This window comes from Salvia miltiorrhiza, chromosome 5 (assembly GCF_028751815.1).
Source record: "Salvia miltiorrhiza cultivar Shanhuang (shh) chromosome 5, IMPLAD_Smil_shh, whole genome shotgun sequence".
Taxonomy (NCBI): domain Eukaryota; kingdom Viridiplantae; phylum Streptophyta; class Magnoliopsida; order Lamiales; family Lamiaceae; genus Salvia; species Salvia miltiorrhiza.
The window spans coordinates 43,837,254-43,909,342 of NC_080391.1; the positions used below are offsets into that span (position 1 = coordinate 43,837,254).

The window sequence follows — 72,089 nt, forward strand, 5'->3', positions numbered from 1 at the left end:
AGTCCAAATGTCTAATACAAGTTCCGAAGCACATAACAATCGAGATTAGACAATTAGCGCGCACGAGATGAAACTAATACTCAGCAGTCACTTTCTTTTCTTTTTATTTTGTTGGCCAAGTGATAGAATAGTTAATATTTAATGTCAAAGGTCTTGATTCAAATTTCATCGTAGCGTAATTTTTAAATTTTAATTTTAATTTACAAAAAATCAACAGTTAGTTTCAAATACCTCTTAGATAGAGAATACATCCATTTAATCTAGAGCGTTAGCTTTTTTTTTTTTTTTTTTTTGAGATAGAACATTAGGGTTACAACGAATGGAATAATAGAAAATATAATGCAAAACATATACTTGAATTTATTATTTTACATAAATAGTCAAAACACTATATATCACACTACTTACAAATAAAATTTGCATTACTTGTGTGTGTATTGGCCCAATGATAGGAGGTTAATGTCCAAGACCTAAGGTCCTAAGTTTGAGTCCTCCGACGCGCCAATCTTTAAATTTTTTTATTTATTTACGTAATTTATCAAAAATGAAAATAAAAATTGCACCACTTAAATGTGTATTGAAAACTTGAACGGTCAAATATTTATGAGCGGTAGTGTGTACCATTATTATATCATGGTTTTGAGCATGGGAAAGCCCTGGAAATCATTAATGCACTCAGATTTCGGTAACACACTCTATTATTTTCTTATCTGCACTTTTTCATAAGTTTTTCAGCATTATTCCTTATAATTTTGAGAATTACAATACTAGTTTACTTATACGTGCTTATAGCTTATAAATACATTACATAATTACATTTCAAATTTATTTAACAAAGTCACGACTTTAAAGAGATTATGACCTAGCTAATTGCTGGAACTGGTTATTACAAATTCCAACTTAAATACAGTGTATATCTTTTAGATTGAAATAGCACTATTATACTACCAAATTTACTCAAACACAAAAAAGTCATATTCTTTTTTTCTTTATAAGTCAAAAGCATATAGTATGATATATATGACTGAGTAACTAAGAGGACTTTGAGATGATATGTGTTTATATCTCTCAACAATTTAGGAAAAGTAATTAAAAGGATTCAAATACACTAACCTGAATTATCTTAACCGATCAAACTTTCTTATACACTTATCTTATATACTCCATTTTTCAACGTTACTTATTTTTTAGGAATTATCTACATTATATATATGCAGCAAATTAGCTCTATCTAATTTAGTAGACCCATTATGCTTTTGCTCATCCACTATAATGTTTTATAATGTTTTAGTTGCAATGATTAGTGTCAATTGACTTTATACTTGTCATTATGACAGTTAGACACTCTTAATATTTGTCAATGTTCAACTCCACTTTCACTATTTATGCAAACAATCAAATAGTTGTAATCATAAGTTTCAACAAGCACAACTATCACACCTTCACATCCTATTTATCTTCTCATTGGATTCTCTACTGTTTTCTTTATTTAAGTGCATTAATTTGAGCCAGCTAACTATAAAACCACATGTAAACCTTTTTAAATAGGTTTGTCAAATAAAATTTACATATTTGATATTTTTATCAGGTACAACAGCAACTCCAATACGAGCAAGCTAACAATTTGAACAATAAAATGTATATATGAAAGTATCACATTCTTTAACGGCTACCAAGTACTATAGTTTCCATTAAGAATTTAATCGACGAATCTTTAATCGAATTGACATAGAATCAAGAGCCCTTTAAATTAAATTCATCAAGGTAAAAAAGATGTCAATGTGTTTTTTCCTGCACATTGACGACAGACATGTGAGCAGACATTGATCTATTTTCCAATTTCAAGTTTCAAAAATGGAATAAAGCGATCCAACAAAAAGAGTAGAAAGTTTAGAAAATGAAGAAAACTCTTTCCCAAAAAGCATCAAGTTTAAGAACTAGTAGAATTTTGAATCCTCAACAAAATCTTTCTTAATCCACTTTACTTTTTCCAGAATTTGCTCATTTCTTATAAAATTTGTATTCTAGCATAGTACTACTCTACTTGCAGTCGTCTCTTTCTCTCTCTTCATCTCTGTTTCTGTGAGAGAGAATTGTTACTTCTGTAGTTGTTGCAATTGGCACTCGACTCCAAAAACTCAACACAGATAAACAATTCGTTTTTCTAAGCCCCTTTTTCTCACTCTACTTTTCCCAGACACCATTCTTGAAATCTTCCTCCTTTTCCCAGTCACGCTCGCTGCAATTTTCTGTCTCACTCCTTTTGTTTCAGCTCCATCTGTCCATTCAAACTCAAAAGTTGAGTTCTTTACTTCAAATTCTTGAACCCCAGAAAAAAAAAAATCCAATCTTTGAGATGGAGAAGCTGGGCGTTCTTGTTTTCATGGCGGGGGTAATTTTGGTGCTGAAATGCAATGCTGCTGAAACTCTACTTGAAAGCGACAAGCAAGCATTGCTAGATTTCGCAAACAATCTCCCACACTCTCGCTCTTTAAACTGGGATGCGAATTTCCCAGTTTGCAAGAACTGGACTGGAATTTCCTGCGACGCCGAGGGCAGAAGAGTAATTTCAGTGAGGCTGCCGGGAATCGGGCTCCACGGCCCGATTCCGACGAACACCCTGAGCCGCTTATCAGCTCTGCAGATCTTGAGCCTCAGATCCAACGGCATCAATGGCACCTTCCCGCTTGATTTTGGTGACTTGAAAAATCTAACCTATCTTTATCTTCACTACAACAGTTTATCTGGTCCACTGCCTTTGGATTTCTCTGTTTGGAAGAATCTAACTGTGCTTAACTTGTCTCACAACGCCTTCAACGGAAGCGTTCCCCCTTCGTTTTCGAGCTTGAGGCAGCTCAGTGTATTGAATCTTGCTAAGAATTCGTTTACCGGTGAGATTCCTGATCTGAACTTGCCAAATTTGCAGCAGCTTAATTTCTCAGACAATGATCTTGTTGGTAGTGTGCCTAGTTCATTGCAGAGGTTTCCCAAAACTGTATTCGTAGGAAATGCTGAATCTTTGTTGGATTACACTGTAACTAGCTCACCCTTAGTTTTAGCACCTCGTGATCAAGGTTCAAGAATCAAGAATGTAGGAAAACTTAGTCAAAATGCAATGCTTGCAGTTGTCGTAAGCGGTTCTGTTGTAGGGCTTGTTGGTTTTGGTTTCCTGTTGTTTGTGTGCTTGCTTAGGAGGAAGGCGGACGAGGACGATGATGCCTTTACCGGGAAGCTCGAGAAGGGGGAGAGAACCATCTCCGGGGGCGAAGATGGGAGCAACAAGTTGGCCTTCTTTGAGGGGTGCAACTATGCCTTTGATTTGGAGGATTTGTTGAGGGCTTCTGCTGAGGTGTTGGGTAAAGGCACGTTTGGGACGGCCTATAGGGCGATTTTGGAGGATGCCACGACAGTTGTAGTGAAGAGGCTCAAGGATGTCAACGTCGGGAAGAAGGATTTTGAGCAGCAGATGGAATTGATTGGAAGCATCAAGCATGCGAATGTGGCTGAGCTTAGGGCTTACTATTACTCAAAGGATGAGAAGCTCATGGTTTATGATTATTACAGCCAAGGCAGTTTGGCTTTGATGCTTCATGGTACTTTTTTTCACTTTCACATTAGTCCATTTTTGTTTCTCAAATTTCTGCATCACTACAACACACACTTGCGTCTGTGATTATTGATGTGTGAAAAGATGAAGAAAGGCTTAGTGATTTGTTTATGAAACGGTGTCTGTGGGAACCCACTTAAGCTTTAGAGCTTTTAGATCATATTTACAGCTTGGGCAGTTGTATCAACCAAACCAAAAGCATATACTAATATATAAAAACAACAAATAATCCAAATACTCGAGCATCTTAGTGGGGCAGAGGAATAATCTCTAAGCTTTTTATTTACTAACTACCATTTGTTTTATTAATTGCTTTATGGGCTGTTTTATGATTCTGTATTGATTAATCTTCTTGGATTCTTGTTTTATTATCATAATTATTAGTCTTGCTTTCTTGCCATTTACTGTTGAGCATTATGGATATAGCTGTTGCTAATGGTTGGCATCTTAACTGTTGCTTAATAACTAATATTGCATGTCTGTTCAAGCTCATAATTTTTGTTGTTATGCATGGTGTGCCCTTTTGCCAACAACACACGTACACGCAGCGTAGAGAGAGAGAGATAGAGAGCAAACATCCACCTGTATAATTTTGTTCATCATCTTACCTTTTAAAAAACTAATAGACTTAAGCCTGCATTATCTCATTCATTTAGTGTAGTAATATGCCATGATTTATTTGTCAAATCATTTATGCAGCAGAGATACAGAAACTTGGTATTCAATCTTCTGTTTCACAACAGAGAGAATGATCAAAATGGTTGTCGAAACTTGCAGGAAAACGAGGAGAAAGCAAGACTCCGCTGGACTGGGACAGCAGAGTAAAGATTGCCCTCGGAGCTGCAAGGGGTATTGCCCGAGTCCATGAAGAAAACAACGGGAAGCTGGTTCATGGCAACGTCAAATCTTCCAACATATTTCTGAACCCTCAACACTATGGTTGTGTATCCGATCCTGGTCTGGCTGCAGTAATGAGCTCGGTGCCTCCACCAATAGCTCGTGCTGCAGGGTACCGTGCCCCAGAGGTGACAGACACGCGCAAAGCAACACAGCCGTCTGATGTTTACAGCTTCGGGGTGATCCTACTCGAGCTTCTCACTGCCAAGTCCCCCATACACACGACCAATGGGGACGAGATCCTTCATTTGGTGCGGTGGGTCCACTCAGTCGTCCGAGAGGAGTGGACAGCTGAGGTATTCGATCTTGAATTGCTCAGGTTCCCGAATATAGAGGAGGAGTTGGTGGAGATGCTGCAGATAGCTATAGCTTGTGTGGTTAGAATTGCAGAGCAGAGGCCTAAAATGTCACAAGTTGTGAAGATGATCGAAAATGTGAGACCTAGTGAAGCTAAGACTGAGGACTCCACTCCAATGCCTTCATCACCGGGTTCCTGAGCCTCGTCTCGGTAGCTAGCTAACCTTCTTGTTCGTGCCGTGCTGTCTTGTCTTAGGAGTCGGGTTCACCGCCTTGGTGGATGCAGACTTCGAACGTGGCCCCGGTTGAAAGGAAGTTTTCGACTGGGGTTGTACACTTTGGTAGTCGATTATGTGCATCTAGCAATCTAAGTGTCTAAGTTTATTTTTCTTGATCTGTATGCATCTGGATCAAACAGATTGATTTTACTATGATATTCTTGATTTTTTTTTCTATTTCATCGCCCACTTCATTACTTGAATGGTCTTTCAACTGCAGTTATCTTTCATAGTTTATATTGATTTCATGTTACGGTAAAAGTCCATCGCGTCTCATTTTATTTTAAGATATAAAATAATTGATTCACGGAATTAGAAAAATACAACATATAACTTGGGTTGTAAACAAATCAAGCTGCTCGCAAATTATTCAGAGATCGGCTCGAAAAAAGCTCGTTCAAATTCGTTTAGAGAAATTCGATAAATAAACAAATCAAACTTGAGTTTGGTAGTATTTGGCTCGTTAGCTCGTGAACACGTTCGTTAAGTGATTTTAGTTTGAAAAATATAAATTATTAGTAAGTACAACTTATATTTATCTACGAAAATCAATAACAATTGTATTAAATCTCTAATTAATTCTGTCTGTAATAAAAAATTATTAATATATTTATTATTCTGGATTAAATAATTTATTTTTAAAAGAAAATAATCAATATTTTGAATATAAATATAAATCTAAAAAGTTCGTATAGGCTCGATTGAACTTGTGAGCCTCAAAGTATTCGATAAACAAATTTTTAAATTCAACTCGATACTATACAATCAAACTTGAACACACCATTATTTGATACTGCTCGGTACATATAACTAAAGGTTTTTGATGGGCTTTTAAGATACACTTGCTCTTTGTCCAAATCTTTGGGTTTGGATTCCTCTCCCAACATTTATGTGTCTAACCAATGTTTCTACTATTAATTTTATTATAGTAAAAATATGTGTTAATATATATTAGTAGCCTAAAATATAAAAATAATTTTCAAAAAAGCCACAACTATAAAACTATAGTAAAAGTAGTCATTTTGTAGTGAAAAGACAAATATATCCTTAGTGGGGCCCACAAAATCCCTCCCTCTCTCTCCTCACCTCTCTCTCTCTCGATTTTTTAGTATCTCTAAATTCAACAAAAATCACTCTCTCTCTCTTCTCTCCTCTCTCTCTCGAATTTTTTGTTTTAGGGGGAGCCGAGTTTTTAAGGGGAGCCGGTTTTTTATGAATATAGTATTTTACATAATTATCCTCCATTAATTAATCAATTAGATTAGGCTTATAATTTTAGGGGGAGCCGGTTGCTTTAGTTTTCTATTTTTTGTTTTCGAAAATTATACTTATAAATCTTATAATAATTCGAATTTTATATTATTTTTTATTGCTGATTTTTTTATTTATTTGTTTCAAAATATTATCATTTATTTTTTGGAATTAAATTATTTTTTCGAAATTAATATTTTTTTTGAAGATTATTTTTTTTTTCAAAAATTATGTTTTAATATTTAAGTTTTATCTGTTTCCTTATTTATCGTTTTTTCGTTGCCTTATTTTTCGGTTTTTTATTTCCTATAATTATATAAATCATATATTTCGAAGTCTGTATGATTTTTTATTCCTGATTTTTTTTATTTATTTGTTTCAAAATATTATTATTGATTTGTTACCAATAATTTTGTGTTTCTTGTTAAAATAATTCTAGATTTATTTCCTGCTATTATTTTTTTAGAAATTAATATTTTTTTTTGAAGATTAAATTATGTATTTTTTTTTCAAAATTTATGTTTTATTTATTTGTTTCCACATATTTAGGGATTCTTCTAAAAATAATTCATGGCTGGAAATTGAGTTATGTGTTGGGCGCGTGTTTTTTTTTTTTTTTTTTTAAATCACTCATGTTAAGGGCATGTAGGATTCGAACCCATGACCTCCCATGACCTCCCAAATGTTTTTTCGATTCATAAATTAGAGGAAAAAAAATAATTATCGAAAAACAAAATATATTTTTCCTAATTTCGATTCTTTAAAAAAAAACCATTATCAAAATGTTTTTTATAATAAAATCCGAAACAAATTTAGGATTATTTTTAGGAGAATTAGAATCTCTAATTAGTGGAAACAAATCAAGAATTATTTTTAGGAGAATTAAAATCTCTAAATTAGTGGAAACAAATCTAGGATTATTTTAGGAGAATCTCTAAATTAGTGGAGACAAATCTAGGATTATTTTAAGAGAATCTCTAAATTAGTGGAAACAACATAATTTTCGAACAAAAAATAAAAAAAAAATTTATTCAAAAAAAAAAAAACATAATTTTCGAATATAAATAAACAAAATTTCAGAAAAAAAATATTATTTTGGAAACAATAAAAAAATAATATCTTAAAGCAAAGCTATGATTATTTTTAGAAGAATCCCTAAATATGTGGAAACAAATAAATAAAACATAAATTTTGAAAAAAAAATACATAATTTAATCTTCAAAAAAAATATTAATTTCTAAAAAAATAATAGCAGGAAATAAATCTAGAATTATTTTAACAAGAAACACAAAATTATTGGTAACAAATCAATAATAATATTTTGAAACAAATAAATAAAAAAAATCAGGAATAAAAAATAATATAAAATTCGAATTATTATAAGATTTATAAGTATAATTTTCGAAAACAAAAAATAGAAAACTAAAGCAACCGGCTCCCCCTAAAATTATAAGCCTAATCTAATTGATTAATTAATGGAGGATAATTATGTAAAACACTATATTCATAAAAAATCGGCTCCCCCTAAAACAAAAAATTCGAGAGAGAGAGAGGAGAGAAGAGAGAGAGAGTGATTTTTGTTGAATTTAGAGATATTAAAAATCGAGAGAGACAGGAGAGTGAGAAGAGAGAGAGGGATTTTTGTTGATTTTTTTTAATATATTATAGTTATATTATTTGTGGTCCCCATTGAGGATATGCTTGTCTTTTTACTACAAAATGGCTACTTTTACTATAGTTTTATACTTGTGGCTCTATTGAATATATTATTTATTTTATAGGCTAAATATAAATTTCCCCCTAAAAATATTTACTAATAATAGACATAGTTAGCTAAGCTCACATAATGCATGACTTATATAGCCACTAATATAGAAAGATGATTTTGGGATGCAAAATGCTATAAAAAAATTAAAAAAACACTTACTACTAATTAGTGAATAGAAAAAAGAAAATGAAATTCTTTCTTTTACCACATGCCAACCGATTCTCTCTTTTTATTTACGAAAAGTCAACTTTTTCTTTAATTCTCCCTTTCATCTTCATTTATCACAATTCTCACTCCTCCTTTTCTCTCAAGCAAGCTGGGAAATTTTTCATCGTTTCATTTCATTACTTCGTAGGTGAATCTTCACCGTACAATTAAATTAATGAACACTTGAATATTAATGTAAGATAAGTTGGTGAAGGAAAATACATGAAAAGTATTGAAATCATTCTTTCTCTTCATTCTCTTCTTTTTGGGTTTTTCTCAAAACCCACGAAAACTACAAAAAACAAAAAGTGACGATTTTTTATATGAAAAAGCTTGGGTCGTGAGAAATTCATTGGGTATTCTGATTGTGTTTAGGTATGTATGTTAAATTCATAGCAAATGTATCAATTGTATAAATTATTTTCTGATTTTTTGGTGAACTGTGCACAATAATGTTGCATTAAACAACTGTGTTTGTAAATGGCGCAGTTAAGAATATATTGAGATTAAAATTATAATTTATTGTTTTCTAATGATAAAATTTAGTTTTTTCACGTCTAAGACCACATTAAGTATGAAAAATATAAATTAAATGCTTAATTGAGATGACACAGTTGAGAGCTATGAATGTGTTCTTAACTATACAGTTGTGTTCCACAATGACACAATGAACATAAACAATCGTGCACAATTGAGCTCAACTATGTACTTAGAAACACAGTTGTAAAACATCAACTGTGTACATATTGTGCACAATTGATCTTGGCAGTGCACAATTGAATTCTCTATATACACAGTTGATTAGGTTTGTCCACGGTAAAAAAAAGTCAATCGTGTAAATGTTGTATATTGTTGAATTATATATACACGGTTGACATATTATTTATTAATTAGCTTACTTATCATTTATATACTAAATAATTAATTAATTGATTAATTATTATTGAATGTATTAATATATTTACTAACTCAAGCTCATAAAAATTATTATTAAAAATTAATAAATATTTAACTTTTGTAAATTAGCCAGTTAATTAAATTACTAATTAAGTATATTAGTTATTTTTTAATTAATAAACTTACATATTTATTTATTTATTATTTTTGAAATATATATTATGTGCACAGTCGATTTGCGATCAATTTTTCATCCTGCAAAATCTGAGTCTGAATATCCGGTGAGTAAACTAATCAGTTAGAGAAACTTTTGAATTCAAACAGAAGACTCATAACTGAAATAACTGATTTTTAAATAGGAAGTTTGAAAATACTTACTGATCGACTGATCATTGTAGTCAGTCGATACCACTGATCCTGGTTGACTTATTAGGAGAGTATTCTTCAGATGAGGATTTGTCTTTATTGCTTTCCACGTCAGTGGTCGTAGATCAGCAATTGGTTGACCACCAGTCAGCATGACTGTTTGAGGAGATCTTCAAACACAGCATCACTCTTCGGGGTTGATGAGGCCGATCATTCCACACAGATCGTTGAACCTTTCTTCTGGAAGAGCTTTGGTCAGCAAGTCTGCTCTCTGAACTGCGGTCGGAATCCATTCAACAGAGATATCCTTCTTTTCGACGTGATCACGAATAAAGTGATGTCGAATGGCAATATGCTTGACTCTGGTGTGATGAACTGAATTCTGGGAGATTGCAATAGCACTGGAGCTGCCGCAATAGATTGGGACTTTCATTTCTTCGATCCCATAGTCCTTCAACTGTTGGACTAACCATAGGAGTTGTGAACAACAGCTTCCCGCAGCAACATATTCAGCTTCAGTTGTGGAGGTGGTGACTGAAGTCTGCTTCTTTGAAAACCATGAGATAAGCTTGTTGCCTAGGAATTGACAAGTTTCCAAAGTCGATTTGCGATCAATTTTTCATCCTGCAAAATCTGAGTCTGAATATCCGGTGAGCTTGAAGTCATCGTCAGCTGAGTACCACAATCCTAAGTTGGGTGTGCCTTTGAGATATCGCAAAATTCATTTTGCAGCATCCATATGAGCTTCCTTTGGATCTGACTAATATCTCGCACAAACTCCGACTGCATATGCGATATCTGGTCTGCTCGCAGTCAAATACAACAATGATCCAATGATTTCTCTGTATTTGGTTGAAGATACAAATTTTCTTTCTGATCCTGGATCAACTTTCCAGTTTGTATTCATTGGGATCTTGACTGATTTCATGTGCTGAATACCGAACTTGTCGATCAGTTCTTTGGCGTACTTTAACTGATTGATCAGTATTCCTTCGCTGGTCTACTGGACTTGTAATCCAAGAAAGAAATTCATTTCTCCCATCATGGACATCTGAAACTTGTTGGTCATGATATCAGCGAACTTCTTGCACATGCGTTCGGATTTGGATCCGAAAATTATGTCATCGACATAAATCTGAACAAGTAGGAGATCTTCTCCTTCTTTGAGAGTGAACAACGTTCTGTCCACTGATCCTTTCTTGAAACCTTGTTCAACAAGATACTCAGAGAGAGTATCATACCATGCTCTTGGAGCTTGTTTCAAACCATAGAGCGCTTTCTTCAGCTTGTACACCTTTTCTGGTCTTGCAACCTCAAAACCTGGAGGTTGTTCCACGTAAACTTCATCAGTGAGCACTCTGTTGAGAAATGCATACTTCACATCATTTGGTGTACCTTGAATCCTTTGTGAGCTGCGAAGGCTAAGAAGAGTCTGACTACTTCCAATCTGGTAATTGGGGCAAACGTCTCATCGTAGTTGATTCCTTCTTCTTGACTGAAACCTTTTGCTACAAGCCTTGATTTGTTTCTCTCGCAACATTTCATTCTTCGTCTTTCTTATTTTTGAAAATTCATTTCAAACCAATCACCTTTGCATCGTCTGGTCGATCCACAAGCTCCCAAACTGAATTCCGATTGAATTCATTGAGTTCTTCTTGCATTGCAATGACCCATTGAGTGGACTTCAGAGCTTCTTCGACATCCTTGGGCTCTGTAGATGATAAGAAACAGTTGAAATTCTTATCTTCGTTGATGCAATTCTGGTTGATATCAAAGACGAGGTTGCACATTGATCTTCGAGTCTTGACATCGTCTGATGGTTCTCCAATGATGTTCTCCTTTGAATGGAGTTCAAACCATCTTCGATACTTCTTGATCTCTTCTGGTGATGGTGGAGGTTCTTCAGTCAGAATGGTTCTGAGTTGTTGAGCATTGTCTTGAACAGGGGAGAGTTGAACTGGAGCTGCTTCGGCATGTTCAACTCTTTCTTCGGCAACTGGAGTTCTCCCTTGACAGATGCCATCTGCTGTGGCTCCAGTCATTTGACTCTTTCTTCAGACATTTGACTGATCTTCTGATACTGAAGCTTTTCAGTATCTTCATCTTTTCCTGGTCCCACACCAAGACTGTAGAAGGTTCGGTGTTAAATATTTCAGTCCTGGAAACTTCAGTGTTCTCAACACTTCTTTCAGTTTCCTGTTTCCTGAAATCATCAGTAGACTCATCAAAAACAACATGTGGTGTTTCTTCAACACAGAGAGTTTGAGAATTAAACACTCGATAGGCTTTGCTGGATCGTTCAGTTCCAGAGTATCCAAGAAAGATTCCTAGATCAGCCTTGCTATCAAATGTGTATAATCTTCTCTTATCATTGTTGTGGATGAAACACCTAGAACCGAAAGCATGAAAGTATGAGATTGAAGGTTTCCTATTCTTCCATAGCTCGTATGGAGTTTTCCCATGTCTTTGAGCGAGAAAGGAGCTATTTTGCGTGTAGCATGCGTTGTTGACTACTTCGGCCCAAAACTTCAAGGGGAGTTTTGATTCGTCTAGCATCGTCCTTGCTGCTTTCTTCAAAGACCTGTTTCTTCTTTTAGCTACTCCGTTTCGCTGAGGAGTCCTTGCTGCAGAAGTTTGATGACTGATTCCTTGTTCCTCATAATAGTCACGAATGACAGTATTGAGGAATTCAGTCCCACGATCTGATCTGATGCTGATGATGTTGACTTCCTTTTCAATGCTTAGTCTTCTCAGCAGCTTTGGCAATTCCAGCAGTGTATCTCTCTTGGTGTAGAGAAATATAACCCAAGTATATCGTGAATAATCATCCACGACAACTAAGGTATACTTCCTACCATTGTAACTTCTGGGAGAGATTGGGCCAAACAGATCCATGTGAAGTAGTTGAAGAATCCTTTCAGAGGAGTGTCCTGACTTTGACTTGAATGACGTCTTTGTCTGCTTTCCTCTTTGACATGCTTCACATTCTTGCTTCTTCTGGAACACAATAGAAGGTAAACCTTTTACCAGTTGATTTTTAGCAAGCTTGTTGATCGTTTTGAAGTTGAGGTGGTTGAGTCTCTTGTGCCACAACCAGTTGAGCTCCGAGCTGCTTTTGCTGATGAGACATGTTTCTGGAGGGCTGTCTTCCTATGAGACGACGTAGAGACTTCCTTGTCTGATTCCTCTCAGAACCACGTTTCTTTGACTGTTTCTAACAGTGAATTCATCCTTTTTGATCTTCACTGCGAAACCGCTGTCACAAAATTGACTCACAGACAATAGATTATGTTTAAGACCAGAAACAAAGATAACATTACTGATACTGGCGTTACCCATGTCGAGCACACCATTGCCTTTTGTTTCTCCGATTGAGTTGTCTCCGAATGCAACTTTTGATCCAGCTTTCTCAACATATTGAGTTAGATATTCTTTGTAGCCTGTCATGTGCTTCGAACAACCGCTATCCAGATACCATATTCTGATTGAAGCTTTAACTTCTTTCTTCTTTTTATATTTCCTATTTTTGACCTGCAAGGAAGAGTTAATTTTAGGCACTCAATCAATGTTTGGGTCCTTCAATGTTAGCTCGTGTTCCCTTTGGAACCCATATCTACTTCAGAACTGATCTTGGTGATGGTCTCTTGCGCTTTGCTGGTTGTCTGGTTGGCGCTGCAGTTGGCACATGAGCAATCTTCTGTTGAGCTTTCCTTTTAAGAACCTCACTCTTGTAGAAGCTTTGTCTGATGAGTTGTTGAGGTCTTCTTTGCTCTACATAGTATCTTCCTTGAGATACTTGAGTCATTTTAGACTGATGGAGACTTGACTAATGTTGTGGAACATGAGTCATGTGATGTCCAGTGGCTTGTCGTCGTGATTGGCGTTTGGCTCGTCTGGACCTATCATTGCTTTGTCTCCATGGATGTTGTTCTTTCTAGAACTGAATTGATTTCAGTTTCTTACTGATGTTGTTGTTCTTCGCTCTGGACTGGTGAGGAAGATTCTTCTTGAGTGCTGATGTTCCTTGCCCAATCTTTGACTCAAATCTACTTTCCAGTCTTCTCAGTAGGATGATCTGGTTGGGGGCCTCCTTTGCTCGTCTATAGCTTCGTGGAGGAGGAACATTCGTTCTTGCCATTAATTTGCGTTTCCGAACTTCATCCATATCATGATCTCTTGATTCCTCTAAAGTGTTGTTTTCAGAAGCATCGTCCACTGCGTTGATCATGATATCCTTTCCTTTGTCAGTTACAACAACCTTTCCTCCAATGCTTTCAACGAGGCCTTTTGATGGAAAGTTGCTCATCATGTGTCGCAGCCCGACATCTAGCCAGTGATAGCGTAGATCGAGTATCGATACGACTAATAAAATGATAGGGGAAAACAAGCGAACTAGAAGACTCGTCAAGCGGAAGTTACTAATAATTCAAGTTAAAGCAATAAAATATCATCAAACTTAATAGAAACATTGTCAGCTTCATACATTCAAATGTATCAAGGTTCTAGTCACCAAAAACAAAAGGGAGTATAGCTAAATATTTACAAAGATTCATATTGTCCAGGGTAGGACAACAAACGCGATCAAACTATATGTATGAAGACATATAGCTGGGAGTAACAATCGTAATTAAGTTCATAGTCTTCAACTATTCACACTACCGTATAGGAGTAAAATACGGTACTCAAAAGTCGTCTAGGAACAACAGCCCTCCAGCGGTCCCCCAATCTCTCTCCTTTCTCATCCTGCACATTTAGAAATACATGCAGGGCTGAGTATATAATACTCAGTGGACATAAGCCGAAAATAAACAATCTCGCTCTTAGAGCTATAAATTTAACTTGCCATTTATACATCACACAGGGGTTTTTCTTTAAAAGAACCTGTGTAAGCAATTGATAAATTATAAGCATCATAAAGTAATGAAAGATAGACTGCAGTCACAAATACTTAGCATGTAGTACCGCTTCTACAACTCAACATCATCATGGTACTGAGAAGTAGGCCTCCTTCTCAAGCACCGTAACCGGCCGACCTGACAGTCGGCTCACAGTCATTTCTGACCGGTCAACCCGGTATACAGCTCACGGTTACCTCCGTGTACACAATCCCGCCTTGGGCAGGTACCCGAAATTGTTTTATCTCATCAGTAGAGGGTAACGTACAGGCTCGTCGTCATCAAAACTCGGCAAGTTAATTAGTTCAAACATCAATTTATCTCAAATCATCTTAAAAACTTATAGACATCATCATAATCATCATTTAGAAAGCCAGTAATAGGGGTATTAGAAAATAATGCCCACCTGGAAATCTTAGCTTTGGTCCTCGTACTTCGGAGCAATCCTACTTATGCCCTTGACTCGTGTCTTCAGATATCATCATTGGCATAGGCGATTCATGTAATAAAATAAACGTCGATCAGACAAATCCTCACTCAGATTTACTATTCTTATCTAAGTACTAGTCTTCCGTTCTTATTGTTTCCTTGGAACTAATCATTCTTATAATAATACATCCTAAGTATTCATCGTTTCCATTTTCAACCCATCACCAAAATTTTAAGTCTAATCTGTTTATTAAAGAACAACTCTTAAATACTCAACCCATCTAACAATCACATGGTGTTATATCTAAATATATATATATATATACATATATATATATATATATATATACCCCATTAGTATTTTTATGAATTAATAAGGTGTATAGTTATCATCATTAACACATGAAATTATCAAAAGTAGATGTACTGAAAGACCACACTTGACTTCATATACTCTGTCCCAACTTCAAGCAATAACCTGCTTTACGTCGGAACTCTCCTGGGTTTGGGACTCATACCATTTGAAACCTCTTAAAGTCTAGTTTTATTTAAAAAAAAGTAGATTGCAAAACGCTAAGTGGTTTAAGAGATATGACCATTTTCCTACAGTATTCGACAGTTTTGTGCAACTGGAAGTTTTGATTTTTGAAAAATAGTAGATATTGTCAAAATGACTTGAAATTTTGTGGGTAGCTAGCTAACATGTTAATTGTGTTTATATAAAAAGTTTGAAACTATAAACTCAAGGGAAAGCTACTGGAAAAGTGACTCTTGTGTCTGTTTCTTCCAAACTTTCGGTGGAAAGTAGCAGCTGGAGATTCATAATTTAAAAGGATATCAAACGATGTTCAAATGACCTCAAAGTTTACATGAACGTTCCTAACACTTATATATACTTACCATAAAATTTTCAAGATTTTTGGGTATCAAAAACCCCGTCGAAAACAATCAAGTCAGTAGCTTAATAATCTAGCCAATTAACTCATCAACTAGTCCATCCTAAACATATAGCCAAGCATACTCTATTTTCTTGTCAAACCAATTCATCATAATCGTTATCAATCATCTCTAATCATCATTTTAATCCATCAACTATCATCACTACAATCTCATAGGCTCATTTTTATACTCAAATCCTTACTTTCTTCATGAACCTCAACTTTCCAACATCACACAACCTAACACCTTTAATATTCCATATCTCAAAAACGATTCATGCTTTTTCATTCAAAAGACCAATAATTAACATCTTAATAGCATGCATATACTCTCTACTTAAAGTTAGAAGACGACAAAATTTTAGAAGACTTCCAACCCTAGAAATCTTCAAAAATTACCAACTTGAATTAGGAGTTGTTTTCATGCTTTAATCCTCCATTTACATGCTCATAAAGCTTAGATATAAGTAGATTCATGTGTTTAGAAGCTTACTCTTATGATCTGTATAACGAAAAGTATAACTCCACCTTCTTGATTCCTAGCTCGAGCCTTCAACCTAGCTTTCGTTCTATGGATTAACGAGTGTTTTCAGCTTGATTTAAACGGTGGTTATGGGATACAAGTAGCTTGTGAAGCTTTTTACTAGCTCATCAATGGTGTTGGGTGAAGACAGTCGAGAAAGGAGAGAGAGAAGAGAGAGAAGAGAGAGGAAATGGACGTCTGTTATGAGGGATAAAAGAGAAAGGTGTTATTTATTTAACCCCATTTACTTAGCCATCAAGTATTGGATAAATAGCACATGCTTAATTATCCACTTGCATAAAAAATATCTTATCTGTTAACTATGTTTATCCACTTGCTTTGACTTCTCTCTCTCTAAGTCAGTTCCGCACCAGAGCAGAGGAATGAATTCTCCGGTCAGAGCAGAGGAATCGTGATTTCTCTGTCAAAGTAAAGACCGCTCAAAACATAATTCACTTGGCAGAGCAAAGAAGAGAAACTCGCCAGAGCAGAGGAATGCTCGCCAGTACAGCGGAATCGGCGCCAGTGCAGCAGAATCGACGCCAGTACAGCGGAATCGACGCCAGTACAGCGGAATCGACGCCAGTACAGCGGAAAGGTGATCTCTCTGTCAAGTCAGAGGAACGGTGATTTCTCTGTCGAGTAGAGGAATCGGCGTCAGTGCAGAGGAATGAGTTCTCCTCTGGCATAGCAGAGGAATGACTTCGCCTCTGGCATAGCAGAGCTCGCTTACCGAGCAGAGCTCGCAAGCCAGAGCAAAACTCCCAGGCCATAGCAGAACTTTAAGGCTAGAGCTCGGCTACAAACTATCGAAAGAAAAGACATTTTTTTTTACATCCTCAAAGTTCAACCAATAACTCTATACATCCCTATCTCCTCAAAGTATTTCATTCTCTAGACCCATCATCGAAAATTTAATAGCTCAAACTATTGGAATATCTCATCTCATCATAAACTTATTTTTATATCTCAATGCTCTTAAAACTCAAAATATTTATAATGAGGAAAAATGCGGGGTGTTACATCCTACCCCCCTTAAAAAAAATTTCGTCCCGAAATTTACGTTATTTACCTTCGGGAAAAAGCTCGGGGTACTTCTCCTTCATCTTCTGCTCAAGTTCCCAAGTTGCTTCTTCTTGGCCATGGTGTCTCCATTGGATTTTCACCAAAGCAATTGATTTGTTTCGCAACTGCTGTATCTTCCTATCCAAAATAACTTCTGGCCTCTCCTCATAGCTCAAGTCCGGTTCCAGGGATACTGCTTCTTGGCGAATGACGTGTTTTGGATCAAACACGTACTTCCTCAGTTGAGATACATGAAAAACGTCGTGGACGTTTGCGAAGTGTGGTGGCAACGCAAGTCTGTAAGCAACGGGACCTACTTTCTCTAGTATATCATACGGTCCTATGTATCTCGGTTTGAGCTTTCCTTTCACTCCGAATCGATGTACTCCTCGAGATGGGGAAACTTTCAGAAAAACTTTATTTCCCACATCAAAATGAATCTCTGTTCTTCTGGTATCTGCGTAGGACTTCTGACGATCTTGGGCCTCCTTGATTCTCTGACGAATCTGTCGCACAGTAGAAATCATTTCTTCTACTGCTTTAGGTCCAAGTACCTTTCTTTCTCCTACTTCGTCCCAATAGAGCGGAGATCTACATTTCTTCCCATATAAGGCTTCATATGGAGCCATGTTAATAGTTGACTGGAAACTATTATTATAAGCAAACTCAACTAAGGGCAAAACTTGTTCCCATTGGGTTCCTTTGTCTAGCACAACAGTTCGGATCATATCTTCCAGAACTTGTATAGTCCTTTCAGATTGTCCGTCTGTCTGAGGATGAAAAGCTGTACTAAAGTTCAATTTAGTACCCAACTCCTTCTGCATGCTTATCCAAAACCGTGAGGTAAATTTGGAATCTCTGTCGGATGTGATTGTTATTGGTACTCCATGCAGTCGTACTATCTCTCGAACATAGATCTGAGCCAGCTTGTCAGATCCATAAGTAATCGAAATAGGTATAAAATGGGCACTCTTTGTCAATCTATCAACAACTACCCAAATGGCTGTGTTACCTCTTTTCGACTTCGGCAATTCAGTGACAAAGTCCATAGCTATGTGATCCCACTTCCACTCGGGAATCTCTAACGGGTGTAGTTTGCCATAGGGTCGTTGGTGTAGTGCTTTTACCTGTTGACATGCCAAACATCTTTCTACGAAAGCTGCTATCTCTATCTTCATTCCTTCCCACCAAAACCTAGTTTTTAGATCTTGGTACATCTTCGTGCTTCCTGGGTGTGCGGTGTAGGGAGTGTCATGAGCTTCGCTCAAATTTCGTTCTTCAACTCATCTTTATCAGGCACACACAATCTTCTTTCGTATAAGATGGCATTGTCTGCCGCCTCGTGATAACTTTCCATTTTCTCAGTTCGAATCTTCACACGCAATTTCTCCATTTTGTCATCTTCTCGTTGCGCTACGATAATCCTTGATCGCAAATCAGGTGCAATACTCAATGCGGCCATAACAATCTCTGTCGTTTGTGGTGGTAATATAACTTCTATTTTCATCCTCTCAAATTCTTTGATCATGTCATTTTCTTGGGTAAGGAGAAATCCCAATTCTACTTGATTACTTCTACTCAAAGCGTCAGCTACAACATTAGCCTTTCCAGGGTGATAATTGATTCCACAATCATAATCTTTTACTAACTCGAGCCATCTTCTCTGTCGCATATTGAGATCCTTTTGCTCAAAGAAATATTTGAGACTCTTGTGATCGGTGTATATCTCGCACTGTACTCCATAAAGATGGTGTCTCCATATCTTCAATGCGTGTACCACTGCTGCTAATTCTAAATCATGCGTCGGATAATTCATCTCGTGTGGTCTAAGTTGTCGTGATGCATAAGCTATCACTTTTCCGTCTTGCATAAGTACACATCCTAGACCATTCTTTGACGCATCCGTGTAGGCAGCGTACTCTTTATCTGCCCTTGGAACAGCTAGCAATGGAGCAGTGGTGAGTCTCTTCTTCAATTCCTGGAAACTTCGCTCACACGTGTCAGTCCACTCATACTTGACATCCTTCTTTAGCAGGTGCGTTATTGGCTTAGCAATTTTTGAAAAGCCCTCAATGAATCTTCGGTAATAACCTGCTAACCCTAGAAAACTGCGTATTTCATGCGGCGTAGTTGGTGATCTCCATTCTTGTACAGCCTGCACTTTTGTTGGATCTACCTCAATTTCCCTTGTAGAAACGATATGGCCCAGAAAATTGACTTCCTTAAGCCAAAACTCGCATTTGCTAAACTTAGCGTAAAGTCTCTCAGCTCGCAATTTCTCTAACACGATCCTTAGATGTTTTTCATGTTCCTGTTTACTTCTCGAGTAAATCAAGATATCATCGATGAAAACTACCACGAACTTGTCTAAGTAGTCGTGGAAAACTCGGTTCATGAGGTCCATGAACACAGTAGGGGCATTTGTTAATCCAAAAGGCATCACTATAAACTCATAGTGTCCATATCTTGTACGAAATGCCGTTTTCGGAATATCCTCTGACCGTATTTTCAATTGATGGTATCCCGATCTTAAATCAATCTTCGAAAAAGTATTCGCTCCCTGTAGTTGGTCGAACAGGTCATCTATCCGGGGCAACGAATACTTGTTCTTCAGCGTCACCTTATTCAACTCACGATAATCGATGCATAACCTCAAGCTGCCATCTTTCTTCTTAACAAAAAGAACTGGTGCTCCCCACGGAGAAACACTGGGTCGAATGAAACCCATGTCCAACAATTCTTTCAGTTGCAGTTTCAACTCCTGTAAGTTTGCCGGTGCCATTCTATAAGGTGCTTTTGATATCGGCGCGGCTCCGTGCTCAAGGTCGATCGTAAACTCAAGTTGTCGATCGGGCGGTAATCCTGGCAAAGCTTCAGGAAAAACGTCTTGGTACTCCCGCACGACTGACACGTTGTCTATGTTTGCCTTAGATTCCTCATTCTGATTTAAGTATACAACGTAAGCAGTTGTATCATTCCTCTCCAAAAGCTTTTTGGCTCGTAGCGCTGAGATGATTGGCGTCTTTTTCCATTTTCTCTCAATACCAATAAAAGAAGTAGACTCTTGGCCGGGAGGTTGAAATGATATTCGTCTCTCCTTGCATTGTATCGTCGCCTGGTTTTCCTCTAACCAATCCATTCCCAAAATGATGTCCAAATGCCACATAGGCATTACCCTCAGGTTTCTAGCCTTAAGCTGAATTGATCCTAACTTAAATTCTAAGTTAGGACATACACGTGAAACCGTAATAGTTCTGCCTATGGGAGTGGTTACCCTTAGATGTTGTGGAGCAGATTCTATGTTCAGTTCTAACGTTTCTACACACGGAATGGAAATAAAAGAATGCGAGGCTCCAGTATCGAACAATATTACTATGGGTACTCCTTTTAACTCACCCATACCTGCTAAATTTCCTTGATTCCCATCATTCGCTTTCTGATCAATGGCAAACACTCTCTGGTGATGTCGCTGATTCGCCTGCGGGGCTAGGGGTCGTCTTCCCGACTGATGTGGTCGGTAAGCTTGTTGTTGGTGCTGTGGCGGCGGTAACGGTAGATGTCCTTCCATAGCCCTAAGCTGTGGCTGGAACTATTTTGGTTGCCCTTCGCCTCCACTTTGTTGACGATTGGGACATTGATTTGAATAATGTCCAGCCCTTCCACAGGTATAGCAGTTGTTCGTTCCGATCTTGCATTCTCCCAGATGTAGCTTGTTACATTTCGGACAAGGTGGTATCCCTCGAGGTCCGTGTGGTGTTGCCGGAGGTCCAGCATAAGGTCCCTTATCTCTGTTTTGAAATTGTGGTGGTGTATTCTGATACTGCCATGGCTTTTTAAATTCTTGACTTCGGTCTTCCCATTTCCTCTTTCCTTTTTGTCCCTGTCCTGGAAAAGGTTGATTTCCCCTTTGAGGGTTCGGGTTCGACTGGGGCACAGAAATTTGACTCGTCTTTTCTGGCTGCATTGCCAGTTCCATATCTAGTGCTCGATTCAAAGCTTCAGCATATGACAGCGCACTCTGACTTGCCAAGACAACTCGTATCTCTTGTTTTAGTCCAGAGCAAAACAGCTCTGACATCTTCTCGTCCGTATCTACTCGATATGGTGCATATCGAGCCAAATCACAAAACAGACGATCGTACTCAGCTACTGTTTTGTTTCCCTGCCTCAGATTTACAAATTCCGTCTCCTTCTTCTTTCGATAACTTCACGGTACATATTTTTCACACAGCGCTATCTTAAATTGCTCCCAAGTTAGAGTAGCCATCTGCTCTGGGGTCATAGTTTTTTGTTTCGCTTCCCACCAAAAATCTAAAGATTCGCTCCATGCTTCTTATCCATTCTTCAGTTTCAGCAGGATCTCCAGATCCATTGAAGGTAGGTGGATTTTGCCTCAAAAAGAGTTCTTCTATTCTTCTTTCTGGCTGTAGAGGGGGTGGTGGTGGCGTAAGTTCTCTTTGTTCCTCCTCTTCCTCTTCTTGATTTCTATATCTTCTTCTTGGCGGCATTCTTAAAAAGAAAACATACGTCAGCTCTTAAAACTAATTCTTCTAAATCATCAATCTTAGGGTTCTTACTCAACAGCATACTACCTCTATAACATTACATCTCTTAGTTAAAATTTCTTTTTGTATTTAACATCATAATATGGAAGCATAAAACAAAACTCTTATTTATAAAAGACCCTCGGGTCATCATCATATATATAGGAAAATTGCCTCTTACGAGGACTTTTACAAAATGGGATATATACAGCAAAAAGTCCCTAATACATACTATGACGCTCTATCAAACGATCGTCATACGTACTAGGCATCTATATATGTCAGATACTGAAGATACTGATATACTCACTATACTATGCATCTCTATCTATATACATCTATCTACATATAAGCATCACTATCCTATCATCATATGTAGCTACTCTCACTCAAATCCATCCAGTCCCACCGAAACCGTCTCCTGATACTCTACTTCCCGCGTCATCTACTGTCATATCCTCACTGGGCTCGGTCTCCTCATCCTCACCTCCATCCATCAAGCGGGTCCCACTATCATCATCATCCTCTGTCTCATCTTCAACATCTGTATCCGCCATCGGGTAACAAACAGGTGGCTCTGGAATAGGCTCCCATACATCAACTCCATCAGCTGTGGTCCGACGTCGTAGTGGTCGGGTCTGTCCATGCCCAACTGTCATCTCTGGCGTCTCCTCATCTGGGTCCTCATCATCACTATCAATTGGAATCGGACGAGACGGTCCCTCTTGTGCATCTCTGGATGGCGGGTATAGAAAAGGATGCATATAAAGCTGAAACTCAAATGTGCCGGGCTCAGGTAGAGGAGCAACCCTCGGGTAAGGATCAAAAGGCACATACTCGGTCCAAGGCATCGGAGATGGAATAGGTGGTATAATCTCTGAAGGAGGCAATGATAATGGCTCTGTCGCTGGGGCCGGCTCCCAAGGAGGCAGATCAGCACTGGGAAAGGGTATCAGTGTCAAGTAATGAAATGGATCAAAGTCCATGAATGACGATCTAAACTGAAGAATACCCGATTTAGGAACAACGGAATCAGGGATAATGGGCTCAAATGCAATAGCCACTACTAGAAAAACGCTCATAGATAACGGATTTTATCCGTTATCTATGAGCAAAAAAAGCGTTGTGTATAGTGGTGTTATCTATTATAGGTGTCATACACAACGGTTTAAAAACCGTTATCTATGAAGGGAAAAGATAACAGTACAACCACACATACATAACGGTTATAATACCGTTATCTATGAAGGGAATAGATAACAGTACAACCACACATACATAACGGTTATAAAATCGTTATCTATATTGATTATACATAACGGTTTTCGACTGTTATGTATTATAATTTATCCGTTATCTATTCCATAATATATATTTTTTCATATTATAGTTAACAGTTTTTATACTTTTTATAACGGTTTAAACCGTTATCTTTGTAATAAAAAGATAACGGATTTCGACTGTTATGTATTAGAATTAATCCGTTATGTATTATATAATATTTCTTTTTTCTCATAACATAATTAACAGTTTTTTATACTTTTTATAACGGTTTAAACCGTTATCTTTGTAAGATATAGATAACGGTTTTATATTGTGATAGACAACACTTACATCCGTTATCTATGACTTGCATACATAACGTTTTTTACCGTTATGAAAGACATGGAAAACCGTTATCATTTTGCATTTTAATTGTTATACATAACGTTTTATTGCAATTTACATAACGTTTCTTGTTCGTTATCCTTGTGATACATAACACTTACATCCGTTATGTATGACTTTCATTCATAACGGTTTGTCTCCACATACATAACAGATTATTTTCGTTATTGTTATCTTACATAACGGTTACTAACCGTTATGTATGACCTTTAATTTTTGTTGTCTATTTTATTATAGATAACAGTTTTGCATGTAATAGATGACAGTTTTCCGCATATTTTTTATATATTCTCAATTTTGCCTTTTATTTATATCTAAAACTCAAAAGAAAAAAAATTCAAATAATAAAATAACATTGAGAACATAATATTAACATTCAGAAGTTGCAAAAACAATCATCAAAGATTCAAAAGTAAGATCTGTTAATCTACAGGGCAAAATGCAGTCCAATACATGAGTAATTTAAAGCAACGAGGCCAGACAAAATGCAGTTCAAGACGACAAGGTCAGCATTCTCCGAGTTCGAGTAGAAGAAACTAATATTTTCAGTTCATAAAGCACATATACCACAAGTCAAGAGATCTATACGGTTATCCATCCATGTTGTAGTCTTCTTGTTGTAAATAAGGATTGTAGTTCCCGGGAACTTCTATCTTTCCTATCATCTGCTCCATTCCTGCATAATACCAACTTCATGCAGTCAAAATGTGAAATTTTTATGCAAATAAAACATTAAGTTAAAGGATTTCATGAATGTAAATGCAACAGCTTTCAATTATCCATAGCTTGCACCTAAGAAAATTTACATTAACATATCGCTATCATACCTAAAGTGTAAGCATCAAAACACACAGTACAAACACACATAGCACATATAATCGGCTCCAAGCCATCACCACAGCAACAAATGGAATGGAACGAGCCATTCCCCAACCTACTCTCCATATCGACTACCTAGATACATGCTTATCTATGATATTCATGCATAACCATGGCTGCCAGTTGAGCCATGGTGCAAAACTAAGAGCACCTAGATTCCTTCTAAAATCTATATAGGGCATTTACATAACCATGGCTGCCAGTTGAGCCATGGTATAAAACTAAAAGCAAGAGGATATAAAACTCACCTTGAAGCTTATCTCTTTGTCAATCTCTCTATCACCGTGTACTTTCAAACCTAAAACAACATAAATGTAAATGATAAACTTATCACTCTATAAGATAATGCATAGCTAGCTATAAGACAGCCATATCCCAATTGCATGGGCAACATATTTAGTGAATCATTACACACCTCTAAAACCACAATCCTGCAAAGTGCTTTACAGTTTTCTATCAATTACTTGTTAAACAACCAAAACATTGACAAATTACAAGGTTTAAGTTGCATATCTCATACATGTTTAATTTAATTCTCTAGGAGCATATGAAATTAGATTGAATTAAATATCCACCCAATATCTTGATCAGATTTTATGTAAAATCTTTTTACCAAAGTACTTTAATTACAATTTTGGAGCCCAAGTTATGAAATAAAAACAATTATCTTCACCAAACCAATGAAGATTGGCAGAGACAGTACATAAAAAAGCTATTCTATTCGTAACATAGTACTGTATATATTTTCCGACTTAAAAATAAATTAACTACTTCTTTCATTAGCCTAATATTGTCTTTAATCCCCAAGTCTGTTTATAATGCCAGCTTATCTACAGAACAGATTCTCAAATCAGTTACCAAAGGAAAAGGTTGGCCTTCAAATAACAATAAAATGCCCTGGTAAAAAATAAATAAAATATCATAATATCCAGTTTGGTCATATAAATCTAAATTAGTACTTCATATACATCAGGATCCTATAGCTGTCAGGTTATATAAAAATGCACCTGATTTTCATCAACAGGTTTATGAAAGTAGTTGGTTCTTTCAACCAGCAGGTGTGCAGTTTTTGAATGAAATTGAACTTACAGTGCCTAAGCCAGGTGCTGACTTGAATATTCCACACAAGTGGTATACTGGTATCTGCACTGCACTCTTAGCCAACTCGAGACCTAATATATCGACATTTATTGCACGGTCCCATTTTGGCTTGGGTGGATTTGAATCTGTCCAGCCACTGAATCCCAGGCCGGAAATAATAGTAGAAGCTTCTGAAATTGACCAAATAAAATAATACTTCCAACGAGCAGTGAAACCTGACATGTACTGGTAACTCAACTTCTTGAAGAACCCATATTCTTGGTACACTGGTTCTGTGAATCGAGAAAGTGGGAAATGTGGTACAAGATACAGATACAAGCCCATGCAGATAGCAGATTGCAGAAGAGCCCTGAGAGTTGCCCAATAAGGAGAGGGGGACTGTCCCTTGGCCGAAGGTTGCCAGATCTATCAAAGTTGATATTGGAACTTAATTAATATAAGTTTGTATATTGCACAAGACAGACAGAAAATTGACATACTAATAGAAATACAATACCCCTTTCCTCTCTGTCCATTCAATATAGTCTTTCATTTCATAAACAGGACCGGCAAAGTGACTTCCACAACATAGACAGAACCCAAAGTACTCCAGTAATGATGGCATCTTCAGCAACCAATTTTTCTTTTGTGCTTCACGTAGATCATCCTCTTTGAGAATTCCATCATTATAGTTTATGACACATGATATAATTTTCAGAGTTATCACCATCAGAGCACCTGCAATTGTGAACCCCAAGGACATGAACAAAAATCATCAACAAAAAGATGGAACTTTTACCCATTTGAATAAGATTAGGTTAAACAGAGAAATTATCTTACAAATTTAAAAAGGATTAAAAGAAAACAGCTACTGTAGTCCGTACTTTAAAATTGATGAGCTTCTCATAACAAATAATCACGCATATCGAATTACTGGTTATGCAATTTAAAAAATGATTAGTTGACGAATGCAAAAAACATGGCCGTATTACTGGACTCTGAAGCTATGTGCTTTAGAGAAGTTCTTTGCATAGGAGTTTCACTAATGCAGGTAAACATCAGTATCAGACAAAGATAAACCTAGACCAAAGAGCCAGAAGCGGAAGAAAGTCAAAATTCGGCAACAAATAAATGAGCTGGTGCTGACCTGTAGCATCAATACCTCCTTCCTTCCATGCATCACCACTCATGTAGTATACATGGCTACACATGCATGCCAATAGTCAATACAGAATAAAGGCATAATTTAGCAGTGGGCAAAAAGGATCAGAATATCATATCTGATCTTTTAATTAAAACAAATGAACGTTTTAATATACTTAGCACCATACAACTAATCTAAACCCCAAATTTTATAACCCCCAAAGGTGAAACAAACCATAATTGTATTTATTCCCAACCAAGCATAAGAGAGCTAAAAAAACTTTAAATCCCGGTGACATGTAAAAGTCTGATTTACATCTACAATCATGTCAAATCCATGGAAACTGAAAAAGTGACAGCATCTAATCATCTAAATTTAAGTCTCTTACACAAAGACAATATAAGTGACATTGTTTGTTCCTTAAGCTCGTCATTCTTTTGCTACTCGCCTACTCCTGACTAAGCATAAGAGAAGTAAAAAACTTTAAATCCCGGTGACATGTAAAAGTCTGATTTACATCGACAATCATGTCAGATCCATGGAAACTGAAAAAGTAGCTGCATCTAATCATCTAAATATAAGTCTCTTACACAAAGACAAAATAAATAAAACCTAAGCACCAATACAAGTGACATTGTTTGTTCCTTAAGCTCATCATTCTTTTGGTAGCCTTTTCTTAGGGAACATTTCCCCCCTAAAGAGACCCCATACTAAAACCAGCCATTCCCGTTACATACTTCACTAAAAAAGTCAGAGCGTCCCTGCTGCTACAGTGTATAGTTTAAGAAATAGCACTCTCATGTCACTTTTTAAGGGCATATAGAACCACTAAATAGAGAGATGCCCCTCCCCTCTTTTATTTCTAAACCCAAACAAGATGGCTACAATTATCAGTCAAAGGTGATGGCTCTGCACTCTTCAAATCAGTGCATGAGTTCAGCTATGTCTTGGATTTCCTAAAAACAATGAACATTGAGTAAAATCGTGGATAAGGAAAATAGATTTAACATGATCTCAGAAGTCAGAACCACAGTTACTGATGTCTCCAGACTCCACAAAAATGGCATCCCTTGTTACAGAAAATAGATTTGACATCATGTGATTTTGCTTTTATGCGCCTAAGATGGCTGCTATTGGAATGTAAGAAAGCAAAATCACATGGTGTTAAACAGAGAAAAAAAAAATAATGAAATGAATATTAAATTTATGCATGTTAGGGAACTTGGAAAATAGAAATGTTCAATTTACATAATTATCTCCTTTTGTAATGTTCTTCAACAGCTAAAAGTAGAACTCAAGTACATTCAAAACGGATTTAGGATATGCTTACGAAGTACTCATCTTACAGTTGGCTTCCAGTTACAGCCTTATCGAAATACTGTGTTTAAAAGATTATGTGGAGCTAGAATTACAACTAACTAACCCATCAAACCAATCGTAAAGGTAGTTTCTTGCTTTTCAACAGCAAAAGATAGACCACTGCTCCAATCTCTAAGAATCTACTGAACAAGCATGCAAAGTAATACCTTGCTTAAATTGGTAGATAACACAGCACGAACATGAGGGAGAAAGAAAAAAAGTTCAATCACTTTATTCTTATCAGTTCTATTTGATTCTATCAATTAATAGTTAATAGTTAACAAACACCGTTCGAAACATTGTTTGTTAACCAAAATCTGTCAATAAAAAGGGCAAAAACAGAAGAGAGGAAGTCAAATTAGAGAGAGAAACAACAGATGCAGAAGACATAATAGGAAGAGATGGGGAGGGCTCCTTGCTGCGATAAGGCAAATGTGAAGATTAGGGCACTTAAGCTCCAGAAATTTCCTAAACCAAACAAAATTAACATAAACTTTACTGGAAAAATCGCCTAAACAAACAATCTAAAGCCTAAAGTAAATATGAAAATCTGAAGGCATTTTGCTAAGGGGCCGAATGAATTATATTCACATCTTAATAATAAATACTGAATCACATTTTAGGTGTCAGATTGGATTGGCGAACATCAAATTCTTCAAAATTATGCCTCAGTAAAAAAACCAAATTAATGATTTTAGCAACCACAAACCAAAGCCTTGGGTTCATGTTCATACTTACACGTTGAGGAATTTCGGTGTGGATAGCAAAGCGGCGGAGCAGGACTTCGGCAACCGGAGGAGGTACACTCGCTAGCGACAGGTGGAGGCGAAAGGGCGAGAGGGCGGCAGATAAAGCCCTAGGCGATTGGCAGAGGAAGGGCGAACGGCCGTCCTCCTTTTGCTGACGTAAAAGGGCGGTGACCTAGGTGAGAAGGGCTGCAGGGGTGGCGGCGCCTCGGTGAGCAGGGCTGCAGGGGTGGCGGCGCAACAGGCAGATAAACGGCGAGCAGAGGCGAATCTATTTCCTTCTTCCTTGTTGATTTTGGATTCAGCGCGGGATTGGAGATTTGGAGGTGTTAGCGCGAAAATTTTAGGTGAAATAAGGAAGGCAAATTCTATTCTTTTTTTTTATATATATTTTTAATATTCAATTTTTGGCATTTAGATTTTTAATTTAGATTTTATATAAGTGATAATAAAATAAAAAAATGTTACGATTTTTTTATTTTTCAAAGTCTATATCTAGAAATAAATTCAGATTTTAGGATAAACAAATTATTTGTTATTTTTTAATATAATTTAATATAATGTAATATAATATTATTTTTAAAAAAATAAAAAAAAATCATACATAACAGTTTTTAGAAACGCTCATACATAACGGTTCAAAAACCGTTGTAAATGACACTTATACATAACGGTTCTTTAGCGTTATAAATAACTGTTATAAAAGATGGTCATAGATAACGGTGTCGTAACGGTTTTGTAATACCGTTATCTATGCAACTAATAGATAACGCAAAAACATAACGCATTTGTTCAAACCGTTATCTATGCATTTAGACAACAGTACATAGATAACGGATTTTCGAAAAACCGTTATCTATTCTAAAAGTGCGCTCATACATAACGGTTTTTGAAAAAAACCGTTATCTATGTACTGTTATGTATGTAAACTTTTGTAGTAGTGAGCCTCATCAGGCACGACTGGCTCCGGAACATACGGAACCTCATCAACTGGGGGTGCAGGTATGATCGAAAAAAGATCTGTCAGAGGAGGGGGTGCATCATATGGTGGTGGTGGGGGATTATCAAATACAAAGTAGCGGTAACTAATCATCGCTACAAAACCCCTAAAATCTGCACGCTCGAATCGTCCAAACTCACCCCTAACGATATACTGCGGCACTAGCGAACCTGCCCAATCCTGCCACTCAGGTGGTAACTGTGGGATCAACAGTGTGATTGCCTCTGCTTCGTCAATCCCATATGCGGTAGTCTCTAGCCATCGTCTATGGTAGTGTGCTAAAAACTCACCCATCGTGTCACCCTCTTGCGGCCTAATATCTCTGAACCATCGACGCATCATCTCTCCTAAACGTCGCTGCATCCTGAGATAAAATTCTAACTTCTATCACATCAATGATAAAGAACTTACTTGATACATCTCAAACAATGACATACTCAATCTCGTTTGGTACGGTGGTGCATTGGCTATTATAGCCTCAATATTTCTCCATTTATTCCAAAACCACTGGCTCACATCATATTCCATCACCTCAAGCAGTTCCATTCATCAAAACATTACATATCTCGTTAGTATATCAAAAACAATATTCAACATCAAACAGTGCAATAATAACTCTTACCTCGATAAGCCGGAGGAGATGGGGCGCTGAGGTGTTGTTTCAGACTTACTCTCAATCTTACTTTCACTCTAGCCTAAGGATTCAAGGTAGGCTAGACTCATTCTCAAGGTAGGACTTAATCTCATGAGGAAATGAGATTAAAAGATTTACTCAACTCAAGGATAGTTGAAATCAATCATTTGGCTCAATCGTGGAATTTTAACTCAATTAAGGAGTTTGAACTTAATCAAGAATGAAACTCAGAGCAGACGACCTGCTCTGATACCACTCTGTCGCAGCCCGACATCTAGCCAGTGATAGCGTAGATCGAGTATCGATACGACTAATAAAATGATAGGGTAAAACAAGCGAACTAGAAGACTCGTCAAGCGGAAGTTACTAATAATTCAAGTTAAAGCAATAAAATATCATCAAACTTAATAGAAACATTGTCGGCTTCATACATTCAAATGTATCAAGGTTCTAGTCAACAAAAACAAAAGGGAGTATAGCTAAATATTTACAAAGATTCATATTGTCCAGGGTAGCACAGCAAACGCGATCAAACTATATGTATGAAGACATATAGCTGGGAGTAACAATCCTAATTAAGTTCATAGTCTTCAACTATTCACACTACCGTATAGGAGTAAAATACGGTACTCAAAAGTCATCTAGGAACAACAGCCCTCCAACGGTCCCCCAATCACTCTCCTTGCTCATCCTGCACATTTAGAAATACATGCAGGGCTGAGTATATAATACTCAGTGGACATAAGCCGAAAATAAACAATCTCGCTCTTAGAGCTATAAATTTAATTTGCCATTTATACATCACACATGGGTTTTTCTTCAAAAGAACCTGTGTAAGCAATTGATAAATTATAAGCATCATAAAGTAATGAAAGATGGACTGCAGTCACAAATACTTAGCATGTAGTACCGCTTCTACAACTCAACATCATCATGGTACTGAGAAGTAGGCCTCCTTGTCAAAATGACTTGAAATTTTGTGGGTAGCTATCTAACATGTTCATATTGTTTATATAAAAATTTTGAAACCATAAACTCAAGGGAAAGCTACTGGAAAAGTGACTCTTGTGTCTGTTTCTTCCAAACTTTCGATAGAAAGTAGCAGCTGGAGATTCATAATTTAAAAGGATATCAAACGATGTTCAAATGACCTGAAATTTTACATGAACGTTCCTAACACTTATATATACTTACCATAAAATTTTCAAGATTTTTGAGTATCAAAAACCCCGTCGAAAACAATCAAGTCAGTAGCTTAATAAGCTAGCCAATTAACTCATCAACTAGTCCATCCTAAACATATAGCCAAGCATACTCTATTTTCTTGTCAAACCAATTCATCATAATCGTTTTCAATCATCTCTAATCATCATTTTAATCCATCAACTATCATCACTACAATCTCATAGGTTCATTTTTATACTCAAATCCTTACTTTCTTCATGAACCTCAACTTTCCAACATCACACAACCTAACACCTTTAATATTCCATATCTCAAAAACGATTCATGCTTTTTCATTCAAAAGACCAATAATTAACATCTTAATAGCATGCATATACTCTCTACTTAAAGTTAGAAGACGACAAAATTTTAGAAGACTTCCAACCCTAGAAATCTTCAAAAATTACCAACTTAAATTAGGAGTTGTTTTCATACTTTAATCCTCCATTTACATGCTCATAAAGCTTAGATATAAGTAGATTCATGTGTTTAGAAGCTTACTCTTATGATCTGTATAACGAAAAGTATAACTCCACCTTCTTGATTCCTAACTCGAGCCTTCAACCTAGCTTTCGTTCTATGGATTAACGAGTGTTTTCAGCTTGATTTAAACGGTGGTTATGGGATACAAGTAGCTTGTGAAGCTTTTTACTAGCTCATCAATGGTGTTGGGTGAAGACAGTCGAGAGAGGAGAGAGAGAAGAGAGAGGAGAGTGAGGAAAGGGACGTCTGTTATGAGGGATGAAAGAGAAAGGTGTTATTTATTTAACCCCATTTACTTAGCCATCAAGTATTGGATAAAGAGCACATGCTTAATTATCCACTTGCATAAAAAATATCTTATCCGTTAACTGTGTTTATCCACTTGATTTGACTTCTCTCTCTCTAAGTCAGTTCCGCACCAGAGCAGAGGAATCGTGATTTCTCTGTCAAAGTAAAGACCGCTCAAAACATAATTCACTTGGCAGAGCAAAGAAGAGAAACTCGCCAGAGCAGAGGAATGCTCGCCAGTACAGTGGAATCGGCGCCAGTGCAGCGGAATCGACGCCAATACAGCGGAAAGGTGATCTCTCTGTCAAGTCAGAGGAACGGTGATTTCTCTGTCGAGCAGAGGAATCGGCGTCAGTGCAGAGGAATGGGTTCTCATCTGGCATAGCAGAGCTCGCTTACCGAGCAGAGCTCGCAAGCCAGAGCAAAACTCCCAGGCCATAGCAGAACTTCAAGGCCAGAGCTCGGCTACAAACTATCGAAAGAAAAGACATTTTTTTTTACATCCTCAAAGTTCAACCAATAACTCTATACATCCCTATCTCCTCAAAGTATTTCATTCTCTAGACCCATCATCGAAAATTTAATAGCTCAAACTATTGGAATATCTCATCTCATCATAAACTTATTTTTATATCTCAATGCTCTTAAAACTCAAAATATTTATAATGAGGAAAAATGCGGGGTGTTACATCATGGGAGACTTCATCATGCAGTCCTTGACTGTTTCTTCCAATTTGTGATTGAGCCTCTTGATTTCATGAGATGCACTGTCACATTCTGAGTTGGAGATTCTGACCTTCTCTTCCAGTCGACTGTTCTCCATGATTAGTTGATCAAGACAAGTTTCATCCGGAAAGTAGATGATTGTCTGATTCTTGGCTCGTTCATCATTGATCTCCTTTTCCATTTTCTGATTCTGCTTGAGGAGATCTTTGAACATTTTCCTCAACTGACAGTGATCAGTCATGAGCTGATCGAACTCGTCAGTTTCATGACTGAGCTTTCTCCAGATCCTGAACGATCTCCTGAAAACACCAGGGAGTTATCAGTATAAGGAGACTTTGAGTGAGAGTTTACCTCTGAGCCATTCATTCCATTGTCGTAGCTGTTGTCAACCACGCTTTCAGTTTCGTTGACCATTGGTGGACGTCGTATACCACCAAATAATTCCTGCAGAATTATCAAGAACTAATTAGTATAATGACAAGCAAGGTCGATCCCACAGAGAGCAGGTAAAATCATTCAATTCCCTAAAACCTATATTTTTGGTGATGCCACCACGCCCAAATTTGAGAAAATATTAATTAAACTAAGAAAACAAAATTAATCAAATAAAAGACTCTAGAAAAATATCAATAGAAAGGTAATTCGGCTCAAATAAATCCACACTAATTCAAAGCTCTGATCATCGACGCAAAGATTAATTAATCCCTATCAACCAACTAGTTATAGGATACCGTGATACCCACTGACATACCCCAATTCCTACTTACTGTGTCGATAGACGGCTGGATACGCCAGTCCTGCCTATTTCCCTTATTAAAATATAACCTAGCTGGAGACGCCAGACCTAGATTTAATATTCTAATAGCATTAAGATGAAGGAACCCAATTTAGACCAATTATCCTAGATACGCTAGTAATAATTAATCCACCAATTTATTCCTACTACGAACACGGTAGTTTTATCACTAATAATCCCTATTCCAACAATTACGGATTGGAGGTGCGAATTGACTGTAATCCAATTTAATCTAAGTTGATCAGGCTTAAATAAAATCAGAATCATCTTTAAACCCTAGGAATAAATTGGAATTACCAGGAACCAATTTTAAAACCAATTAGATCTCATAGATTGATAAATTAATGTTTCATTATTCTCGTTGAATTAAAAGTTTAGCTACTCATGCTATCAAAATAAAACACAATAAAATTAAATAAACCAAACATAATAAATAATCTAAAGAATTAAATTAAATAAAACAGAATAATATTACCAGAATTCTAAATTAAACGAAACACATGGGAATCAATTGCCAAAGAAATTTACTAAGAAACCATCCTAAAAAAAACTAGTATTAAACTATTGCTTGTGGCTGCAAATTTTCAAGTGCCGTCCAAAATAATAACCAATATTCCCTAATGCTAAAAGAAAAGTTTAACTTTAATATAAATCTCTAATCTCTAAAGCTTCCGCCGTCGAAGAAAGTAAGAAGAAAACTTAAAAACCTTAAACTAAAACTTAGAGTCAAACGTGTAGTGCCAAAGTATTAAATAAAACCTAACTTCTATCCTTAAATATGCGGCTGCCCTAACTAAGCAAAACATGAGGGATTAAAATCCCTAAGTGACCGAACCCTCCCCATAAATGGGCTTCGGTTCGGCCCTTCTAAAATAAAAGCTCCAAAAATTAATTAAAACATAAGTGTATTAGGCTTTAATTAAACCTAAAATAATTAACTCCACGTCCAATCTCTAATTCCTCTTCAAAATCACGCCTTTTTCTTCAAATTCACGCCATCTTCTCGAACTTTCTCCATCCACAAGTCTCCAACTCCGTTCCATGCAATTTCTGCACCAAAACACCACAAACTTGAGTAATATCGAATATAATCCATGGGAAACAACACGAATATAAAAAACTAAAACACACCCATCAGCCATCAGGGCTTGGCTCTCATCATCTGAGCTGGTAGAGTTGAAGTCGGATGATTCTGATGTATCTTCGGAAGATTCAGCATCGTCAGCAACCATCGCCTTCTTCTTGGCATACTTGCGATCTTTCTTGGCTTTCATCTCTTTTCACTCAGACTGCGTCAGTTCAGGGCATTCAGTTCGAAAGTGCCCTTTCTTTTTGCATCCAAAGCATTCCATATCTTTCATGTCGAAGGCGACTGACTTTCTTTCTCCGCTTCGATCAGTGGAATATCTGGGGTTGCTTTCTCTTTCTTTTCCTTTGTAGTGCTACTTGTGGAACCTTCTGTACTTCCGGAATTTGGACTCCATCTTGTTGAATCTTTCAGTCAACAAAGCATATTGATTTATGCCTAATTGTTCTAATTTTAGGGGCTTTCATGAGCTTTATTTTAAGATAATCTTTTGGAAATTGGTGCGTTTTATGGTGTATTTTATGCTTTGCAAGAGATTTAGGATTTCGAGATAAAGAGTGCAAATGTTGGAGAAGTTTGGGCTAAGAATTACGTTTTTGTGCATACTCTGGCGCGTCAGAGAAGCGAAGCCCCGCGCTGCAGAGAAATCCAATCGCCAGAGAAATGCAATAGCCAGAGAAATCCAATCGCCAGAGGAATCAATAGTCAGCGCAGAGGAATGAAAGTCTTGCCAGAGGAATCACAAGCCAGAGAAGTCATTCGCCAGAGCAGCGAAATCACAAGTCAGAGGAATGAAGTGCCAGAGGAATCGAAAGTGCCAGAGGACTCAAAAAGCCAGAGAAATCGAAGCCAGAGCGGAAGCCGTTTCTCTGGCGAGAGCCGCGATTTCCGCCAGAGTGGAGATTATTTCCAGAGCGCGACGCCAGCTGGAAGTTGCCTTATTTTGCACGATTCTATTGCCTTTAGAGTTCTACTTTGCATGACAACTTTCTTGGTGATCCATAGGGATTCGAAGTCTATAAATAGGGCCATACTTTTCATTGTAACAATAATCCTTTGCCCTAATCTCTAGTTTTCCGCCAAGTTAGCTAAAGCTTAGGAATTTTATTGCTTTCATAGTTCTAGTTTCGATTTCTGTTCTTAGTTAGTTTAAAATAGTTCTTTTAATTCATGTTTTAGATTAGTTCCCGTTTAGAGTTGTAATTACGTGACAGATTACTTCTCGAGACGATTTACGGTATTTCTTTTATTAAGTTTATTTATTTGCTTTTACCTGCGTTTCCTTTAAATTCTGAAATTTAAATTATGCACTTTAAATTATGCAATTTAGTTTCTGCCTAGTTAGATTAGATTAGAAGTTTTAATTAAAGTTGTTTAAATTTAAATTGCCTAGTTAATTCCTTTACTTTAAGTTGGTTAATTCTTGCCTAGGGTTTAATAGTTTAATTCGCCTAGATAATTTTAAGATTAAGTTTTTAGTTAAGTTTAATTTACAAGCATTAGTTAATAATTCCTTTTCGCCTAGTTAAGTTTAATTTCACGTAAATTTACTTTCCAAGCTTTAGTTTAATAATAATAGTTTACAGTTTTCGTGTGACACAATTAAAAGCCCTTAAAGATCTTCCTTGAAAGACGACATTGGGTTAGCTTATCACTGCTAGGATGTCCTTGTTCCATTGCAAGTCAAACTAGAGGTGTTCTAGGTTGAGTCACATATTGACTGAAGAAGTCCTCGGGCTTGAGTTCCGCTAGTTCCTTTGTCTGCTTCTTGCTTTCTCTCGCTGAAGCTTTCAGTGCTGCTCCTCTTGAGGTTGATGGACCATCTTCGTGAAGGAATATTAAACTGAATTAACGTTCCGTTTGCCCGATGATCGTTTCTTGGAATATTATTAATTTATCATACAACGATTAATCCTAACATGCTCCTATGAATTTAACAGCTGCACATAGGTGTTAGGAATTACTTACTTGTAAAGCGGATGCAGAGGTCGTTGATGATCGTGTCGAAAGACTCCAGTTCTGATCTTCTGAACTGTATCCCGCTCAGCTTTCACCGTTGGATGGACAACGAGCTATGAAAGTCCAAAGCTAGAAACCTCCTACACGTTTCTGCGCCTCCTACAGCTCTCAAAACCCTAATAATTATCAGTGTATGTTTCCTGAGAGCTGACAGCTGTATTTATAATACAGAACAAGAGAGGGGGCGCCAGTTATAGTGTGTTGGGCGATTTCTAGCCCTACATGGGCTAGGAGACATTGGGCCAGTCCAGGGACCAGATACAAGGAATAAAGATGGGCCTCAAATAAATTAATTTATCTATGGTCAGCCCAGACCATAATTAATTTATAAATATCAGTTCATTCCACTAGAGAACCAATATTGACTTACCCCTTTATTGCCGGTGTTGAGTCGGGGCTTGTATTTAGACTTATTAAATCCTCGTATTTAAAATATCCGACATCCATTAATTAATTAGAGTTCTGACAGCTTAAATTAATTAATCTCTTTGTAATCCTTAAGCAGTACCACTCAAACCTTATTATTGCGCCTGAACTTAATCAACATGCAGGGTTTAACGCAATAAACATTATTGAGCTCCTTAAGGGGATGTCATTATCCTATACGGATACGAGTACTAATACAGATAATCAAATATCATATATTAATCGCTATCACCCAAGATACAGAGTACTCAAGTTACTATATAACTCTCACTCATAGTAAATCAAAGTGATAAACGAATCAACATATATATCTGAAATCTTATTAGTATTAAGATCATATAAGTTACCGAGATCTTGATTCTTCACTTAAGTCAGATGGAAGAATACATCTCACTGTGGTCCTATCAATACGTTATGACGTACCAGTATAGATAAGTAGTCAAGACGAACTACTTCCATCTATACTGCAGCCTAAACCAATAACTTGTCCTAGAGTTATTTCGGCTGTGACTATATTATATCTCTTAAGGTTATTCCAATTATACGGTCTTCTGTGATCTACAACACACCATATAATCTACTTATATAGAGATAAAGAACATACATATGCAATCATGAACACAATCAGATAGGAGATAAAATAGTGAATACAAGAATCAATGTATACAAGCATAAAAAGTTCTTGCTTTCAGTATACAAATCCAACACTTCGTCTGATCCTCCAGCCTTCTTGATTTCAAGATTTCTCTGGATGTCGAACTCATTTGCCAAGAGGTCAGAGAAGAGCTTGTTTGTCGGGAGCTGACTGAATCCAGGCTTGTTCTGATGAGCGACTGAATAGATCTGCCAATCTCCTCGTGGAAGTGCTCGAAGAATCTTCAGGTTGATTTCTCGTTGAGTGTATTTGTCCTTCGAGATGGATGTAACTTCATTCAGGATTTGGTTGAATCTGAGTTCCATCTCGTCGACAGATTCATTCTTGAGCATGAGGAATGAGTCGAACTTCTGACAAGCTATGGACAGCTTGTTTTCCTTGATTTCCTCGGATCCTACACACATTCTTTCAAGAATGTCCCACATCTCCTTTGCAGTTCTGCACTTGATGATCTTGGTGACATGCTTGTCTGGAACTGTGCTGGAGATGATACTTTTGGCGAGGTTTACTATCTCATCTTGCTTCCTTTCTTCAGTGGAGAAGTCTGCCTTCTGCTTGATCTGGACCTCATCGTATGGATCCCTAGCTGGGTCAACGAGAACTCATTTGACTATTTCGGTGATGATAATTGGTCCATTGGTGATGACTTCTCACATTCGGCAATGTTGGGCGGTGAGGAAGCTTTCAAGCCGAAACTTCCATATGTCGTATTTTTCAATAGTAAACATAGGTAGAGAGGATAATCTGCTGTGGTTAGTCTCCATCAAAAAAGAGAGAACAGGTAACAACAGATAGAGCAAATAGAAAGCACCTTTAGAAAGAGAAATTTTTTTCGAGACCTTTGAGAAAAAAGATCTAGTTCAATTAGAACCTGCTCTAATACCAATTGTTCTTGCGAACCTGCTCTGATACCAATTGTTAGGTCCGGAGGGTCTCGAATAGGTGTATGGGGGGGGGGGAATACACCTATAGGCTATCTCAGATGGATCTCAAGATAGAGATCAAAACGAAACTTTACACACAAACTTAGACACCTGTTTACAGAAAAGAGTTTTAACCAAACAGGGTTGACGACTGATACTGAAATACTCTTCATTAATGAGTTATCAGTTAAGTCACTGGAACTTAACTGATGCACATTAAGGCTTCAATCAAGTTTGCTAAAACAGAGATGTTACAAGTCTTCCTGAATATCGGAGGATAGATCAGTCAGACTGATAACATACGCAGCGGAAATACTTTGTTTCGAAATAGCCTGTGTTGAGCACGTTGTTAGTCTTAGGTTTCTCTTTGCTTTTAATCAGTATTCAGTTTATCAAATGAAAGAACACAAGTAGGAATGTAAAACTGAAAGATGTAAATAACACAGAGATTTTTACGTGGTCCAGAAAACATTTCCTACATCCACGGTCGGTTGATCAGACCAACAACTTTACTCCGTAAGTGCTTAGCCGGGTGCACTGCAAACCGAAACTGTGTGCTTAGCCGGGTGCACACCACCGAATCTATTAAAGATCCAATCTTCCGTACCAACACTTCACTCGCGTTGGATTTCCCACTCCTAGCACGAACTGCACTAGGATCTCACGGAGTCAGAGCACCTTCTTGAACTCCTTTTCAACTCAAACACTCGATTCTATCGGTCGAAGGGAGGTTTGAAATCTTGCCAACTAAACTTCAAATAACAAGTTCTTTGGAGTTAGTTTTGACCTAGGCTCTGGGTAAATAGGGGTTTGCCTAAGGTCTAAGAGAATGTATGTAATCAGCAGTGACTGATTTTTGGCTTTGGTATTCTCTTCTTCGATTCAAGCTTTGGGGAGGTTAAGCTTTGGCTGAGAAACAAGTTTCTTAGGTTCTATTGTTAAGGGGGAATAATATTTACCCTGTTTTAGAACTTGTGCTCTGAGTTCAGTCTTTTGTTTGTCTAGAACTGTTGTGTGATTTTGGCATCATCAAAAAAGGGGAAATTGTTGGGAAATTATTGAAATATCCTAATCCTTGTTTTGATGATACCAAAATCCATAGGCCTTAATTGTAACAGACTAGAACTGTTCGAACTCAAGTGTTAGAGTTCTTTTCTAGTTTAGTTTTGCTGTTCTGAAGACTGAAGACTGAAGGACGAAGGACTGAAGAGTAAAGACTGGAGTTACCAACTGAAGTATCAGTTGAAGAATCAGTTTGGAACTGATTGATTTATGCGTGCCACGTGGACTCAGAGGACTGATACTAAAGTCAAGTATCAGTTAAACATTCTTCCTCAGACTGAATCTCCAACGTTCAAAGAAAGCCACGTACTCCAAAAGTACAGCCGCATTAAATGCAGAGATCTCAGGATCATCTCTCTCTGCAGAGGTCATTCCTATTTGGTGGCTACTTTATCAGAGATGTCAAATCTCCTGCTCTCCAACATAGCCGTTCTCACCAAACAAGAAACCTCGAAGATTGAAGCCTCAGCCCAAATTCGAAAAGCCCTCGAGGATCTATTCAGGACTTCTCCTATAAATAGCACTCGAGGATCACTTCAATCTTCACCGATTCAACAACTCAAGCTGAAGCTCTGCCAAAATTGCGACTCAGCCCAAAGCTTAATCTCTCCAAAGCTTGAATCGAAGAAATAATACCAAAGCCAAAAATCAGTCACTGCTGATTATATACATTCTCTTAGACCTTAGGCAAACCTCTATTTACCCAGAGCCTAGGTCAAAACTAACTCCAAAGAACTTGTTCTTTGAAGTTTAGTTGGCAAGATTTCAAACCTCCCTTCGAGTTACTGAATCGAGTGTTTGAGCTAAAAAGGAGTTCAGGAAGGTACTCTGATTCCGTGAGATCCTAGTGCAGGTTCGTGCTAGGAGTGGAAAATCCAACGCGAGTGAAGTGTTGGTACTGAAGATTGGATCTTCAGTTGATTTGGTTGTGTGCACCCGGCTAAGCACACAGATAGGTTTGCAGTGCACCGGTTAAGCACCTGCGGAGTAAAGTTGTTGGTCTGATCAACCGACCGTGGATGTAGGAAGTGTTTTCCGAACCACGTAAAAATCTATGTGTTATTTACAGCTTTCAATTTTACATTCTTACTTGTGCTCTTTCCATTGATAACCTGAACACTGACTAAATGCAAATAGAAACCTAAGACTAACAACGTGCTCAACAAAGGCTATGACGAAACAAAGTTATTTCCATTGCGTGTGTTATCAGTCTGACTGATCTATCATCTGATAGTCAGGAAGACTTGTAACATCTCTATTTTAGCAAACTCGACTGAAGTCTTAACGTGCATCAGTTAAGTTCCAGTGACTTAACTGATAACTCCTTACTGAAGAGTATTTCAGTATCAGTCGTCAACCCTGTTTGGTCAAAACTCCTTTCAGTCAACAGGCGTCTAAGTTTGCGTGTAAAGTTTCATTTTTGATCTCTATCCTGAGATCCCTCTGGTCTTTCAGAGAAAAATAGCCTATAGGTGTATTCCCCCCCCCCATACACCTAGTCGAGACCCTCCGGACCTAACACAGGTGATCTCTATTCGGTAAAAGGCTATCCACGTCAAGCAAAGGCCAGTCATATTTGGGCGTGACAACCAGTATGCCCAAGACCGAGTAGCTGAGCAACGTCAACAAAAGGCGTTGTAGATCCGGAAGGTGTGGAAAAGAATGATGGGATACACTGTCCTTCCTCTATCTTGGGCTTCTCTGGCGACTACCCATCAACTGTGACGAGGCATAAAGCCATGGTTATCAAACGAGGAAAGCAACTACTGCGCCGTAGCATGTCTATGACCGATCGGCTGACTAGCCGGAAATGGTTGTGTCCGGGAGGCATGTGGCACTCAAACTGCGGAGTTGGGGACCTCAGGAGAGAAGGTTGGTGAGGGTCATACTTGGTGAGTAACGGGTATGACTACTACCTAAGGAGAAGTGAAGCACTGCCTTGTGACCGGGGAATGTGTGACCTTCGGATCAAGTGACTACAAGGGACTCAACCATCCCAAGTGTGAAGTATAATCTCTTGAAACGCCCAAATATCTTTGGGCCACGCCTTGAGGTTATACGGAGCATGGACGGATCTTCAGTATGCCTATGACCGAACCAATATCGACAATAGTCAGGACCTAACTCAAATCTTACCCCTTGTTATATTTGATCTTTCTTTAAGTTTACTTGTGCAGATAAACAGGTTGAGACCGTGACAACTCAATTTGTGCACCCGAAGAGTAAAGTAGTTCATCACTCTCCGTGGGATCAACCCTATACTTGCTGCTAAGACTGTTCTTTGGTTGCGAGTAATAGAAGCGTGTACTGTCCGTCTAGGGCATACACAGGTATTTTGATCGCGCTGCACGACGGGTGCATGTCACCCACCAAAGTCATCTTTTTATGTTGGTGGATATATATGTCCTACACTATATGCTTTTGGTTACATATGTCTTTCACAAAAATATTTATAACAAAAATAAAAACATTTATATTATAACAAATCCTAGGTAAATTGTATTGCTAAAAATTGAAGCTTCAAAAAATTACAATGTAATATTCCGTTCTTTCTAATTAAGTTAAGTTTAGATTAAATTTAAATTTTGAACTTAAAAGCATAAGATGATTTACGCTCGGAAAATGAAAGAGAAATTTATTTTAATTCCAACAAAATAATTTACCATTTTTGTTTTGAAAATCTAAGTTATTTAAATATTCATGCATTTCATGTTTGTTTAAATTGAGTATTTAAGGTCCCCAAGGGGACACCAAGCGATGCGACCTCCTGTCTGTGAATGGTGAGGTCTCGGGTTCAAACTCTCCGACTCCCCCTCCCCAGCTACCGCAAGTAAAAATAAATAAATAAAAAAATTGAGTATTTAAGCATTTACACAGGTGTTTTGAATTAGCAAAACCATAAAAGATTAATACAAATTCAATTCTTATATTAAAAGTTTTAAATTTATTTTATCATCACTACATTTCTATCAATTACATGGAAGAGTCTACTACACTACGCAGGGGCGTGATGCGCTCTCCGCTCTGATTGTTACACGTGTAATTAGTGAAATCAGCTAGTTTATAAAAGGTAGCTTTGAACAGTTTTCGGTTTCGAGATAAACCACCTTCCAACAGTATTCCTGTTTTTTGTGAAAGGCACCTAGTACCTAGCTACCTAAAAGACCTACTACTAAATTTTAATCTTCTCGTGCACTCTTGGTCTTGATTTTGAAAATCTTGAATGTGTTCACCATCTCCAGTAGCCGGTTTTTATCTTCGACATTAGCCGGTTTATATGCGGCATTTGGGTTGTGGAGATTACTTGAAGTGATAGTACATGCTTTGTTTCTTGATGAAATTTAAATTCATCGGTGACTATTTAATTTCAAATTCTTTGAAGCCGACACCTTTTTTCTCTCTGTTATCTTCTTTTAAATTTGCAAACTCATTTTCTCTCGCTAAACATAGATCTCTAGCTGTCTGTCCTCTTCCAAAATCAGAATCACCGAAATTTTCGCACTGCAATGGAAAACGGTTAAAATTATCGTCAATTCAGATGAAGAGAGAGTGGTGAGGCTCGTGTATGGTGAAACCAGACGAGGTCGGTGACGGTATCTATTTTGGTTGTTGGATGTTCAGTCAAGATGAGAAAGGAGGAGCTGGGTGGGTGGAGATTAAGGAGGAAATACTGTACAGGCGGCGACGGCGGCGAGGTGTTGGCGTAGAAAAATGATGAAGAGGAGAGGAGAGAGAGAGTTTGGATGGTGGGGGGAAGAGAGAGAGAAATATACAAATGAGAGAGAGAGAGAGAGAGAGATACAGATGAGAAAGAGCGAGATAGATTTACATGAGAGAGAGAGAAGAGAATAAATAAAAAAATATAAGTGAACTTATGATTTGGATTTTTCTAAATTTTCAGTTGAAAAAAAAAACATGAATTATTTTTAATATATATGTATTGCATTATTCGTACATAATATGATAGAAATCACTTGTAATATACATAACAAAGAAAAATGTTTAATTAATGGTCACAAAAGCTTTCCTCAAAACAAAAAAAAAAGTTTGCAGAAGGTCCTTATCAATTCATCTATATTATATATAAAGCAACATTTTTAACAGTAATAAATTCCCGATAAAAAAATTGACAGTTTTTTTCCCCAAAATTATAGGCATTTTAAGCAATAGGATGAAATTATATATGTAACACTAGGGTTGCCGCCGGTTCAGGAACCGCCGGATCCGGGCCCGAACCGGCGGTTCAGGTTCAAAAATTTATTGAACCTGAACCGGCCCGGATGAAATGTAAAGGGCCGGTTTTCGGACCCTGAATCGGCTGTTCCGGGCCGGGCCGGAAACCGGCGGTTTTCGGGCTTTTTTCCTTTTTTTTCTTTTCAAATTTTTTTTGTATTCTTTTTTATGAAAATAAATGATTTGTGATGAAATTTCAAAAATTTTATTCAACTTAAAATATAAAATATAAACATGTGTTGAAATCGAAAATATAAACATGTAATATTTTTTTATGTCATATTTTTAAATTAAATAACTTGTGTTGAAAATTTATATTTTATAAACATAACAATTAATATATTTTTAAAATAATATTTTGTTATGTCATCTTAATTCTTAAGTAATACTTGTGTTCTTTTAATTAATATCATGTCATTTTTTTTAAAATTTATAACAAGTTGACAATCAAAATATTTTTTTTGATTAAATGACTTGTGTTGAAAATTGAAATACTATAAAAGAAAAATAATTCTAACACATTGACAATCAAAATAATGCATAAAAATTGATATTTTTATTGAATTTATTCAATGTACAAAAAAAATATTACAAGGATACAAATTACAATCTTGAAAATTGAATAAGTAAACTAAGTAACACTAACTAAATAACTAATTCATTACAATAAATTCCGAAAGAGAGTTGTCTAAAGGGGGGGGAATAATAATTAAGGGCTTGAGCTCAATTTTAATATAAATATTAAAATTGAGTGGCCTACGTATCTTCATTGAATAATGAAGAATCAAAGCCCACGTAGTTCTCTTACCTTAACTTACCTAATCGTAGTCCTTCTCGGCCTCGGATCGTTCGGACTCGGTGAATTCATAGTTTGGGCTCTCGTCGGCTTGATCCCATTCATTCTCTTGAGCTCGCAACTCGGCTTTAGACCAATCATCAAGCAACATGGTGGCCTCCATGTTTCGAGGATCCATGTTGTTTCTTCTTTCGTCCAAGACAAGCCCACCAACGCTAAATGCTTGCTCGACGGAGACCGTGGAGGCCGGGACCACGAATAACTCCTTGGCCATGGTGGCGAGTATGGGATATTCCCTCTTGTGCGTGGACCACCATCTCAAGACGTCCAATTGTTGACCACCTACATTTTTTAAAGCAAATGTACTAGACAAATATATATCTAACTCGTTAGTAGTATAGCTCCTTTGTGTATGCATAAATGAATAAGCGGCTTGAGCCCATTCGTTTTGATCAAAACTACTTCCTAAGGTGGATGAGCCATATTGACCTTGTGAACTAGTAGTACCACTTGAAGAGTATGAGGGGTTTAGTCATTAAACAAAGTTCTAAGTGTGTTATCTATTCTAAGTTTAATATCATCTAATGCGGGAAGGTACCATTCTAGCATTTCATTATTTTTTAATCTTGACTCATAAATACCCTAAAGGTACCATAATAAATTTCTACATGCGATAAACACCTCCAATTTTCATTGTAGGATCTAAAATCTTAGCAAGTAAAAAAACATTGGGAATTTCAAGAAAATATTTAAGCCACTTAATGATCATTTGATATGATACGTCCTTCAAATCGTTTTTTTATAACAATCATTTAAAGCAATACCAATGAACATGCAATGTTCTAAAACTTTAATATTAGTGCAATAATAAACACCGGATAAATCCGTAGTAGCATTTTGAAAAACCTTTAAAAGATGAAATAAACTACCACATCTTTTCCAATAAAAGGGCAATAAAAGCAAGTTAGCCTCGGGAGTTAATCTAAAAAAATCACATAAATGATCAATATGTTCCATGGTAGATGCAAGCATGCCAAATGTTGAATTTCAATGTGTAGAAACATCTTTAACAAAATTCGTATATCGAATTTTTTTGTGACGACAATATTTTTGTCATTTTTTGCCAATAACGGCTTTTCTATGAAAAATATTAACGGCTTGTCTAATGGGATCAACAACATCATTAATAAGAGAATAAGCATCTTGTACACATCTATTTAAAATATGACAAATACAACGAGCATGAAAATACCTACTGTTGGGAACTTTATGGAATATCCTAATCCTTGTTTTGATGATACCAAAATCCATAGGTCTTAATTGTAATAGACTAGAACTGTTTGAACTCAAGTGTTAGAGTTCATTTCTAGTTTAGCTTGCGGTTCTGAAGACTGAAGACTGAAGACTAAAGATACCAATTGAAGTTTCAGTTGAAAATCAGTTCGAAACTGATTACTTAATGCGTGTCGCGTGGACTCAGCAGACTGATACTAAAGTCAAGTATCAGTTAAACATTCTTCCTCGGACTGAACTTCCAACGTTCAAAGGAAGCCACGTACTCCAAAAGTACAGCCGCATTAAATGCAGAGATCTCAGGATCATCCCTCTCTGCAGAGGTCATTCCTATTTGGTGGCTACTTTATCAGAGACGTCACATCTCCTGCTCTTCAACATAGCCGTTCCCACCAAACAAGGAACCTGAAAGATTGAAGCCTCAGCCCAAATTCGAAACGCTCTCCAATGGAAGAAATCTTGAAGACGTTCTCCGCCAACGGATCTATTCAAGACCTCTCCTATAAATAGCGCTCGATGATCACTTCAATCTTCACCGATTCAACAACATAAGCTGAAACTCTGCCAAAATAGTTTCTCAACCAAAAGCTTAACCTCCCCAAAGCTTGAATCGAAGAAGAGAATTTCAAAGCCAAAAATCAGTCACTGCTGATTACACACATTCTCTTAGACCTTAGGCAAATCTCTGTTAACCCAGAAGCCTAGGTCAAATTTGCTCCAAAGAACTTATTCTTTGAAGTATAGTTGGCAAGTTTTCAAATCTCTTTTCGAGAGATAGAATCAAGTGTTTGAGTGGTAAAGGAGTTCAGGAAGGTACTCTGACTCCGTGAGATCCTAGTGCGGGTTGTGCTAGGAGTGAGAAATCCAACGCGAGTGAAGTGTTGGTACTGAAGAGTGAAATCTTCAGTGGTACGGTTGTGTGCACCCGGCAAGCACACGGTTCGGTTTGCAGTGCACCAATTAATCACTTGCGGAGTGGATTGTTGGTCTGATCAACCGACCGTGGATGTAGGAAGTGTTTTTCAAACCACGTAAAAGTCTCTGTGTTATTTACGGCTTTCAGTTTTACATTCTTACTTGTGTTCTTTCATTTGATAAACTGAATTCTGATTAACTGCAAAGAGAAACCTAAGACTAACAATGTGCTCAACCGAGGCTATTACGAAACAAAGTTATATCCGTTGCGTATGATATTAGTCTGACTGATCTATCATCTGATAGTCAGGAAGAGTGATATCATCTATGTTTTAGCAAACTCGACTGAAGCCTTTTACGTGCATCAGTTAAGTTCCAGTAACTTAACTGATAACTCCTTACTGAAGAGTTTTTCAGTATCAGTCATCAACCCTGTTTGGTCAAAACTCCTTTCTATTAACAGGTGTCTTAGTTTGCTTGTAAAGTTTTGTTTTGATCTCTATCTTGAGATCCCTCTATTTTAAGAGGAGAAAAATAGCCCATAGGTGTATCCCCCCCCATACACCTATTCGAGACCCTTCGGACCTAACAATTGGTATCAGAGCAGGTTTTTCACAAGAACATTCTGTTTCTGATTAGGTTCTAATTGAACTAGATCCTTTTTCTCAAAGGTCTCGAAAAACTTTTCGCTTTCAAAAAGGTGCTTGCTATTTGCTCTATCTGTTGTTATTTATTCTCTCTTTTTGATGGAGACTAACCACAGTAGATTATCTTCTCTACCGATATTTAGTATTGAAAAATACGACATATGAAAGTTTCGACTTGAAAGCTTCCTCACCGCCCAACATTGCCAAATGTGGGAAGTCATCACCAACGGACCAATCACCATCACCGAAATTGTCAAAAGAGTTCCCGTTGATCCAAATCGGGATCCATACGATGAGGTCCAGATCAAGAAAAATGCAGACTTCACCATAGAAGAAAGGAAGCAAGATGAGCTAGACAACCTCGCCAAAAGCATCATCTCCGGCACCGTTCCTGACAAGCATGTCACAAAGATCATCAAGTGCGGAACTGCAAAGGAGATGTGGGACATTCTGAATGAAATCAAGGAGAACAAGCTATCTATATCTTTCCAGAAGTTCAACTCCTTCCTCATGCTCAAGAATGAATCTGTCGACGAGATGGAACTCAGATTCAATCAAATCCTGAATGAAGTTCAATCCATCTCGAAGGACAAGTACACTCAACGAGAAATCAACTTGCAGATTCTTCGAGCACTGCCACGAGGAGAATGGCAAATCTACTCAGTCGCTCATCAGAATAAGCCTGGATTCAGTCAGCTCCCGACAAACAAGCTCTTCTCTGATCTCTTGGCAAATGAGTTCGACATCCAGAGAAATCTTGGAATCAAGAAGGCTGGAGGATCAGACGAAGATGGTCCATCAACCTCAAGAGGAGCAGCACTGAAAGCTTCAGCGAGAGAAAGTAAGAAGCAAATGAAGGAGCCAGCAGAACTCAAGCCCGAGGACTTCTTCAGTTAATACGCTTTGTTGACTGAAAGATTCAGCAAGATGGAGTCCAAATTCCGCAAGTACAGAAGGTTCCACAAGCAGCACTACAAAGGAAATGAAAGAGAAAGCAACTCCAGACATTCCACTGATCGAAGCGGAGAAAGAAAGTCAGCCGCCTATGACATCATAGATGTGGAATGCTTTGGATGCAGAAAGAAAGGGCACTTTCGAAATGAATGCCCTGAACTGACCCAATCTGAGCGCAAAGAGCTGAAAGCCAAGAAGGATCACAGTTATGCGAAGAAGAAAGTGATGGTTGCTGACGATGCTGAATCTTCCGAAGACACATCAGAATCATCCAACTTCAACTCTACCAGCTCAGATGATGAGAGCCAAGCCCTGATGGCCAATTAAACTGAAAGCGTGGCTGACAACAGCTACGACAATGGACTGAATGGCTCAGAGGTAATCTCTCATTCAAAAACTCCTTATACTGATAACTTCCTGATGTTTTCAGGAGACCACTCAGAATCTGGAGAAAGCTCTGCCGATGAAACTGACGAGTTCGATCAGCTCATGACTGATCACTGTCAATTGAGGAAATTGTTCGAAGATCTCCTCAAGCAGAATCAGAAAATGGAAAAGAAGATCAATGATGAACGAGCCAAGAATCAGACAATCATCTACTTTTCGGATGAAACTTGTCTTGATCAGCTGATCATGGAGAACAGTCGACTGGAAGAAAAGCTCAGAATCTCCAACTCAGAATGTGACAGTGCATCTCATGAAATCAAGAGGCTCAATCACAAACTGGAAGAAACAGTCAAGGACTGCATGATGCAGTCTCCCATGATGAGCAACTTTCCATCAAAAGGCCTCGTTGAAAGCATTGGAGGAAAGGTTGCTGCTGCTGATAAAGGAAAGAATGTCATGATCAATGCAAAGGACGATACTTCTGAAAACAACACATCAGAATAATCAAGAGATCATGACATGGATGAAGTTCGCAAACGCAAACTGATGGCAAGGACTAATGTTCCTCCTCCACAAAGCTACAGACGAGCAAGGGAGGCCCCCAACCAGATCATCCTACTGAGAAGACTGGAAAGTAGATTTCAGTCAAAGATCGGGGAAGGAACATCAGGAATCAAGAAGAATCTTCCTCACCAGTCCAGGGGGAAGAACAACAACATCAGTCAGAAACTGAAATCAGTTCTGTTTCAGAAATAACAACATCCATGGAGACAAAGCAATAATGGGTCCAGACGAGTCAAGCGACACCCACGACGACAAGCGACTGGACATCAGATGACTCATGTCCCACGACATCAGTCAAGTCTCCATCAGTCTGCAATGACTCGAGTATCTCAAGGAAGATACTTCGTCGAGCAAAGAAGACCTCAACAACTCATCAGAAAGAACTCCTACAAGAGTGAGGCCTTCAAAAGGAAAGCTCAACAGAAGAATGCTCATGTGCCAACTAAAGCGCCATCTACTTCAGTCAGACGACCAGCAAAGCGCAAGAGATCAGCAAGACCAGTTCTGAAGTAGATATGGGTTCCAAAGGGAACTCGAGCTAACATTGAAGGGCCCAAATCTTGATTGGGTACCTAAATTAACTCTTCCTTGCAGGTCAAAAACAGGAAACATAAAAAGGTGGAAGAAGTTAAAGCTTCAATCAGAACATGGTATCTGGATAGCGGCTGCTCGAAGCACATGACGGGCTACAAAGAATATCTATCTCAGTATGTTGAGAAAGCTGGATCCAAAGTTCCATTCGGAGACAACTCAATTGGAGAAACAAAAAGTTATGGTGTGCTCGACATGGGTAACGCCAGTATCAGTAATGTTAGCTTTGTTTCTGGTCTTAAACATAATTTGTTGTCTGTGAGTCAATTTTGTGACAGCAGTTTCACAGTGAAGATTAAAAAGAATGAATTCACTGTTAGAAACAACCAAAGAAAGGTGGTTCTGAAAGGATTCAGACAAAGAAGTCTCTACATCGTCTCATAGGAAGACAGCCCTCCAGAAACGTGTCTCATCAGTAAAAGAAGCTCAGAGCTCAACTGGCTGTGGCACAGGAGACTCAACCACCTCAATTTCAAGACGATCAACAAGCTTGCTAAACATCAGCTGGTAAAAGGTTTGCCTTCTATTGTGTTCCAGACAAGGACGTCATTCAAGTCAAAGTCAGGACACTCCTCTAGAAGGATTCTTCAACTACTTCACATGGATCTGTTTGGTCCAATCTCTCCAAGAAGCTACAACGGTAGGAAGTACACCTTAGTTGTGGTGGATGATTATTCACGATATACTTGGGTTATCTTTCTCTACACCAAGAGAGACAGACACTGTTGGAATTGCCAAAGCTGCTGAGAAGACTGAGCGTTGAAAAGGAAGTCAACATCATCAACATCAGATCAGATCATGGGACTGAATTCCTTAATACTGTCATTCGTGAGTATTGTGAGGAACAAGGAATCAGTCATCAAACTTCTGCAGCAAGGACTCCTCAACAGAACGGAGTTGCAGAAAGAAGAAACAAGTCTTTGAAGGAAGCAGCAAGGACGATGCTGGCTGAATTAAAACTCCCCTTAAAGTTTTGGGCCGAAGCAGTCAACAACGCATGCTACACGCAAAATTGCTTCTTTCTCACTCAAAGACATGGAAAAACTCCATACGAGCTATGGAAGAACAGGAAGCCTTCAATTGCATATTTTCATGATTTCGGTTCTAGGTGTTTCATCCACAACAATGATAAGAAGAGGTTAAACACATTTGATAGCAAAGCTGATCCAGGAATTTTTCTTGGATACTCTGGAACAAAATGATCCAGCAAAGCCTATCGAGTGTTTAACTCTCAAACTATTTGTGTTGAAGAAACACCACATGTTGTCTTTGATGAGTCTACAGATGATTTCAGGAAACATGAAACTGAAAGAAGTGTTGAGAACACTGATGTTTCCAAGACTGAAATCGACAACACCGAGCCTTCTACTGTCCTGGTGTGGGGACCTGGAAAAGATGAAGATACTGAAAACCTTCAGTATCAGAAGATCAGCCAAAGGTCTAAAGCTCAGACTGGAGCCAATGCGGATGGCATCAGTCAAGGAGGAACTCCAGTTGCCGAAGAACGAGTTGAACATGCCGAAGCAGCTCCAACTCAACTCTCCCCTGCTCCAGAATGTGCTCAACACTTCAGAACCATTCTGACTGAAGATGCCTCATCATCACCAGAAGAGATCAAGAAGTATCGAAGATGGTTTGAACTCCATTCAAAGGAGAACATCATTGGAGAACCATCAGACGATGTCAAGACTCGAAGATCAATGTGCAACCTCGTCTTTGATACCAACCAGAACTGTATCAACGAAGATAAGAATTTTAGCTGTTTCTTATCATCTACAAAGCCCAAGGATGTCGAAGAAGCTCTGAAGTCCACTCAATGGGTCATCGCAATGCAAGAATAACTCTATGAATTCAATCGAAATTCAGTTTGGAAGCTTGTGGATCGACCAGACGATGCAAAGGTGATTGGTTTGAAATGGATTTTCAAAAACAAGAAAGACGAAGAAGGAAATGTTGTGAGAAATAAAGCAAGGCTTGTAGCATAAGGTTACAGTCAAGAAGAAGGTATCGACTACGATGAGACGTTTGCCCCAGTTGCCAGATTGGAAGCAGTCAGACTCTTCTTAGCCTTCGCAGCTCATAAAGGATTCAAGGTACACCAAATGGATGTGAAGTGTGCATTTCTCAATGGAGTGCTCACCGATGAAGTCTACGTGGAACAACCACCAGGCTTTGAGGTTGCAGGACCAGAAAAGGTGTACGAGCTGAAGAAAGCGCTCTATGGCTTGAAGGAAGCTCCAAGAGCATGGGATGATACTCTTTCTGAGTATCTTGTTGAATAAGGTTTCAAGAAAGGATTTGTGGACAGAACGTTGTTCACCCTCAAAGAAGGAGAAGATCTTCTACTTGTTCAGATTTATGTCGATGACATAATTTTCGGATCCAAATCCGAACGCATGTGCAAGAAGTTCGCTGACATCATGACCAACAAATTCCAGATGTCCATGTTGGGAGAAATGAATTTTTTTCTAGGATTGCAAGTCAAGCAGACCAGCGAAGGAATACTGATCAATCAGTCCAAGTATGCCAAGGAATTGATAGCCAAGTTTGGTATTCAGCACATGAAATCAGTCAAGATCCCAATGAATACAAACTGGAAAGTTGACCCAGGATCAGAAGGGAAATCTGTATCTTCAACCAAGTACAGAGAAATCATTGGATCATTGCTGTATTTGACTACGAGCAGACCAGATATCGCATATGCAATCGGAGTTTGTGCGAGATATCAGTCAGATCCAAAGGAAGCTCATATGGATGCAGCAAATCGAATTTTGCGATATCTCAAAGGCACACCCAATTTAGGATTGTGGTACCCAACTGACGACGACTTCAAGCTCACCGGATATTCAGACTCAGATTTTGCAGGATGCAAAATTGATCGCAAATCAACGTTCGGAACCTGTCAATTCCTAGGCAACAAGCTCATCTCATGATTTTTAAAGAAGCAGACTTCAGTCGCCACCTCCACAACTGAAGCTGAATATGTTGCTGCGGGAAGCTGCTATTCACAACTCCTGTGGTTAGTCCAACAGTTGAAGGACTATGGGATAGACGAAAAGGAAGTCCCAATCTATTGCGACAGCTCCAGTGCTATTGCAATCTCCCAGAATCCAATTCATCACACCAGAGTCAAGCATATTGCTATTCGACATCACTTTATTCGTGATCACGTCGAAAAGAAGGATATCTCTATAGAATGGATTCCAACTGCTGTTCAGAGAGCGGACTTGCTGACCAAGGCTCTTCCAGAAGAAACGTTCAGCGATCTGTGTGGAAGGATAGGCCTCACCCGAAGAGTGATGCTGTGTTTGAAGATTTTCTCAAAATAGTCATGCTGACTGGTGGTCAACCAACTGCTGTTCTACGACCACTGACGTGGAAAGCAATGAAGACACGCGCTCATCTGAAGAAAATTCATCCTGATAAGTCAACCAGGATCAAGTGGTATCGACTGACTACAATGATCAGTCGATCTGTAAGTATTTTTAAAGCTTACTATTTGAAATCAGTTACTTCAGTTAAGAGCTTTGTGTTTTAAATTCAAAATCTTTCTCTAACTGATCAGTTTCTTTCAAAAAACTTTAACTGATTGTTGGAAAATGGAATATCCGAGAAGGACAAGTACTTTTTAAAAGGGAAAATTTGTATTTGATTGAACTTGTCCTGATCTTCTCTAAAAATCTTTCCAACCTTTTGCCTTTGTAATCAAATTTCTTGAGAATCTCATTGACATGGCATAATGCAATGATATCTGTCACCTTTCGAAGCTTCCATCCCTTGCAGTGACGGCGGACGTGAATTTTTACTTCAAAAATATTTTAGGCACAGTTTTCGAAAAACTTTTCATCTTCTTACTTGGTAAAATTTGTGCATTTATACCATGATGTCTTCACATTTTTTCTGCATCAACTAACAACTCTCCACAGCCTTCACTATGAGAAAATTTTCCAATCTTTTCAAAGTTGCAGAAAAATTTGTTCCGACAATAGGAGAATTCAATGACTGCAAAGTCATGGAGTGGGAGAATGACGCTCACATACTTGGTCTTCACCAGACCCTTCCACTGGATCTCAACGTCTCTCCGACGTCAAAGCTTGCTCTACCCTCACTTGTATCCAGCGAAGCGAGCGTCTTCCATCCTCATGCCCGACCCATATGGTTTGAAGTACCTATCTCAAGAAGACGGACTTCACCTGGCTCTCAGGAAAGCCTCACCTTTTTGTGAAGCTTCCATGTGGTGCAACAACAATGAGCAGGAGCTCGTTGTCAGTCGGCGCAACTTCGACAGTGCTAGTCCTCACGACTACCACTGATTCGACTCTCCATCCTCACTTTCTCTCCCTACATGTATGACGAGCCGCCTTTTGCCATACTTCTTTCACCAAAAGGCTCGCCTTGCATTTCCTTCATTTTCCCTCCTCACTTCTAGCACTCCTCTTCCCCACCTTTCTTTGTCTCTCTACCTCTTCCCTTGGTCTGTATGCATAGCCGCATCTTATGAATATCTCCAAGATGCTATGCATACTTTCCTTTCCTTCACACTGCTTTTCTCCATCTCTCTGTCTCCTTCACTTCTCCGCCTCCCTTCTCTTCCCTCTCTCTCCCCACTGGCGTCCTCTTCCTTCTGCATCTCGGGACCCTTCCTCTTCTCAAGTCCTCCCACAAGTGCTTGAGAGTCGGACTTGAAGTCCCATCCGATCATAGCTTCCATCATCAGCTCTCTTTTTGATGTTGCCAAAAAGGGGGAAAGTAGGAAGTCAGAGAAAAACCTTCTCAAAGGTTTTTTCTACATCTTCTTACTTGACTGAAGATGGTAAAGCAAAAGGATCACCAGAAGTTGTAAGGATGACGTTCCAGTAGAGACCTCAAGTCAACGGAAAACAAGTGAGAGTGGAACAAGCTTAGGAACACGAAGACAGAAGATGAAGATCAAGAAGTTCAAGGCGCAGCGATGCAGACTGCTGGAGTCCATGGGTTTCCCATGATGTTTTTTTTTGTTTTTCTTTTTACTCCAATATAAGTCTTGCTCTGTACCTCGACTGATGACTTATCAGTTTTACTTTTAATGAAAAATAACTTCTTTTGATCGCAACCTGAAGACAATGACTCTTTGTCCAGGCTCTGATTAATGTTTTACTGTCTTCTCCTTGTTCTGTGTTAGAACTATTGCGTTCTTGACTCTAAGTACAAGTTTTTAGGTTCTATTGTTAAGGGGGAATAGTATTCACCCTGTTTTAGAACTTGTGCTCTGAGTTCAGTCTTTTTGTTTGTCTAGAACTGCTGTGTGGTTTTGGCATCATCAAAAATGGGGAAATTGTTGGGAACTTTATGGAATATCATAATCCTTGTTTTGATGATACCAAAATCCATATGTCTTAATTGTAATAGACTAGAACTGTTTGAACTCAAGTGTTAGAGTTCATTTCTAGTTAGCTTGCGGTTCTGAAGACTGAAGACTGAAGGACTGAACACTGAAGACTGAAGATACCAACTGAAGTTTCAGTTGAAGAATCAGTTAGAAACGGATTACTTAAAGCATGCCGCGTGGACTCAGCGGACTGATACTAAAGTCAAGTATCAGTTAAACATTCTTCCTCGGACTGAACTTCCTACGTTTAAAGGAAGCCATGTACTCCAAAAGTACAGCCGCATTAAATGCAGATATCTCAGGATCATCCCTCTTTGCAGAGGTCATTCCTATTTGGTGGCTACTTTATCAGAGACGTCACATCTCCTGCTCTTCAACATAGTCGTTCCCACCAAACAAGGAACCACGAAGATTGAAGCCTCAGCCCAAATTCAGAAAGCTCTCCAACGGAAGAAATCTTGAAGACGTTTTCCGCCAACGGATCTATTCAAGACTTCTCCTATAAATAGCGCTCGAGGATCACTTCAATCTTCACCGATTCAACGACATAAGCTGAAACTCTGCCAAAATAGTTTCTCAGCCAAAAGCTTAACCTCCCCAAAGCTTGAATCGAAAAAGAGAATTCCAAAGCCAAAAATCATTCATTGCTGATTACACACATTCTCTTAGACCTTAGGCAAACCTCTGTTAACCTAGAAGCCTAGGTCAAACTTGCTCCAAAGAACTTGTTCTTTGAAGTATAGTTGGCAAGTTTTCAAACCTCCTTTCGAGAGATAGAATCGAGTGTTTGAGTGGTAAAGGAGTTCAGGAAGGTACTCTGACTCTGTGAGATCCTAGCGCGGGTAGTGCTAGGTGTGAGAAATCCAACGCGAGTGAAGTGTTGGTACTGAAGAGTGGAATCTTCAGTGGTACGGTTGTGTGCACCCCGCAAGCACACGGTTCGGTTTGCAGTGCACCAGTTAAGCACTTGCGGAGTGGATTGTTGGTCTGATCAACCGACCGTGGATGTAGGAAATGTTTTCCGAACCACGTAAAAGTCTCTGTGTTATTTACAGCTTTCAGTTTTACATTCTTACTTGTGTTCTTTCATTTGATAAACTGAATTCTGATTAACTGCAAAGAGAAACCTAAGACTAACAACGTGCTCAACCGAGGCTATTACGAAACAAAGTTATTTCCGCTGCGTATGATATTAGTCTGACTGATCTATCCTCTGATAGTCAGGAAGAGTGATATCATCTCTGTTCTAGCAAACTTGACTGAAGCCTTTACGTGCATCAGTTAAGTTCCAGTAACTTAACTGATAACTCCTTACTGAAGAGTTTTTCAGTATCAGTCGTCAACCCTGTTTGGTCAAAACTCCTTTCTGTTAACAGGTGTCTTAGTTTGCTTGTAAATTTTCGTTTTGATCTCTATCTTGAGATCCCTCTGTTTTAAGAGGAGAAAAATAGCCCATAGGTGTATTCCCCCCCCCCCCCCCTTCCCCATACACCTATTCGAGATCCTCCTAACACCTACCATTAAAAGAGGGTGCGCATGCGGCAACTAACTCGGGAATGGAGGCGGCGTTGGCGGATGCATTATCAAATCCAACAGAAAATATATTATTTAACATGCGATACTCATTTAAAACAGAAATAATCAATTGAACAATATTAGTAGCATTATGTATTTCATTAAAATCTCTAAATGCAATTAAACTTTTTTGAATTAACCAACTTTCGTCAACCCAATGACAAGTAATACCCATATAAGAATATTTTTGGTAAGAATCACTCCATATGTCGGAACATATAGAAAAATTTTGATTTAAATTATTAAAATATTTTCTTAAATCATGTTTTTTTTCTTCGACTTGTCGCCTAATAACTTTGCACATAGTAGTTCGACCAATTTTTTGGCGATCGGATTATAAGCATTTTTCATACTATGTTCAAAATACATTTTATCGGCAAACATAAAAGGCAAATGCTCCATTGAAACATAACGAGCCATGTACTCTCGAGCATTTTGTAGATCAAATTTCCATAAAATATTACCTTGTTCATTACCTAGGTGTTCGAAAGCTTCGGGATGTAGTTGAGTTTGAGTTGTATGGATTCCATACTCAACGGTGTGTTTACTCTCCATGTGCCTTGAAAGGGTGCCATAACCCCCTCCCACTTGCCATTGATAAGTAGCGTTGCAATAGTTGCAATAGGCAATTAATCTCTCGGGAGCATTTTGACCATCCTTTGGCTTTCTAAGAGCGGGTTTCCCTCCTAAAATGTTTTTGTGAAAATGTTATAAGTAAGTAATTTACTTTTACCCTTACCCTTACCTCTAGTGGGAGGGATTTCCTCCTCAAAGTTGTGACGTGCTTGCTCGGCTTCCTCCTCCGCCTCTTCGCTATGCAAAGTATGTGTATATTCTTCATCCTCCGCTTCTTGAAGTTGTCTAGCATATGCTTCACACGCCAAATCGGCAGCCTCCAGGCGTGCGCCGAAAGGTCCTCGTTCAATTGGTATTTTCACCCTTCTCCTAGAGGATGATGATGGAACTTGAACATTTAGAGTAAACTCGGGAGAAGTGGGAGTGCTATCAATATCTTCTTCGATGTCGACATTGATAGACTTGCCACGATTACCACGACCATGAGACATTATAACAAATAAACAAGTAGAGAAGAGAATATAGATAATAGAGGTTAGAGAATAATAAGCAAGAACAATAAAGTAAATGAGCAAGTGAGTGTAGTGATAGTGTAATTGAAATATATAGTATAGTATAGTATAGTATTTAGTACTTAATAGTAGTACTAGTAGTAATATAATGTAAAGCAAGAACAATAAAGTAAAGGAGCAAGTGAGTGTAGTGATAGTGTAATTGAAATATCTAGCATAGTATAGTATAGTATTTAGTACTTAATAGTAGTACTAGTAGTAATATAATGTAAAGCAAGAACAATAAAGTAAATGAGCAAGCGAGTGTAGTGATAGTGTAATTGAAATATATAGTATAGTATAGTATAGTATTTAGTACTTAAAAGTAGTACTAGTAGTAATATAATGTAAAGCAAGAACAATAAAGTAAAGCAATTAAGCAAGAGAATAGCTAAAGAATTATAGAGCAGGAGCAATTTAACAAGAGCAATAGCAAAGAATGGAGGAGAATTAGAAGTAGAAGATAAGAGAGTGTATAATTGTTAATACAATAAGGTGAGTTTGAAGGTGGAAGAAGGGGGGTATTTATAGATAAAATTGGGTGGGGGAAAATATGAATTAGATAAAATTGGGTGGGGAAATATTAGAATTATAATTATGAATTTGACAAAAAAATAAATAAAAAAAATTGAAAATTTTGAATTTTGAGCAAAAGAGCCGGTCAAGGCCTAACCCCTAGCCCTTAGCTGCGCCCCTACCTCTGCCTGCGCCCCCCCTGCCCTCCTGACCACCTACTGCCTCGCCTGCCGAGCCGGGCCCGGCGGTTCAGGGCCGAACCGGCGGGCCGCGGGCCGGCAACCTCTTGAACCTTAACCGGCCCTCCACTACCGGCTGTTCGGCCCTGAACCGGCCCGACGGTCAACGGTCTGGGCCGGAACCGTTGACCACCGGGTCGGTTCAGCGCCGAACCGACGGTTCCGGTTAGCCCTTGGCACCCCTATGTAATACAAAGACTTTTTCTGAAAATGACTTTTTCTTAAGCAATAGAATACAAATAAAAGAAAAAAAAGAATATGCATAATCCCATTCAAACATTCCTTCTCCCGACTGAAAGAACATTACCAATGACACGCATAGCTTTAGTAACATCTGCAGATATAGGCATTTAGAACTCTACATCTCCAACGCTGCTGCAAATGCAATTTGTACGTGTTCAACTCCAATTTGGAGCTATCGACACATTCTACTTTAAAATTTCACATCCATTATTTATAGAAATTAAGAAAAAGTTGCAGGATGATGAAAGGAAGAAAAAGATGTAGGAAGAACACAAGATGAAGAAGAGATAGAAAATGAAAAGAAAAACAAAAAGGAAGAAAAAACGCCAGATCAAAAAAAGAAAGAAAATGGAGGGGAAAAAAACCAAGATGAAGAAGAAGAGAGAAGCGGTGCTGGATTAGGATGAAATGTATTAGGGCTTCTACATTTTCCATTATATATTATTTGTAATTTGTAATTATATTTATTATTTATTCTTTTCAATTAATTTGGGGCACTTTAGGACTAGGAGTATGTACAACAGTATAAGAGTCCGAAAATGTTTTTCTATAAAATATAGTTTGGGGTTCTTTAGGACAGTTTTTCATTTGATTTAAATTTATTTTTTTGCAGTTATGTTTATCTATAAATTATTTATTATTTATATAAATATATTTGCTTTGTCAATTAAATTTAATTTAATTTTAGGTTGGCATTTATATGTTGAACATGCTATAACTTTTTCTTTATGTTTTTTATGTTAATTTTATTTTATTTTTCTATCAATTTTTATGATTTTATTTTTATATTTTTTTAATTTTAATTGATTTTAATGAAATTAAGGAGAAAGAAACTATGTTGATTATTTTAGAACTCTTTAATTTTAAAAATCATAAAAAATAAATTTAGAAACTATGTTGATTATTTTTTTAATTATAATAGTTTAGAATGTAATAAAGGTGAAGACAAATATTTTGGTTCATTTTATAACACTTTTTTATTAAAAAATTTATTATTAATTATAAGATAAATTTATAGATGAATAATTAGTTATTTATATTAAAAATATAATTTCAAATATCACTTTTCATTAATATTTGTGTATGAAAAAATTTCTTTATTTATTATGACGTGTAATACTCAATAGTAATAATGTGTAATGCTAATTTTTATTATTAAATAATTTTTAATTATTTAATAACAATAATTATATCATTAGACTTTGTACAAAGTTGAAAATTTACGTTTTCAAATTCGAATACTTATTTAGTAATTGATGTGGATTATTTTATTTTATTTTATTTTTAAATCTCAATTTACATCTAATTATATTTTAGTTTGAATTAAAATTTATATTTATTTATTTAAATATGTAGTTCAATTTCAATGTTCGCCGTGCAACGCACGAACGGGTGTACTAGTTACATGATAAATGTGGGAATAAGAATCACAATTATCACTAAATTATAATCCTTTAAGTCAAATAAAATGAAACAAACGTAAATTGTGAAATTAAGATCTAATTTAAAATTAAAATTTCATTTCATTTAAATTATAATATATCAAAAAGTCCCCCTAGCTTTTGAAAAAGCACAAGCTTTTTGTCCCCCACGCCAAACTTTGGCAGCACGCCGATCCAGGTCCGGCCTTCGCTTCACGCCTCCAGGCCCTCCGGCGACCGGTGATCAGCGACCTGCACAGCGCGGCCGAGAGCACGCCGCGACTCCAGGTCTGCCGCTTGCCGATCCAGACAAGAGAGAAATATATGGGATTTGGAACGAGAGCAAGAGAGTGAAGAAAAGCTGGCAGCACGCAGCGACTTTGGCAGCACGCCGAGTTGGACGGCTCCACCGCTTCTCCAGCTCCCCACCGCTTCTCCGGCCGGCCGCGCTCCAGGACGGTCTCTCATCTGCTCGGATTCTCGATCCGGTGGACGGCGCTGATAGCACGACGGGCCTGCCGATCCAGAGGGCTCTCACCGCGAGGGCTCTTCTCCGATCCAGACTCCAGACTCTCCTCCGTCGAGGGCTCTTCACCGATCCAGACTCCAGACTCTCCCACCGCGAGGGCTCTTCTCCGGCCGGCCGCGAATCCAGACTCTCCACCGGCGCTCCTGCCGGTGATGGATTCGAGTTCACCGGAAGTCCATCGTGACAAGGGGGGCCTCAATCTTCCCCTGGTCTCTTCTAATTTTGACAGGTCTCGATCTAATTCCCCTGCCAATGTTCCGTCTCAGCACCCGCCTCTCGTAAAGCCGGGTTATTCTTCCGGCGCAGTGGCTGTTGGGCAGCGCTCGTCGGGTTTTTCACCGGCGCAGAGTTTGATCGGTGAGCCTCACCAGGCCATCCCTGGTTTGATACAGCCGCTGCCGACTTCAGTAGCGCAGGTGCCGGGTTCTGCTCCGGCTGTTTCTTTCGCTGCCAAAGTAGCTGATAAAGTCCAACCCAAATCCCTTAAGAAGCCGGATGTTGCAGCATATGGCCTCCGAGGCCTTCAAATACAGCGACAAGGAGAGGTTGTCACCCTTTCAGTGCCCAAATCGGAATATCAAACAAAGTTGGAAGAGTTTCAATTTGCACTAATCGGTAGACTTATCCAACGTAAAGGGGACAAGCCACGCACGTTCGCCGACCTCTCTCATGAACTTCGAACCATATGGCAGTGCGCCGACTGTCAACTGGTGCCCATGGCTAAGGGATTCTTCGTTGTTAAATTTTTGACGATGGAAGCGAAAAAGAAAGCTAAGGGGAGTTCTTTTCTCCAACTGTCAATCGGCCACGTACGCTTCCGTGAATGGACTAGGTATTTCGATCCGTATAAGGAAGTGTCGTCTCTGGCTCAGGTATGGGTTCGGATATATTATCTCCCTGTGGAGTTATGGACTCCGGTGATTATTGCTGGTATAGGTCGTGTGCTTGGTCATCCTATGCGAATTGATAATGCCTCCGCAACTGGTCATGTGGGACACTTTGCGCGGGTTTTGGTGGAACTTGACATGGCTTTGCCTATTCTCAACTCGATGTACATTGATGACGGCGATAGATCGTTCTACATTGAGTTTGGTTTTGAATCTATGCCCCTTTTTTGCTCACGTTGTAAACTTACAGGTCATTCAACGGATAAATGCCGGAGAGCTGAGAGAGCCACGAGCAAGCAAAAGATCACTGAGCCTCCTGTTGTGGTTGTGAAGAATCTTGATAAGGAAGAGGGTCCGACTCCTGCATGGCTGCCCAAAGTTGATATTCTTAAACGTCTATCAGGTCCTGATCTTCTAGACGCGGCACCTTTTAAGAAAAATGATCTCCCTCTCACGGGGGATGCTAACCGATATCAAGCGCTAGATGAGGATGAGGAAGAGGAAGTGGAGGAGACTATCATTGCGGACTCCAATTATGAAGCAGAGCCTTTACATGAGGAAGAAAATGTTGGGTCGCCTCACACGGACAAGGCTAGTGATAAGGAGGGCTCGAATGTAGAGGGAACTTTGGAGTTGGATTCTGGAACGAATAGTGGAGCTGTGGCAGAGCAACAACCGGTAGTTGGGGCAGAAGATTCAGCGAGCCAGCGGGTTAATTCGCCGATTAAGGAAGTTGATTTTGATAATAAATCCATTTCTTCTCCGGATGACATGGCGAGTCGTATTATTAGGTTAGAGGAGCAAGTTAATCAGGGGATGCAGTTGCTCTCGGAGCAGAAGTGCGGACGTGGTCGTCCAAAGGGCTCGGTAAAGGGACGAGACCCTATACATGCAATTCCAGAAGGTTGTATTAAAAGTCGTCTCAGGAATGCGGAAGAAATGGGTAACAAACCGATGGAGTTTGTGGTTGACGTTACCAATAGGCCTAGTATGATTGCAATGAATAATGTCGTCCATAGGCGTTGGTCGGATGATTTGGATAATGATCCTGACTTTCCTTTTTGAGTTCTTCTCCTTCGCTTTTTAAGTTTTTGTACCCTTAGTCTGCATTTTGTGCTTTCAAGGGATGTTTTTTCTTTTTCACTTTATAATAAACCTCAATTTAATAATAATATATCAAAAAGTCAAGATTTTAATTTGAAATCAAATTCAAGTGAATTTTAAAATTGAGTGATAATTTTATAGTTACTACTATTATAACTGTGCCATGCACAGTACAAATAATATAAAATTATATATATAGGGGAGGGCTACAGTAAAAATACTTCTTAAAATATAAATATAAACGTTTTTTAATGTACGAATTTTATCCAACAGGGTTACGAATTCATCCAACATGGTTACGAATTGTGAAAAATAATTTTTTGCTACCTTTGGGATTCGAACCCAAGACCACGAATTCATCCAAAAGGGTTACGAATCAACCGTAGATCTTGATGATCTAAGGGCTGAAAATCATTTATATTTTATACACTTAAGAGTGTTTTTATTCTAGCCCTCCCCTATGTATATATATATATATATATATATATATATATATATATATATATGAAGTTAATTCATAAGGTAATTATCAATACAATCAAAAACATCAAATGATAAATATTGAATAATTTTTAAATCGTTGTTGACTAGTCCATTTAATTGATTAATTCATTGCTAGTATTTTAGTGATAATGTGAGAACAATATATTTGTTCTTAAAATTAATATATTCACTGTAAAAATTAATGCACAAAAAAATATAAATTTCGCTCGCGTCATAATTCGACTTAGGTACTGTATACATCTATCGTAGATCTTTACGATCGTAGGGCTGAGAATGGTTGTTCTCAATCCTCATTTTAAATAAGGTTCTCATTTGAACAATTTTATATATATAGGTGTTGATTATTGTGAGAACTATATTTATGATCATAATGTGAGAACAATGCATTTGTAACATTCACCATTCACCATTCGCATGTACCATTTTTGGGAGGTAGACATGTTCTTTTTTTTTTTTTCCAATTTCAGTATAAATTTTATTTGGGTTAAGGTGCAAATAGGCCCCCAAATTGTGAGTCCTTATAGCGATTTGCTCCCTTACTCATTGTGTGTGCAATTTACCCCCTAAACTTCAAAAAATCGCACATTTAAGCCCCTCTGACCTAACTCCGTTAGTCAACGTTAGTTAGTAATTTTTTTTAATGCTAATTGTGGGGCCCACCTTCATTTCTTCTTCTTCTACCTTTACACTAATGGCTTCTCCGCCCTCTTATCCACCGCCTCCCACCCCCACTCCCCCAGGAAAACCGCTGCTGCCACCCCCGTATTCATCTCCCTCGTCATTTCCACCGCCGTCGCTCTCTCCGCCGCTGCCGCATTGTCCTTCCTCTTCTTCTCCTCGAAAGCAGGGGATTATTGTCGAGGAGGTTGGCTTCTTCATCCCTCGCTTCTTCATAAGTCTTGTCGCCGATGCGGTTTCTGACGCAGACGTAGCCGAGGCCGATATTGACATCGTCTGCGACGATCTTCTTGAGCAGCCCCTCCGGCGACTTATCGGCTTTCGTGACAACGGCGAGAGTCCTCTGCCCTGTTTTGTCCACTTTTTGCGACATCTGAATCGACTCACATGTCGAGAAATCGACGCTGGCGGATAGAACGTTTAAAATTATGCCCTCCTCCAGCGTAATGTACTTCATTATGATGTTCGAACATATCCTCCGGCTGGCCCTTGACTGGAACCCTAGTGATTCCGGGGAGATCGATCATGGTGAGGTCGGGGACGCCTTTCTTCTTGACAACGAGAGTCAAGGGGGTGTTGGAGATCCTGTTCCCTTTGCCGGCGATTTCCTGAGTGGTGTACATGATCTCATCGACGACGTTGGCTTCGTCAGTTTGAACGGTTCTGCCGTTGAATTCGAGGAAGAGCTGAGGCTCGGGGCTCGGGTGATTCTTGAGCCTCATGATGAGAGGGACTCTGGTGCAGATGTCGTCGCCGCGGGGGAGGCGGATGTCGGCAAGGGATTCGAGGACGCTGGATTTGCCGGAGGACTGGTCGCCGACGACGACGATGATGGGGAGCTGCATGCCTTCCTGCATGATCTTGAGGTGGCGCAGCTTGTCTACGGTGTCCAGCAGTGGCCGGATCCGGGCGTTGTAGGGGGAAACGATGGGGGCGTCATGAGCCGTCGCCGGAGATGATTCTTGGTCCTCTTCTTCAGCTTGTTGGCGATGGTGTTTGGATATTTTGAGCAGATTGGTGTGAAGGTAGAAGAAGAAGAAGAAGAAAGGAAGGTGGGCCCCACAATTAGAATAAAAAATAAATAAATAAATTACTAATTAACGTTGACTGACGGAGTTAGGTCAGAGGAGCAAAATGCTATAAGAGCTCACACTCCAGGGGCCTATCTGCAGCTTAACCCATTTTATTTTGATTATAATTTATTTATTTTTTTAAACAAATTTTGATTATAATTTCATTAAGGGTAAATCTTTTTACAGAAAAAATTATTAGTAGAAGTAATATATTTTTATTTTATTAGTTAATTTTATTTTCTATTAAATGAAGTGATTATTTAAAAGTATTAATACTTTAAAATAAGTTAATTTTTTGTTTTTTGAATAAACTTGAAAAACGTTATTTTAATTGTGGGGTCATTAAAGACATATTTATCTTTTCGTACAAAATGGTTAGATAACATACAGGATACAGCTTTGTAAGTGTACTTTTATAAGTTTTATAAATTATTTTATTGATCCTTTGTATAACTATAATATAAAATTTTATATATAAATTAAAGCTAAAAGATTGGACTCCAACTGATAGTATTAAATGGTTTTTAGGTATGAAAATTGATTACTGATTTTTAGATATGAAAATTGATTAAAAATTTAGAAAAAAATAAGAATGAATGAGAATTGAAGAAAATTAAAATAGAATAATTATACGACGCCACGTAGGATAGGATTTATTTTACTATTATTTTCAATTCTAAGTTTAGAACTTAGAGTTATAAGTTGAGAACTTAATAATAATAATCACCATTAGTGAATCATTAATTAATATTGAACTACTTCATCTCAATTCAAAGTTTAGAACTTAGAATTATAATATGATAATCATACTTTAACATAAGAATGATCAACACTATTAACGAATCATGAACTAATTGAACTAATTCATCACAATCCTAAACTTATAACTTGGAATTATAATATGAGAATCATATTTTTAACACAAGAATGATCGCCACTTGATCACTAATTTATTAGCAATTAAAACTACAACTAACACAACGCAATTGTAGTAATAAATAGCAACCGAGTATCGTATCCTCGGGGACTGATAAATGAAATGACTCTAAGTACTCCTAATCTAAACCATCACAGTATCCAGGCAATCGATATAGGAAGAAGATTTAATCAAAACTAAATTGCAAACAATAGCAAATAAAATTCAGGTAAAGAAATCAAATGATAAAGCAACTGATCCTAAGATAGTAAAGTCGTTAACTAAATCCACACAATCAACCTATTAATCTTATTTACCAATTTAATCCAGTTATGATGAGAGATCACACATTTAATCAAATACTCTCGTCAGAGCAGCAAAGATCGTAGATTAATAAATTATCTATCTACGTCAGGTCTCAAGATAATCTACTAACTCCCAATAGCTTCTAAAAATGGCTCCCTATGATCCACCTATCTCCGTCAGGTCTCAAGGTTAAAATCATATCATACATTCCTGAATCCGCTAAACAGTTATCTCCGTCAGGTCTCAAACCGAATAGCTATACATACAAATTATTGGCCGAATAATCCACAATAAATTAAGCACCGGGAATTATGAATCATAAACTGGAAGTCAAATAGACATTAACAAATTAATCACATAAATTCAGTTAACTATTTACAAACCCTAAAATCATATAAAGAAGAGACATAATGAAATTAAACATAAACATAATAAAAAAGAACACAATTGTAAAAACTGAATTAAATAAAACTCTGAATAAAACTGAAAGAATAATCTTGAATCTTCAATCTTTGCAGAAATTCAATTCAAGCTCTAAAAATTAAAAGCAATAAAAATTAAAAGCTATCAAATTGAGAAAATAAAGTTTGTCAATAAGTCAAAAGAAGACCTATATATAGTGCCAGAGTAAAATACAGAGTTTGAACCCAAAAATAACTCTAAAAATCGAAAAAAATCGGAAAACCGCCCGACTCGACGACCGCCGAGTTGGTCGCCGTTTTATGCCTTCAAAATCCACCAAATCGGCGCTCGCCGAACATGCAACGCAAAGCGTAAAACTGAAACAGGGACTTCGGCGGTCGATTTTCTTCTTGAAAATGTCGGTTTTCGGCGACCTACACCAGTGGGTCGCCGTTTTTGGACTGCTGCGCGCGATGTTTTAGTTTTGATCATATCTTTCTCATCCGAACTTCGATTTGTAATCTGTTTGCGCTCACAAACTCCTCTCGAGACGATCTACAACTTATATTTCAGACATATTTTCCAAATTCAATCTCAAGATTCCTGTAAATTCCATCAAATTTAGAACAAGTATCATATTTAACAAGATAAAGCAATAGAAGCACAAAACAACCATCCAACACTCAATTTCCTATAAAATTGACATCGTATGAACACTAAAAATCATGGAAATATGAGTGTTATCACCAATATTAGTGAATCATAAACTAATTGAACTAATTCATCTCAATATATTAATACAAAAATTGATAGAAAATATTTTCTAAAAATAAATTAATGTATGATTCTCATCTTATAACTCTAAATTATAAAGTTTGAGATATGAGATGAATTAGTATGATTATATCATGATTCACTTTTAATGTATTATTTCATCTTACAACTCTAACTTATAACTACATCCTGTTTGGCCTTTATTGGCTATCTTCTCTCCTTCGTTGAGAGCCCTCGTCTTTCTCTCATTTGTTGAGAGCTTTTGGTTTTTCCTTGGTTTTCCTTGTTTTGTTCTTTATGGAAGCAGATATGGCAGGACTACATCTTGAGGGGGAAGACGATGAACTTCTCCTGGAAGATGAGATTACGGGAGATTCATCGGTCTCAGCGGATCTCTGCCTTGTTGGACGATTCATCACAGATCAACCAGTAAATTTCAACTTGATGCGGAGCCGTCTTGCTGGCATTTGGCGCCCGGGGAAAGGAGTCTTCATGAAAGATATTGGTGAGGGTCGCTTTATTTTCCAATTCTTCCATGAAGTTGATCTCAAGCGCGTCTTTGAAGGTGGGCCTTGGTCTTTTGGTAATCTTCCGCTTATTCTTCATCACCTACGACGGGGCGAATTTCCTCTAAAAGTGCCCCTGGATACGCTACTTTTTTGGTACAAATTCATGATCTACCTGCCGGTTATCTTACGGAGGGGATCGGAAAACTGCTTGGAAAATTCATTGGAACATTTTTGGAGTATGATAGCACAAACTCGACTGGGGTTTGGCGTCAGTACATGAGAGTAAGAGTGGGAGTTCGTGTGGATGACCCTCTTAAGAGATTCAAGAAAATAAAGAATAAAGATGGATCATCGTTCACTGTCAACTTTAGGTATGAGCGGCTCCATATCTTCTGTTTTTTATGTGGCCGCCTAGGTCACTCTGAAAATTTCTGCGAACTAATGTTCAATGCTGAGGTCAAAGATTCGGAAAGACAATGGGGTACGTGGCTGAAAGCAGCCGACCGGAGAGGCCAGACCCTTGCCGGCGACAAATGGATCAGGACCGAAGGAGGAGAAGAAAACCCTAGTGGGGTGGCGGCTCAAACTAGGGTTTCCTCAAAGGCGCCTCAAACTGAGCCGAAACAGAAGGAGCAAGAATCACGTAATATACATTCTCGGATTATTTCGATCCGTGATTCGCGCGAGTCAATCCCACAGATCTTGCCTCGTCAGATTCTCCAAGATATCAGTTACAAACAAAACAACCTGGATTTCATGCAACTTGTAGCCCCCAACGCGACGTACTCGGAGGAAAGGAAACGGCGGCGGGGATACAACTCTGATAACACCGGAAACACCTCATCATCTGAGCTCTTTCTCGCTGGTTCTACCGGGGATGGTTCAGATGTTTCTACTCTCTCAGGGGCGGGCTCCGAGCACGGAGTCGGCCGGTCCCAATGAATTCCTTAAGTTGGAATTGCAGGGGGCTGGGCCATCCCCTTGCGATTCCTACTTTATGTGGGCTTGTTCGCGCTCACAAGGCTAACTTTGTCTTCTTGTGCGAGACTTTATCGCAAAAGCAAAAGATTGAGGAAATTAGAACTCGGCTCCATTTTGAGGGCTGCCTTACTGTTGACTGTCAGGGACGCAGTGGAGGACTTTGTATGCTCTGGAAAGTGTCCTCATCATGCAAAGTTATTGGGTACTCAAGGAATCATATTGACATTCATGTGATCGACGCTAATGGCGATTGGCGCCTTACGGGTTTCTATGGATACCCAGAAAGAAATCGACGAAGAGATTCTTTGGATTTTCTCCGACGTTTGGCCAGCATCAGCCCACTCCCGTGGGTGGTTATGGGCGATTTCAATGATTTACTTGATCCAGGAGAAAAAAGAGGAAGAGTTGAGCATCCGAATTGGCTCTTCCAAGGATTTCGTTCGGCTATTATTGATGTTGGTATCTCGGATATCCCCCGTTCCAGATACCAATTCACTTGGTCCAGAGGGCTGGACTCTGCAAACTTTGTCGAGGAGCGGTTGGACCGAGCTATGGCTAATAGCGACTGGAAAACTCTATTCCCGGAGGCCACCCTCATTCCCCTCACAGCAGCTATGTCGGATCATGTTCCTATTCTTCTTAAATGCAAGGGTTTGGCTGTTCCTAACTCTTTTCGCAGGTTCCGTTTTGAAAACAAATGGTGTTTAGAATCGGATCTACCTAACGTTGTCCGGGACTGTTGGACGAATCTTTCCGGAGTAACGGTGACCAATCGACTCACGGCGGTGTCAGAATCTCTAACCATTTGGGTGAAGCAGATAGGGAGGAATGAGAGACTTTCCAAACAACATTTGCAACAGAGAATCTCCTCTTTACAAGGGCGGCGAGACTCAAACTCTATTTGGCAGTTGAAAAACGCGAGGAGTGACTTGGCTACTGTGCTTCTCCGTGAGGAGCAACATTGGAAACAACGCGCCAAACAACATTGGCTGAAGGACGGTGACTACAACACAAAGTTCTTCCACGCTATGGCGTCGGCTCGTCGGAAGACCAATTCCATTATAAAACTTCAAAGAGATGATGGAAGTTGGACCGTGGGAGAGGATGAGGTGCGTACTACAGCCCGTTCCTATTTTGAATCCTTATTTGATGCGTCTTCTACCCATGTTAATTACCACTAGGTTCTGAGTCGTCTTCAACCTAATATTGATGAGACAATGAACGAGACTCTTACTCGGCCTTTTCAAGTGGAGGAATTTAAGACGGCTGTTTTTCAGATGCACCCTGATAAAGCACCGGGCCCTGACGGTTTTAACCCAAAATTTTATCAGAAATTTTGGAATATTATTAGGGTCGATGTGGTTGATTGCTGCTCTTCATGGCTAAATAAGGGAAGTTTTCCGCCTAACCTGAATCACACGATGATCTCCCTCATTCCTAAGGTTGATTCACCTACCACCATAAAGGACCTCCGACCGATTGCTTTGTGCAATGTCCTCTACAAGATCATTTCTAAGGTTTTGTGTAATCGGCTGAAGTTGGCTTTGCCGTATCTTATTGATAGAGCACAATCGGCCTTTGTTGAGGGGAGACTTATACAGGACAACATTCTCATTGCTTTTGAAGCAATTCATACTATGAAACGGAAGACTCGGGGAAAGTTTGGAAACGTGGCTCTCAAGATCGATATTAGTAAGGCTTATGACCGCGTTGACTGGAATTATCTTGACGCTATTCTCAACCGGCTTGGTTTTTGTGAGCAATGGAGGACGTGGATTAGACTTTGCGTTAGCTCGGTCTCCTACGACGTCTTGGTTAATGGTGTTGCGGTTGGCCCTATTATGCCGGGACGAGGATTGCGCCAGGGAGACCCTTTGTCCCCGTATCTCTTTATTTTATGCGCTGAAGGTCTTTCGGCTATGATAAGATACGAGACGGACTGTGGAAACTTGCATGGTATTCAATTGGGTCGTGGAGGCCCCGCTGTTTCGCACCTTATGTTCGCGGACGACTGCCTTTTCTTTTGCCGAGCCACCCCAGCTGAATGCGGTACTCTTAAACGGGTTTTGAGCACGTACGAAGCAGCCTCGGGCCAAGCCATAAATTACCTAAAATCTGGTGTTTTCTATAGCTCCAACATCAATGACGTGGGGCGCGATGAGATTCCTGGTGTGCTGGGTGTCGCGACGTCGCTGAACACGGGGAGGTATCTTGGTCTCCCCTCTCTCGTGGGTCGAAAGAATAAAGATATCTTTCGTTATATCCGGGACCGTATGTGGAAGAAGATTCAAGGTTGGCAGGGGAAGAAACTCTCGAAGGCTGGTAAGGAAATTTTGATCAAAGGTGTCGCCCAAGCCATCCCCTCCTACTGCATGTCCATCTTCTTATTGCCTACT

General features: G+C 38.4%; 3 protein-coding genes across 4 annotated transcripts; 1 reads left to right on the plus strand and 2 right to left on the minus strand.

Moving 5' to 3' along the window:
• Positions 1-1,780: 1,780 nt before the first annotated feature.
• Positions 1,781-5,261, plus strand: LOC131024683 (probable inactive receptor kinase At4g23740). The gene is made up of 2 exons (XM_057954201.1): positions 1,781-3,593; positions 4,385-5,261. The coding sequence occupies exons 1-2, from the start codon at positions 2,357-2,359 to the stop codon at positions 4,999-5,001; spliced, it is 1,854 nt and encodes a 617-aa protein (XP_057810184.1). The 5' UTR covers positions 1,781-2,356; the 3' UTR covers positions 5,002-5,261.
• Positions 5,262-23,962: 18,701 nt separating this feature from the next.
• Positions 23,963-29,140, minus strand: LOC131024684 (lysophospholipid acyltransferase 1-like). Of its 2 annotated transcripts, XM_057954204.1 has the most exons (6): positions 28,831-29,139; positions 26,737-26,792; positions 26,107-26,327; positions 25,599-26,015; positions 24,758-24,807; positions 23,963-24,306 (listed from the first exon to the last, which is right to left on the minus strand). In XM_057954204.1, the coding sequence occupies exons 2-5, from the start codon at positions 26,777-26,779 to the stop codon at positions 24,802-24,804; spliced, it is 687 nt and encodes a 228-aa protein (XP_057810187.1). In that variant the 5' UTR covers positions 26,780-26,792; positions 28,831-29,139; the 3' UTR covers positions 23,963-24,306; positions 24,758-24,801. The 2 variants fall into 2 exon arrangements, with proteins under 2 accessions (XP_057810187.1, XP_057810185.1); XM_057954202.1 differs by lacking the exons at positions 23,963-24,306; positions 24,758-24,807 and having other exon boundaries at positions 25,503-26,015; positions 28,831-29,140.
• A 35,692-nt stretch (positions 29,141-64,832) lies between these two features.
• LOC131025971 (putative dynamin-related protein 4A) lies at positions 64,833-65,763 on the minus strand (the record flags this gene model as incomplete). Its single annotated transcript, XM_057955751.1, is given in 2 exon segments — positions 64,833-65,196; positions 65,198-65,763. Coding segments are annotated over 2 exon segments (930 nt in total), but the record flags the coding sequence as incomplete, so codon positions are not given.
• Positions 65,764-72,089: the final 6,326 nt, after the last annotated feature.

What these genes read in the sequence shown, in the direction of transcription:
- LOC131024683 (XM_057954201.1), top strand. Translation starts at nt 2,357, where the DNA reads ATGGAGAAGCTGGGCGTTCTTGTTTTCATGGCGGGGGTAATTTTGGTG. An exon ending in TTTGGCTTTGATGCTTCATG is followed by an intron (nt 3,594 to 4,384) that starts GTACTTTTTTTC and finishes CGAAACTTGCAG; the next exon opens with GAAAACGAGGAGAAAGCAAG.
- LOC131024684 (XM_057954202.1), bottom strand. Translation starts at nt 26,779, where the DNA reads ATGAGTGGTGATGCATGGAAGGAAGGAGGTATTGATGCTACAG. An exon ending in AGGAGGTATTGATGCTACAG is followed by an intron (nt 26,328 to 26,736) that starts GTCAGCACCAGC and finishes TCACAATTGCAG; the next exon opens with GTGCTCTGATGGTGATAACT. An exon ending in AATGGACAGAGAGGAAAGGG is followed by an intron (nt 26,016 to 26,106) that starts GTATTGTATTTC and finishes CAACTTTGATAG; the next exon opens with ATCTGGCAACCTTCGGCCAA.